This window comes from Homalodisca vitripennis, chromosome 2, assembly GCF_021130785.1.
Source record: "Homalodisca vitripennis isolate AUS2020 chromosome 2, UT_GWSS_2.1, whole genome shotgun sequence".
NCBI classification, from domain to species: Eukaryota; Metazoa; Arthropoda; class Insecta; order Hemiptera; family Cicadellidae; genus Homalodisca; species Homalodisca vitripennis.
Genome location: NC_060208.1, coordinates 66,146,107 through 66,218,195, shown reverse-complemented (window position 1 = coordinate 66,218,195; position 72,089 = coordinate 66,146,107).

Here is a 72,089-nt window from a genome sequence, read left to right as displayed (position 1 = left end):
ATGCATATATATTTCCTTGATCAGGACACAAAGTCGAATAAAACTTTAGCACCGAAATTCATTACACTTGTTATTAGTGTATTATATTACCGACTACAGTTGAGTTTGCCTAGTTTTCCCGATCAAGATAGATACTTACAAAAGTATCAAAAACCTTTTTTCAGTCATAAAGTGTATACTTTCACCATCTGTAATCTGCTTCTAGTCTCAGATATTTCTTCTGCTACAGTAATGTTTGGCTTTCTGTACTAACGAAGGATAGATATACATAAACGTAGAACTGAGAAAAGCAACTACAGTCAAATACTTCTATTCCGGCCATTAATATCCACCAGGTCTTATTGGTCTTATATATTTACGTAGACACAGTTGAGTTTACCTTCTTACCCTGATCAAGGAAATGTATACAGTTAGTCATAAATATGACAGTATATCTCTTAACATTAGAGAGAAAAAGAAAATCCCTTATGATTAAAACATAGAGTTCCTACTTTAATATATAAATTTAAATTGTACGTTATAAGGTTTTTCTACACGTCTAGGGAATATAAAAATTGGCAATGAAAGTAATATTGAGTAGTCTAGCAATTTAATGTGATATTTTATACAATATAATAGCTTCAGGTTATTTTACAAAGCGTGATTTTGTAAAGAATTCTAACCCTATGAACGCTACTAAGAGGGACAGTCTGAGAACAATGATGTCACTTTATAGCTAATAGAGCCATATTTGACGTTTGCAATTGAATAGTTTATTTCAGAAACCCCCTAACCGACATTTTTTTTTAATTTGACTTTTTGTTAGAAAACTATAAGTATTAGTATAAACACACAGTTTGGTGTAGAAACCCCTTATCTGTAACCTCTATAACCAACACTAAAATGCAAGTGAATATTCTGTTTAGTGCAGAAAACCCCTCAAGTGACAACACTTGAGGGGTTTCTGAAACAAATAGGGGATAATTTAAATTTATGAGAAATGACAGTTGGTAACACTGAGCCAGTAGCATTTTCCCACTCATTCAGTTCTGGTCAGCTGTTGTTTGTTTGTTAATACTGCTTATTTAACTAACCTAAACCTAAAACTTGTCAGAAATCTGAGTTAGTGAATAGTGATCACAGTTTTGTTTATTAACTATACGTGTTTGTCACAATGAGTGAAAGTTCTGATGAGGAGCAACAACCACCAAGGAAGAAAAGAGAGGAACAACACGACCAGAAAGTTATAAACGTTATATCATACGTGATGCCAGAGTAAAGGGGGCAGGTTATGTTTCCTACAAAGGTAAGCAGGTGTCAAGTAAAGTGTTTACCGAGGATATAGTTTGTAAGTTGTCCAATCAAATGTCATCGTAAGATAAACAATGAGTCCAAGAAAAACATTTGGAACTTTTTTTACTCCCTGGAAACAAAAAATGCTCAAGATGTCTACCTTCAAACACTTGTTGAGGCCAAAGAAATTGGTAGGCGTTCCAAAATGTGGACCAAAATATTGAATCAATGAGTGAAGAACCAAATGAGCTAATGGAACAGGACACTAGAAGTTTCAAGAGAAATCATACTTATGTTTATTCATTTAAAAATTAACGGTTGTCTTATACCTGTTTGCAAAAGTGTGTTTTTAAAAGTCCATGGAATTTCAGCTGATCGTATGAAAAGGATTTGTCAGCTTTTGCTCCAGGAGAAAAGTCCACGTGACTTGAGGGGCAAAACCCGAAGTGGAAACGCCATACCAGGAAATATCTGTATACTTATTGATCAACATATAAAGTCATATGAAATAAAGGAAACTCATTATGGTGGTAAGCCAAAGAAATACTTAGATGCTCGGCTTACTGTCAAAGAAAATGCATGAAATGTTTATAGATAAACATCCTGATCTAGAAAAAAGTTGTAAAATACAACTTTTATTACGGCTACTTTAAGGAAAATTTTAATTTCTCATTTGGTCGTCCTCAAGTTGACGTATGCTGTCAGTGCGAAAGTTTTTCCAGTAAATTAAAGGATCCCCTTATGTGTGACAATGCTAAACGTAATGTTGCTGCTGAGCTAATTCTTCACAAAAGGAGAGCAAAAAAAATTTTATCATTCCTTACAGTGTTAGCAAGTGAAGATACAAATGATGACACTGTTGCTATATGTTTTGATTTTATGCAGAACCTCCCCCTGCCCCACATACCCGTACAGGAGGTATTTTACATGAGGCAATTATGGGTAAACAATTTTTGTATTTCATGATTTTGAAATCAAATAAGGCCAAGATGTACGTCTATCACGAAGGGGAAGGAAACAAATCTCCCAATGAGGTGTGTTCTTTTATTTTTGACTATATAAAAACGGAGATCCCAGAGATTCTGTAAAACATTTGATCTTATTCAGTGATGGACCTTTCGGCCAAAACAAGAACAACACTGTAATTAGGTTTTTTAATGAATTTGTGTGACAACTGCAACCTAGAGACAATCACTTACAACTTCCCAGTACGAGGGCACTCGTACTCTCCTTGTGATAGGGATTTTGGTTGTATAAAGCGTCTCATAAGAAAGGTAGACAGGATCTACACCCCTGAAGAATATAGAGAACTTATTTTGAGGGCTAGTAATACAGGCCGCTTTTCAGTTCACATGGTTTTTAAAACAGATGAAATCTTGAATTTCAAGGACTGGTGGCCACTTTCTTATAAAAAGTCACTTCTGCTTCTGATGAAACTTCAGGAAGGAATGTTCCGAAAAAAGACAAGGAGCCCTTCAAACTTTCAACATATAAGCAGTTTTGTTTCAGCTCAAGAAACAAAGGGAAAAGTTGTAGTGATAACCGTTTATTGATGGTATGATTTCATCTACATTCACCTTCCTGAAATGTGATAAGCCTCCAGAACTACCAAATCAGCCGGCCTATCCCCAAGGAAAGGTAAGCCTAAACTTATTTCTTAAAATTTGTTCCACTAAAATTTAGACTAACTCCATGAGAATAATGTAAAGGAATGATAAAAATTAGCAAACAAGTTTTTGTTATTTTATTTCTCATCAGTAAACTGCATTTTTTTATAAAAAGTGGAATGGTTTCAGGTACCCATTAACAAGAAAAAGATACAGGATTTGAGAAAATTAAACTGAGTACACGAGAGGTTTATGAACATTTTTATAATGGCAATCCTACTGTGGCCTACAACTGACTCTGAAAACCCTGAGGAAGTGGATCAAGGGTGTGAAATAAGTTGCACTTCTGTCTTTTTATTTGCAAATAGATGTTTTCTCTGTAATAAATAATCATTTTTGACACTTGTTCAGTGTGTAATTTATTTTAACTACACCAAAAATACCATAAATAATATAAAAGACAATGAAAAGTGTATATGGAACAACCATTTGGTGCAGAGAAACCCTTCAACTGATTTTTTTTTAATAATTTTTTTTCTACAAAAAATGTAATATGTAGAGAGATAAAAACACAACTAAGCAATTTCTAAATGTAGGTGGAACCAACGTAAAAAAAACCTAAGATAAAGAAAAAAAAATGTGTTTGTAGAGGAGAGTTTTTTATTGTTTTCCTAAAATTTACTTTTTGTTAGTTAGGGGGTTTCTGAAATAAACGATTCAATTACTGCCTGACTGTTACTCACTATGGGAAGGTGGTAAACCACAAAGATCCCCACTGCTTAATCTAGGACGCCCTCCACCAACAAATTGATACAGAAATGAGAGTTGTAATATTTTTATAAACTACTCTACCTTTCATATATAGTCCGGAAGCAACAGTGTTACTTTATAAAACTTGTAGAGCCATTGTTGACTTGAACAATTACTGCCTGACTGTTACACACTACGGGTAGATGATAAACGGCAAGAACCCCACTGCTTAATCTAGACGCCCTCCACCAACAAATCGATCTGGATGTGAGAGGTACAATATTTCTAAACTAACCGCAATTCTCTTCAGTATAAAGTCATGAACAAGAATAAGATACTGCTCAGATAGTTTCTTTTAATATTGATGATTTACCATACGACATTGAATAAAACGAGATAGGTTACTTTATAGTTTATAAGTATTTTTAAGTTGCTTGTTTTGGAATCCAAATGTTTTAAATGTGATCGAGTAATGTACTCTTATGTTTTGACAAACCATAAATTTTACTTGTCAATATTAAGTGTTTCGACATAATAAACGACGGCTTCATCCAGTGGTTTAGAGTTCAGACATTCCATTCGAAACGAATAGAATCATAAAGCCTGATAATTCCAGAAATATACCAACAATCGTCGATTATGTATCGAGTACAACAGCTTAGATATTAATTAGTATCCTATAGAACACGGTGGGGACTAGATTTCGAGATTGATGGTTGGAATTTTAGATTACTTCGAATGGAAAGAACCATATTGATGCTATTAGTATTATGAATTAAACAACTCGTCGTATCATTCGTTCATACCAGGACGTGAAGTTCTTGTTTCTCTTCTAGTTTGGATTTTTATTAGATCACCATTACTGTTGGTAGTAAATTATAAAGAAAGTTCGTATATATAAAAAGAAAGTTCGTTTGTGGTCTACTAAAAGTACTACTATGCCAGTATTTTATAAGAACTTCAAACTCCGATACAGCCAAAGAAAACGATTTTCCGCCATTCCAACCATACACCTTGTTGGAATGGCAATCACATCCAATTATTGATATGAGCAAAAAACAACTATTCTACAAAAAAAACCATTATGTATTCACGAAGGATTAGATCTTTCTAGATAAATGGATCTGATTAACGGTATATGATAACATTATGTTTGTAAACATTACATTCTTTCTTTTATAACGATTTGTATACATTACGTGACGTTGACAGGTGACATTGTGACGAGAGATAACAATCTGTCTGTACTTGAATATTTTCATCTGAGCTCTGAACAGATCACCAGATTGGGTGTGACGTGTTTGTGTTCTCGGTTACTGTGCAGTGATATCTCTTGGGTTCTTACTCTCCAGTCTGGACTTCTTGCAGTTCGTTAGGTATCACTTCTTTATTTTCACTTCGAGTGCCAGTCCATTGTCACATTTTTCAGTATTTTAATGCCTTAGGGTTTCTTCACTAGAAAAAGAGGTTAGATTTAACTCCTCGAAAAGTAGTGTTTTACTTTTTTGCAACGTATATCAATCGCAAATGTCCAAAATCATAATATTCTTTAGTTACCTAGTCTCGACTAGTAAAGGGTATTAATATGAAACTATTTCAATGCATGGAAATATAATTATTTTTGTTTTCATAACATAAATCAAATTGTCCGTTACTTTGGAATTTTCAAGTAATTTCAAAAACTTTTGTAAGGCTATTGCCATTTATACAATTTAATGTAAATAACAGTCGTTTGACAGTTATTTGGTCTTCCGATCATATGTTAGTTTGCTTATTTAAACACATATGTGACAGATACGGCAAATACAAAATAATTGAATCGGAAAAATTGAGCGCTCTGTTGTGTAATGGTAGCACATTCACCCGGCAAGTGAGAGATCCGGGCTCGACTCCCGGCGGAGCAACTACTTTTTGTGATTCAATGTTTATTGAAATTAAATAAGGCTATTGTCATTTATACAATTTAATGTATATATATATATCTTAGCGATATTGATATAATGTCGATATATATATATATATATATATATATATATATATATATATATATATATATATATATATATATATATATCTTAGCGATATTGAATAAAACGTCGATATATTAATCTTTACACCCTCTACATTTGAAACATTAATCTACAGTAATTAAATAAATGTATCAATGCTATAAATATAAGATTACGATGATATATTAAATTCGTACAATAACGATGTTTAATATTAAGTACCGCTCTACGTTATACGCATTAGACAATACGTGACTGTAAATTTATTAAATGTGTTTGACATTTGCTGATACACATTACAAATATTTACCGAAAACTGTGAATTTATTTGCTTATTCTCAAGTTGAATGTTAAGGTTTACTCTTATTGTTGGCAGTCCACTGTGTTTTATTTGCAAACATTAAAACGCGCATATTTGACCCACCTCTCAGACATTCGCTTCACTTTTCTGTAAGTGTTTTTCTGTTTTATTGGGAAGGTTTGTTCTGGAAAATATTTAAACGATGACTGGTCAATTTTAATCCAACAAACCACCCTTATTGATAAGGCTATATAACACAGTCCTATGATGATTACTATGCCAAATATAGAAAGTGATATCAATTTTGTATGTGATTATCGTAAGATTAGAACATAAATAGTTAAAAGCACACTTTACCTAACAACAAATAAATACAAACTGTGTTACTTCTCAACAAACAAAACTGTCTACCAATTATTGAGTACATCAATCCAATAAATGATGATGATCTGTGAATATGGACTTGTCTATTTTCTGCGTGGACAATCACAAAACTCTATTGTATTGGGCTCAGGTATATTGTTCTATGCGCAAGATGCAGCATTTAAAGCAATTGCATATCCTGCATATTTATGGTAAAATTTTGCATTTTAAAACAAGGTAATACGTTAATTGAAAGCATAGTGGTTTAGTTCAGAATGGTCGATCAACGAATTCGTTTTTATGAGTATAAGGCATCTCAAGAATCATTAAAGCAGGAATCATAAAATATCAGATGCCTTAAAAACGTTGCCAATGGAGGACCTCCAAACACTTGTGCTAGAAGGTACACTTATCCAATACAATACGAAAATAATTTACTCCATTTTCAAATTGTATTGGATTTTGTGGTTAAGGTAATAAGTGAAATTTTAATATGTGACTGATATTTTGTATTTTGTCGGAAGAATGGCTAAGTCTGTTCAAAGAAAGTAACAACATTTTGAAATTACTGATCTAAAAATATCTAAAATATATCAATATTAATCCAAAATAAAAAGAATATTGTGTTTAATCTTAGGATAATTTATAATACAACTGTTAATTTACGTTTTTAGATAAGGAGAGAATTTTCATATTTGTAATATGTACGGACATAATGATTTTAGGTCTTATTTTGAAAATATTTACCTGTTCACAGATTATCGTACCTCCTCTATAAAAGAAAATCATAAAATATGTTTCAAATTTTGGAATTGAGTTCTCTTTTTTTTGACCAAAAAGAATTCATAATTATTTAATTTGACGTTTTGTTGGTTTCAGTGTTGTTTAAAAGGTTGGATGTATTATGATTTTTTATTATTCAAGTTTATAGTAAAACAATTAAAATCATAATAAATTTAATTTATAATTCTAACATCGTTAGAACAGTGATCATAAGGAGGTAAAGATCTTTACTACTTTCTTACCGAACCTCTTGTGAGATTATTTCAAATTCTATTTCTACTGAATGGGTTGGAAAATACAAACTGCTTATTGGATAAAAATATAAACGATTTTGAACTTTAATATGATAACCAGAATGAGTATATAACCTTATTACAGCTATATCTTGTACCTCTATTAGATTTTTTTATTGAAAATTTATATATAGAAACCGGTGTTTAACTAGCCTTTCAAAAACAGTATCGAGTACAATTATTAGATTTTTATTTATATAACTTGAGGTTCAGATATGATCCATGAAGAAATGCATTATCATCAATTTCAAACTTGAGTATGCAGAAATTAAGTTTCATGCATAAAGTAATATATGTAGGTAAAGTCGTTAAGTGAGATATTCTTATGGAAACTAGGCTACGTTAACACAAAGGAAACTTGCTTGAATGGATATTCACGACTATGTATCTTGAAATCTCCAATATATACATGCATTTTCATGAAACATTTCATTCTTTGGTTCAATTTGTTCCAAAGACACCCTTTTGACATACATGCATGCGCGATCATTGTTTTCACAACTCTGATTGTTGTTATATTTAAATAACGCTGGAGGAGCGAGCTGCAAAATTCAAAGTCCAATATAAAATCATCCTTGTGATATCTGATTACATGATACATTCATGTAGTTTTTATCCATTAAGTAAGGTTTCATTCCATGTTTTAAATAATAAAATTTCCAGTGAGCAAAGGAGGGTTCATGAACATAAGGGTGCGCTGAAATAAAATCTTGTCAATCATTTATAACTTTGACTATTATTTTTGTTTTGATTTATGAATAAAAAGTTCACATTATTGTAAAGAGTTTGTTAAAAGTTATATTTATTCAAATATTTTATCGTTGTTATCATGGTTACTCAAAAGATAAAGGTAAAAATATTCGCTAACGCTCACCCGAATCCCATTGATCGGCATGCACCATGATCAACTTAGTGCTTTCATATAGAAATGAACTTCATACACAATATCAATTCTATATGTCAGTTCAGGAAGACAGATAGACAGGCAGAAATGGAATTTTCCAACCTCACGAGTCGTAGAATTCACAAAAGTTCAGCCAATTAGAGATAACGATAGGATAATTCTGTGCATTGAACCAGACGTTAAAACTCCCAACAATTCAATATGTTTCATTCATGGTCGACTCACTGCTACTCCAAGGAAACATGAAACTGAATTCTTTTTGTTTACATCAATATCAAAATTACAATGGATACAAATTATAGATCTGATTATCTGCCAAACTAGCACCAGGTACTTCAGACATGCCGACATAGTACAGTATAATACAAATACTATATCGTACCTAATTAGTTAATGTAATATGCAAAGGATTAATTTACGTGATAAAAACAACTATTTTACCATGTTCTTATTTTAATCATAACCAATGAAAATTTCCTAACTATTTATTGAGAATGGGTAAGACTAAATCTGGTGGAAAAACAACAGCAATACGTTTACCACTTACTGGCGTTTTAATTTATGGAAATGAAACGAAATTGCCACTTAAGTTGGGATTTTTAATTTCCCCAAGTGGTTGTTTGCCTTACAATCTCTTCTTGTTACACGGAATTGAAACAACACTTATGTTGAAATTGTATTTGTTTGTATTAAATATTTTTAAAGTCTAATTTATTTTACACTTACACTGGCTTTAATTTAATAATATAACTAGTTAATATATCGATACAATGTATGAGTTTATTAAATGGATTATAATCTTAAAACTAACACAAGTAAACTTGTTTTACAATATTTGTTCAATTTCATTTTGCACCTGTTATGGTTTTACATTAATATCACACATTATTCACCGGTTTATAATCATGACTAAAAATGTTTCGTTTGGTTTCGTATAGTCAAATTTACATGAATTTACACTTAAATTGTGTAAGCCTAATCTAGGTATACATGGCAGCTCGTATTCAAGGAAATAAATTATATGGTTTTTTATAATTACAAATCTAGATCGCATAAACATACAGAAAATAAACAAGCAGAACTTCAAACTTATTTTGGAGAATTTCACAAATGCTGAGTGCGGTGATATCCATTATTTGTGTCTCTAGATTGATTATGTCCGCTTATCACGTAGAGGATACACTAACTACAAATGCTTTATATCAATTCATAATCGACTCAGGAAAAAGTATGAAAAGCTCCTGAGTGCTGTAGGAAAATACCTTAAGCAGTTTGTTTAGGAGATTTTGAAGAAGACATAACTCTTTAAATATTCATATTGACAATAATACATGTTTGTTTCAGGCTTAAAAAGTAGTAAAACACTGATTCATTTAGTAAAATCATCAATATTACATTGCTTACTGTATTAAAAACTAGTGTGCTCAGTAAAACTTTTATTTCTCCGTTATTATTCATCGTAGCACTACAAACTTGAATATTTTCATTAAATATTTACCAGCATCTTTTACTCCTGTGTATGTATTATGAAATTTAAGGATTTTGAGGTATTAAATTTAGTATGGTTGGTTCAAAAACATTTAAACACGCAAGTGATTATTACGAGTATTTTTTTTACTTTTGGCTTTCTTATCCTAACGGGTGAATCAAGTCTTAAGTTTATACATTTATCGAATTCAAAGATGATATTTCGTTTCAACACAAATACAGAGAGATGGAAAACTAAGCGAGATAGGATTATTCTTTATTAAAATTAGCTCGATATTGTGAATTGAAAAATCACCTGGAGAAGTTTAATAATTTATTATTTTAATAATAAATTATTATTTATTATTAATATTAGACAATAATATATTATTATATAATATTATTTTTTATATAATATTAACTTTTATATCATAATTTTATATTGACAACATGTATATTTAAGTCACTGAGCCAAAACTATGCCATAACTGGGCTGCTTATACGTTTTCTTAACAATCTAATCTTATGTCTTTCTAAAATCTTTGAATCATAGGAATTCCTTGTATATTATTTCAAAATGTTTAATTTTATAAGAGGTTGCAATATATAGCCTGGAATTTATGATCATCAGGCACTTTAGACTTCTAAATTTTGTGTCTTGTCTATTACATTATATTTTCCCGTCTTCTATTCGATGACTCCTTAGTTGTGATATTAAAGCAGGCTACTTTATTGGCTTGTTGTTTATGGTTTCAGATCACCTGCTATTTCCAGGCATTTGAACTTGGCTTTTCTACCATTTGTCATAAGGTGATAAAAAATATATAGATCCTCTTGATTGTCAAGTTTAAGATTGTTTCAGCCAGGGAATTTTCGTATTAGAGTTTAGTCTCCCACACTAGATGGTACTCGAGTACTCAGTTGAAAATTGATTACTTTGCTTTATCTTTAAGTACCATCCTAGCCAGTGAAGGAGACTAAATAATACCACATTGTGTTTATATGCGATTACAAATAAAATCATTACCAAAGAAAAATTAATGGCCATAAGATGCAGCAATGCTAAAATTGATTAAACACTGGCAATGATGGTAAATGGCAATAAATTAGGGGTCTAGTACATTGTGATTTATAAGACAAAAATAGAGATATTTAAAAGATGGTTGCCTGCCTGTCATTACAAAATAATGGAAAACTAAATTGTTCACATTGCTCCTGGATATTAAAAACTATTACAACTTTATTGAATGGTCAGTTACGTTTTAATGGAGGATGGTCCACATGTGGTCATGTGGGGAAATCTTTTGTACGTTACTATTAAACGTATAAAAAAGTATTATATTTTTTGCACGAAAAATGTTTAAACTACGTTTTGTCCTCTTTTAAATCATAACGAAAGACCCATTGTCTGTTCACCACAGTTTATAATTGGAAAATTTTTCCTGGCTCTTTGATTTTATCTACATTTCAGTAACATGACAATGTAATAAGTAGCTGTTTACTCAGATATATATAGAATATTTTAATCCTATTAAAAATATTTAATTCTAGCTTTACACTGCTATGTCGCACACAATGTATTCAAACCTAACACAATGTTAAGAGACTCTAAATACATTTTTTATGTTCAAATAACGTGACCATTGAATGTAAAAAGATATTGGCTATTTTTGAAAAGATAGTGCAAGATTTTATAGTATTTTTAATCAGATGAACGATTTATTTACTTTATATAATATACGATAGTACTTGAAACTTACTGTATATATAATTACTATAAGCATTTCTACAAATGATTTCTCAGTTTAAATAGAAATAATTATTTTTATACGCAATAAAAACAAACAAAAATATTACCCATAATGTGGTTCTCTTAGCGTACAAAACAGTCGCCTGGTACATTGACGTAAGTGGCTGGAGGACTGATTGAACTGAATAGTAAGAGATCAAAGAGCTTTTATCCGCTAAGAGTTTTCTATTATTTAGTTTATGTCGCCGTTTGAAATGCATAAAGAGGTGGATGGAGTGAGCTTGACAAATATAAGCGTGTAAACAACGGTTAGCGGACGGTTAAAACCTACACCGACCTATTTAAGTAACAAAATAAAAACTATGTAAAGAAATAAATGTATTCACTTTTAAAACGAATAGTAACACTGATTTGTATTTTACTGTACTTATAAGCGGCCAAAATGAATTTTTACGTTTTTTCAGTTTTTACATATTGTGGGATATAGCAGTTGAAAGATGGAACTAAATAATTATTTTATCAGATTATAATATTCTACACATATTTGTTAAACAGCTAATTACCACCCTGACATATCACAGAAATTTAGATAAAATCAAAGAGCCAGGAAACATTTTCCAAATTTAAACTGAGGTGAACATACAGTGGGTCTTTCGTTATAATTTACGGGCAATACTTAGTTTTAACCTTGTTTGTGTAAACAATATCTCAGTAATACGCGTACAATGAGTTCTCTTTTTCGTCTTACATCGTCTTAACACCAGATATACTTAAGCTATAAAAGAGCTCCTTCTGGTTGACTAAGCAGACATCCAGTGTAATCCAGATGTTGAGGTGCTTTCATTGTCTCCACAGGGACACAACGATGTTTTAGACACGATTCCAAAGCACCGCGGAGCAACTGAGTTGTCTACACTATTCATCTATATTAAATCAACTCTTTATTTCCTAGCTGTGTTATGTTTATTTATCAAATTCATTTCATTGTCTAACGTTTTACGATAACGTTATAATTAATGACATACTACTGTTTATTATTATTAAAAATTAGAAGTTATTAGTTAGTTTCTTATGGGATATATAATATCCAACTAAAGGTGTGTACTGGAAGTAGACCATAAGGTACGGACTTAGTAAACTATCATGGAGACTATAAATCATCGCCACTACACGTTCTGCTGTAACCGTTAATCAACGGAAACACGGACTTATCCACTAACTAACTTGACAGTGTTGTTTAAATGTTAATATACTGTATTTATAAAAGTGTAGTCCTAGCAAGAATTATTAATTTAATTTGAAATTAAACCAAAACGTTTATTCTCTTCATATTCAATTGCAAAATTAAACAATAATATATTTATACTCCTAGTTTTTAATAAAACGAAAGTTTAAGCAAATGAAATATATTTTTCTATTCTCGAAAACTATTATTATAGTAAAATTCATAAAATTAAACAGGAATATAAGCTGTTGCAGAACTGCTGAGAGTATATATTACACACGCAAGAAATCAATTCTTCAGTTTTTGCCTGAGAGTCATTATTATTTTAAATTCTTATTCTTACTGTTGTGTCCTATTTACACTAAATGCCTTCTCACAAAAATATTCATGCACACACACACACACATACACACACACACACACACACACACACACACACACACACACACACACACACACACACACACACACACACACACACACACACACACACACACACACACCATACGCACAACACACACCCGCGCATATTTACTCACACAGCCACCCATGAAGCCACGTAAACACACACCCAATATGAAAACATATGCTATCACATATTACACAGAATATTTAGGCAAAAACAATTTACAAAAAAGTAAATTTGCTTATACAATTTGTTTCAAATAGGTTTCATTTAGTTATTCTTTAGAGGAACATATTATCTTACTTGTTTGGTTATTATTTTTGTTTTAGAAAAGTTTAATTATTAGCTAATATAACACAGTAAACTATTGTTGTAATAGAATAGAATCATGGTTGCAGAGCCAGTCCTGAAATGGATTTTTAAGGTTCTCATTGTGGGTGAAGTTTTAACGTAAAGAGGTAAAATGTTGTAAAACATTTGGGTGTGTGTTATATAAAAGAATTCTGCAATACGGAGCTATTCACTCTCGGTGGTCTGATCATAACCATTTGTCTGGTAATATATCATCCTTTTTTGCAGATTAACAGTGAATGGAGGATTACACCTACTTTGGAAAAAATAATCATAGCACATTTAAGGACATATAAATACCGTAGTGGAAGTATTTTTAGCTTAAAAACAATGGAAAGCATCTTTACGTCTATTTTTCAGAAAAATAATTCTGATGAATAAATTTTGAATAGTTGCAATTTTCTTTAAACGCGATGGATATGTGCTAACCCAGCATGAAAAAGTATAGTATAGTTTAGATTAAACAAATTAGTAATACATTTTTATTAGTAAACCGTCATGACAATTTTTTTAAGAAAATAACATTTTCTAAGATATACTATTGGGTATGCATATTTTTTTCGTATACTTTCCAAAGAAGGATTTCATCAATGTGGAGGCCTAAATACTTCACAGTGACGCCCTGAATAAGAATGAAACAATTTTTTTCTGGACAATTCAAATATGTTAGCTCAAAAGTTCATCATAACTGAAAAATTTAGTTAATGAAAAATGTATAACTAGTTCTCAGCATTATTGCAAGTCCTTGTTAATAAGCCATAATTGCAGATAGTATAGAACTTGTTGTATATAATTTCACATAAATTGTTTAGTTGGAGCGCTAGAGGATAGAGTTGCATCATCAGGGAAGCCAGTTAGTTTACCATAAAAGGAGTCTCAATAAAGATCATTAATAACAATTTAAAATAATATGGGATCCAAAACAGATCCCTGCGGCACATCACACCACACAGAATGGAGTTCGTCCAGCTTTTAATACAAAGAAAGTGCTTTCGCTTACAGAGATATGATCTGAACCACTCTTGAGCTATACCACGTACGCCCTATCCATCTTTTTTTAGTAACAGCTCATGACTGACCGTGTCAAAGGCTTTCCTGGTTAAAAAAAAGAAACCTATGCTTTATAATTTTTTTGATTATTCAAATTCAATTGAAATCGTGACATACGATTTTAAAGACTTTTCCACGTTAATTTCTTCTCTAAAACCGAACTGTGTTGGATCTATAAAGTTTTAACTGTCTAAAGTTTGCTTAAGTCTAGGATTAACGATTTTCACCAATAATTTTGAGGAAAATACTAATATTCTGATTAAGCAGAAATAAATAATTTGGTTGATTAAAGTCATTATTAAATAATTCAATACTAGAGTAAATGTTTGTTTTCTGAGACATGGCATTGTAATAAGATTCAAAATTATTCCAATTTAATAGGTTAATTACTTGTCAATAATAATAAAATGACCCTTATACTTTACCCTACTTACCTGTTGGTTAATAATTTCCTCAAATTTTTGTTTATAAATTTAGATTCAGGTACGGCCTAATTATTAAAATAACAAACAATCACGTCAGGCAAACACTTTTTGGCATGCCTCTATAGCACAAGATAATACACGTAAAAGTCTCATACTATAGAGATTTATACTTGTTTCACCTTATATACTATGTTTCAAATTTCATGCCATTATATCTCATTGTTTTTTGCTGGGCGTTGAGGAATCAGTCAGTCAGCACATGTATTTGTATTTGTATATTAAGCTGTATTGAAACATCAAGTATTTTGGATGGGAAAATAGGAGGAGCTCTCGAAACTGACATCAATTTTTTTTAAATTTTAATCAAACGTTTTACTTTAAAGCGGTATAAATAAATATAAGATTCATATTATGAGATTGTACAATTTTTCCCTTTCATAAACTATTTAAGAACCCTTTTTCTTAAAAATATATCAAGGAAGGAAAATGCATAAGGAAATATAACAGTGTCTTTCCTCTTTATGTAAGTCAAATCAGTTTTTCAAACAAAATTTCCAGAAACATCCTTGGTAAATCCATCAAAAGACTAGCCTACCTCCTTAGAATGTTATTTCGCCAGTTAGCTATAACACTCTTCTGATATAATTCAAAAAGGAAATTATGTCCAATTTTTAGAAAAAAATAAAATGAAAAGTGTTTTTCTTAAAGATAATATAGTTTATAAATTTGATACATTCTACTGATAAAGATTTCTTTACTATTAAGTGCATTGAATTATTTTTATTAATTATATTCCTAATCTCTTTTATCAAATAGTATAAATTTTAATTCATTCATCATGTATAATATTTACCAATATTAATTTGTTGAGTTTTTTAAAGTAACTTTTAGCATAAAATAATTTTTTTTATATACTGCATCATGTAGTGGGCATTAAGAGGTTAAATGTGCCTCGAATAATGGAAGGAGGAGCCTTTTACTATGAAAGTGAGATTGAATACAGTTTAAGTCCACTTTCATTATAGCGTGCGTATACTCATCACTAAAGTAATTTGAACTGAACATAAGGTAGAGGAAAATAGTATGTATGCAGGATCCAGAGTCTAGACAGATAATACTTATTATGAAAAGAAGAGATTTTGAAGTGTAAAAGTACTACTATGTTATCATGGAACTAGTACATTCATTTACACATTTATCCCTTTTTACAAGAAAATATAAATAATACGTTTTGGTGGGATTGCAATTTTTTGTAAGGAATTAATGAATGCTATAATCAGCTTTCTTAAAGAATATTTTAGTTTACAATGATAACTATAGACATGTAAGAACTTTTAGTACTGTAATTAAGTTAGGTTAATCTGAAAAAAGTAAATAATTTAGGAGCAGCTTCAATTGTGAAAATATGAAACAGGCCTGTGTGTATATGTAAATAGCAGTGCTTATTACAAATTTACAAGGAATCAATGACTTTTGCAGATTTTAAACCTATCCATGATCATGTTCACTGTGGAACTACACTCTGTCTGACCCTAATACGGCCTTGTACCAATATATTTTACAGTTTCATATGGAGTTAGCCTGGTCACCCTAAGGTAAAACACAAAACACTGTTTCATGACTGTTACTAAGAAGAATGTTGATTTTAATCTTCAGTTTCGGTATAAACTACGATATGAAGTATATGATTAGTTTTAATTTTTCAGAGAACGTTTAAAGCATGGGATCTTGTAAATAGTTTTGTTGACACCATTTTTATTAATGCGTTACTGAGATACAATATAATACTGTCATAAATATCTCATTCATATTTTTGTGCAATAATCATGACTAATCACATTTAGAACTCATGTATTAGCAAACTACAGACCAAACTAATAGATTTTTTTAATAATCAGACTATACTTGTAGGTGAAACTAGGCCTTTTCCTTGGACTAAGGTCACACATGACATTAAAAAATCCCCTACAAGTTAATTATAAATAATTTGGAAATAACATTTCACAAATAGAAAACTTATCGTTTCAATATTGAGCAAAGGCGGTTAATAATATACACTAAATGATAGTAAATCTGTTAAACATAAAAAACACCGAGTCCGACGCTGTAAATTAGTACTATGGCATAACCACAATTAATTAGTAGGGTAATTTAACTGGAGGTGACAGCCAATTGCCCTTATTTTTCCTATAATGGAATATAAATTGTAATTTTACAACAAAACAAATGGCGTTTTATAATTATAGATTCGATTTGTTTTATTATTATTATATTCCTTAAAACATCACTGGAAGATTTGATCGTTTGTTTGGGTCATTCATATGTAATATAAAAATACTTGAAAAGTGAAACCTTGAAGTATACTCCTTAAAAAAACAAAACGTTAGATATGGATATATATGACTGTCAAATACCTCAATGTTCTTATAGCGTATCTGTGTAGCTTGAAATCGGAAACCATAAATCCTAATGTTATGTTATACATAAATTATGCTACACACTAACAAAGTTTCTTCTAAGATCACATAAAATATTTTATACTCATTCTTTAGTAATATGGACATTTGTTGAATAAAGTACAGTATTCAACTAGAATAATAAATTACTGCTCTATTGGAAGTGAATTGGAAAATTTAATATGTGTGGTAAGGAAATCTGGAAATCGGAATTAACCAAATATTACTCCCTCACCTCTAAAAAAAATGTGCCAGTAACAAAATAGGTGTAAAGTTTTAATTATATCTATATTTCACTTATGTGATTATGACGCAATAAAAAATGTACAAGATAGCTAAAACCGTAGAATTTTGTTAAGAGATATTTTAAACCGATACGCTTTTTCAGGTTCGATTACATTCATGTACTTCTGTTTGTATATATGTGTATAGCTATTCGAAACATTTATGTTTAATTATTACTTTATATTCTGTACCTAAAACTTAAAATAAAAATATTAATATTTATGATCAAACTTGTGTTATAATATCGTTCTAATCAACTAAACTATTTAGCTCGTCGAGATTAAAATAAATATCCAAGTAGCGAGAAGCAAAGAAATTGTTGCGACAAAACAAAAACCATTAGTGATGCAACCTAGACTAGCTTGCGTGTAAGGGCAGCAGGTACATAAACAACGGTTTACTCTCACCTGAGTTGCACTTAGATATTTATATGTGGAGAGACCTGAGGCTAACCATTAAACCTCTGGGCCTCTGTACGGTACGTGTGAAGAAAGACAAGGACAATCTGCTTCAACTCAGACTACAAAGGTATTAAGCGGTGGATACTACATTTACTTCTGGTGGTGTCATTGCGTGTACATCAGTATGAATAAACGCTACAGACAGTAAATAGTACACAGGAAGCTATTTAATGGTCAATTGATTAATAATAATGGATTGAGGTATTAAGGTCAAGTATTTTAATTAATATCTCTATCTAGTGCAGAAACATTCTCAAACATCTTTGCTCTCTACTTAACGTTTCACCAGATTTGATAAATATTTAATATGCAAGGTAGTAATGCTTGCTAATTATAGTTTTTAGAGAGTCTTTTACTAATAAGAAAGAAAATCTTTCAGGCAGTTTATTTTGTTTAGTAATACAATGAATTTATAAATTCGTCCACTGTTATGAGACTTAAAATATAGGATTTTATTTTTCAAATTTTAAATAATAACTTTTCCATACTGTTTTAGTATTTTCACTAATACTTTTTAAACTATTTATTTACTCCCATTAGTAAAGGCAATTTATTTGACTTTTTGGGCACATTTCTTCGAAATATTCATTTGACTAAATATTTGCTATTTTATTATTGGTTCATATTTTATACATTTATTTGGGGTTCATTTTAATATTTTAATAATAAAATTCTACACGCCGAGTCACTATAAAATGATATTGGATGTGTTGGGATAGGTAGGCTACATATGTTAAAATGCCACACGTTAAAATCTTATTTGTATACTGAGATTGAGTACACACAGTATCAACTCTATAGGTGTAGTCGTATGCGAGGTATCGTGCGGACAGATATACAAAAATAAGGGTTTTATAACCCTACGAGTGGTAGGTTTCGCTAACGTAACAATTTTAATTCTATAGTGCACAATGGGTTAATAACACAAAAATTTAAATTTTATACCAAATATTTCCCTGCTAATGTGTTTTGTTCTGTATCTTGAAAGTAAATATTATTAGTGCGGTTTATTTATATTGTATCTTGATGTAGAGTGATAGAGAGAACTTAAACAGCCCTAACTCTAATAAACAAAGACATTTTTCATTTCATTCTATTTAAATGCTATATGGTGCTTTTAAGATTAATTAGCTCAGTATTAATGACAGAAATTGCTAACAGGAGAGAGTGTGATTATATTTTCTAAAACATATATTGGGATCAAGGTTTTATTATCGAGTTTATAAATTAACTCGTTTACATTTAAAACTGCATATGTTTTTTCGTTTATTACAAAAAATATATATATCTAGTAATTCAAATCCAAAATTTCTACAGGAACTTACTGATTGATAGCCACAGACGGGGAGGGTTGTGGCCTCCAGGGAAAAGCAATTACATCTTATCGCTTCCATCAACCACGTAGTATCGTTTGCTAATGCCTAATACCGTATATGCTTTGAGTTCATATTATTATGGTGTCATCAAATCACGTATCTGTAAAACTTTCGTTGAAAAACCTTTGAGTTTATTTTTTATGATAAACAAATAATAGGTATTTTACTTTAGATTCTTTACACAGAATAATAATGGGATTGTTTAGCTGTTAGATGAACGTTGCATAATAAACTTTCAAAAACATACAAATAACTTACTACCATTTACCTTCCCAGGAAGAACTTTACATCTTTGGCGTGGAGAGTTACGGTTGTTCAGATATTATTAATGTTCAAAATAAGAACAATCTGTTAAGAATTTTATCAATTATTAAATTGAATTGAATACTTGCAGAGTACAAAAATTTGGTTCTCACATTTCCACGTTTTAATGTGCTGCAAAATGTCATACCATGATTTAAATTATAAAATGATAATAACGGTAATGATACTTGCATGGCATTACTCACCATATAATGGAGAAGGTATGTACAAAATTTGAAGATGATACGTTGAATAGTTTTTGAAATAATGGTACCTAAGTTTAAAAAAACACAGGTTTCGGGAAATTGAGTTTAAAGTCAAAAAATCTAAACACTACTTCTAAAATCCACCAGGACAGTAATCAGCACTTTCAATCTTTTCTTGTTTTTTCTTAAAATGCCTCCTTCTTACTCTCTTCTTCTTGTTTTCCTCTCTTACTTCTTTATTGGCTCTTTTTATCCTTTCGCTAGCAATGTTCCGTAGGCCTTCGACCATAAACTTTCCGGGTTGAAACACGAGGAGTTTGAAGACATTAGTTTTGGCTATGGATCCCTCATTGAAGCACATGACAGCATCAGTTGCACCTAATTTAATTACATTTAGTCCTACAAAAACAGTTTTTTGGCAATCTGTGCCAAATAACACCATTCAGACTCTCGTTTGGGTTGATTGTTGAGTTTTCCCGTGTAAGCACCGTTTCAAAAGATTAGGATTTGAAAAAATCTCTAAAAACAGGTTTGATCAAATCCATGACAGCATCTGGCAAAGAGTGTTTGTGGCTGTAGGCTTCTACTGTTTGTTTCTGCTTATTGTACTGACACCATATTTCGCTATCATTAGGACACAGCTGGTGCTGAGGCTTCTTGTCAGAAGACAATTTATGGTAAAAAGGTGGCCCATATCACTTTTTGCATAGCCTCAACGCTTTCTGTATTTTTCCTAATGGCAAAGCCATAGTACCTTTGCAACTAGTCTATCTCTTCATCTGTTAGTCTTCCTTTTTCCTGCCAATAACTTACCATCGCTCAATTTCACGCATTATTTTCTTTCAACTTCCGCAATCTGGTGCCTACACGTTTCTGTACGTGTCCAACACATTCTAACTTACATATACTAACATTATCACCATATGGATTACTCTCCAGAACCGCTGCAAAACCCTTTGAGTTATCATTACCCAAGTATGTAGCGTAGACCTAGCTTCACTCCTAACGCAGGCCAGTCTTAGAGCGAGCTTCAAAATTGAGTGTAAGGGTTTACTAACAATTGTTTAAATCAATAACGAAATATAATAACTATAAAGTGTTATATAAAATCTGGAATAAACATAGAATTAAAAAATATGATTTTTAAAATATCCATTTTTTGGTATATTTTCGCGACTGGCTCCCCTTAAATGAGTTATATCTGTTAGAACTCGAAGCGGACCCGTAATTAAAGCTGATTTGTAAATATCAATGAACATATATGCGTGGAACGTATTTCATTTGGTTACCAAGTTTGGTTAAACTTGAAAAGTGGAGAGGCCTTAATTATATTTTAGTTATTGTAACAGAAGCACCTATTATTCCTTTACCTCATCAGCAGAGAATTAATTTTAAATTGAGACAAAATACTGAAAATCCCATGGTCTAAAAATCTCATTTAAATTTCAACTTATTACAAATATAATTTTATTAAGTATGAGATCATTCTATTATTATTCTTTTGTAAGTAAATCAGATAAATATGTGAAACAAAACTCATAGATGCTTGTTAATCAAATACATAAAAAGACTACCTTCTTAAAACCGAATTCACCAGTTTAGTTATGAACACTTCTAACACAAAGTGAAAAGTATATGCTACTCTCAAAAAATATTATACCTCGAAAATCCTTTGAATTCTATGAACAAGATAGTTTTACGATAGGGTGGAATTTAATTTTTTATTTTAATATTTCCCGTGTGTTTTATCTACAATAATATTTCAAAGTTAATGTACTCAAACATATCAGCTAATTTAAATCTTTTAGGACATTTGCTAAATATGGCTAAAACTGCACGTTACAACAAGCAAGGGGACAGTAGATATTATAAAAAAGAAATTTCATTGTCAAACCAGAACTACTAGTTATACAGAAACTTGATAGTTTCTGAAGGAGGGCCACAGGCTTATCCTTGTGCTATAAAAGTAATCCATGTTTAGCCAGTTACTAATAAATATTTTATATATATTGTATGTAGCTAAATTGATCACCTGTAAATGCTATATTTTATGTAAAAATATTTCAGCTAAGCCAAATAAAAATACATGAAAAGTATAATTAGTTTTACAAATGAATTGCATCCATATTATTTTTAACTCCAGATTGTTAATTAAAATAGCATTTTTGTTGCTTGTTGTATAGATTAACATTTGAAAAAATGAAGGAAGAATAGGGCAAGGAATCATTCGAATTAATCATTCACAAAACGAGCAAAATATTAAGGAAACATTTCACCTTTTTAATAATACTAATTCATAATCATAAAATCTTGGTTTAAAATATAAATAAAAAACATCGTAAGTTGTATGGCGAGTGTCCATTACAACAGACCAGTGCTTTTTATTACAGCTGTTATACCGTACATGCGCAAGTTGTAGTGACGGTCACGGCTATTATTTAGCGTTCCGCTTGTGAGATACACGAAAAATATTTCAATCCCTCTCTATTTAAGAGTATCATCACCAAAGACAGTGAAAATGTGTTTCACTAATGTCACTATTAACATTATGTCACTCATAAATCATGCACTATATGGTCAAATACTAAATATTTAATTTGCTTTGCCACCAAAAGACTTTAGGAAATGGAGTAAGATTGTGTGTTGTTTAATGTATGTTGTTTTAACGGAAGATGTTATCTGGCCCTCTACATACATGTGATCGTGCATAGTAAATATAGGAACTCCAATAAAAATAGAAACTGGAATTATCGGGAACATTTTTTACTGTTTCATTATTGTACCAAAAAGCTTTATAAGGGACGTGTCTCTTCTTTTCTATATTCGAAACTATTTACTGTATGAGATTGAGAATTAAAATATATTTCAGTTCATATTCTATTCAAATATGTTTTAGTTTAAACACAATTCAAATATAAACTTATATATGATACTTGTTTCTTAAGTTCCAAAACCTTTGAGCGCCGATGTACTAAATTTTGGAAGACTGATTGATAGAAGTAAAAATGTTATACATACGCGATGGGTAAGTAACTAAACTTTGAAATTTACAAAAATTTCAACACTTGTGATTTAGTGTGTGCGTGCGTGCCTTTATATAATTTTAGGTATAGTTAAATTGCTATTGGGTTATTTATAACTAATTTCGATGCTATTGTTTATTATTTTTATTTTAAAGTTCTTTTAATGGATTTCCTATCCGGATTTCCTCTAAGGAAATGATGACGCCATATCAGAAGACGGAGTAAATATAACTGTATTACCTCCTACAAATGCTACTGATGATACCAATGGTGATTCAGGAGAGGAAGTTAACGTCGGTTATGAAAAGGTTTCCCCAAGCCAGATATAGATATCTCGCTCTGCTCGAAGGACAACATGGGTTAAGTGAAATAAACATTTCGCCAGCAACATATTATGAAAAATGTGGATGTGAAAAACAGTAATTAAAACCAAAAATAGACCAAAAAAAGAAATACAAGTATCTAATACCTAAAACAGGTATGCTTACAGATAAAACAAAGTAAAGAAGATCTACCCCTAGAACATTAATTCATAATTACAGGTTCAACCTGATAAAATAGCCACTAGAAATAACGGTATCAATAATGTGAAAATTCTCTTAAAGCATTTTAAACTTATTTTTTTGAGAAATGTAATATCATTGATGGTATCTTTTACAAATTAAAACACTAACCTTGAGTTACTAATCGGTGACTGTTTGGAAAACGAAATTGATTCGTTCATTTGTATTTTATTGCTTTGCACTGCAGATTAACTACATGCTATCTGGGGTAAATAATAGAAACGGTGGTAACGCAGTAGCAATACACAGCTAGTATTGGGTAACATCGATAACAATGTAACGAATTTACTATTTTAAAATTTAATTCAGATTGTAGCGCTGGCTATGGATAGCCAGCCGCACACGAATTCTTCCATGTATTCGTACATCGTGTGTTCTTGTAAAATTAAAGCGAATAGTACATTTGGAATTTTAGAGCTTATTACACTATGTGCTTTAGATTGACCTTGGAATTTAGAAGCATTTTGAGTTGCTACTTATAGGTGATATTGTTCTTTTCGCGATACGTTTTGCACTCGTAATAAGAACTCCCGAACTTGTAACTTGTAACAGACATGCCGAAAGAAAATAAACATGCGTAACACTGACATATTTTTTCGACATTCAGACGTCTGAAACGCTACATATAAGGTTTTTTAGTTATCTTTTATCGTAAAAGTATCTAGTCCAGATGGATCCAACGCATATTGATTTCTGGTTGACGGTTACTATCAGTGTAGAGTAAGAGAAGCTAATTAATGCATTCACTGCGACATGAGCCGTGTACCGACTTTAGGACAGTGAGGATGGTATAAGTGTGTGTCCGCCGCAGTCAATGTGTTAATTATATGATTATCAATGCTGATATTCTGTTTAATTAATATCAAATAAAACCAATCTCAGTGGATTTATAAATTTCAACGTGTTTAAACCTTACAGGTTTTACTGTATACGAGTTTTATCTGTCATGTATCTATGCTATAATTCGAATATCTGTTTTAATACTGCAGTCTGTTGTTAAAATCTCATTAAATTGAATACGACATCAACAATTCTACTCATGTAATAGTACAGCTATGCCACTAATAATATTATTTTAACTTTATTAGTTAAGAGAACTTTATCAACAAATCCTTATCCATTAATTAATAGGAAAGAGATACATAGTTGTTATGGAAATTCACGTTTTGAAGAACAAAGGAAGTAAGGTATCTACCATTAAAACCCTGGAATTAGATAATTTATGGACAAATCTTAAAGAATTCGTGTATAATTTGCAACCCTAAATGCAAACGGAGGTGTGAGGATAAGACACCTATGTGCTGTTTATATAAGTGTTATCATACAGCAGCCTGTTTACAGGGTCAAGTTGTAGCATGAAGCATTTGTAAAATCCGAGTTGTGTACACATGGATAACTATGCTTCGCAGTACATCGCAGACATGACATAGAAATGTTAGCATTTGAGATGTAAATGAGGTAAGATACGTGCGTCGTATAGAGGAGAAAAATGTTTGAGAAATTTAAAATCAATGATAAGTTGATAACACTGGAACAGTATTAAAAGTGTAGGTTAATCACGACTGTTTCAAAATTCTTTTTAAAAGTAATATATAACATTCAGTTTATCTATGTAAGTTTATTTATAAATGACTCGGCAAAGATTAAAAAACTTACTTTGAGAGTTCGTAGTAATTAGTAAACTGTGGCCAGCTCGCATGTGCAGTGACAGAAGTATGTAAAATAGTACAGAACTAGTTACCGAACAATGCGGATGAAAGTATGAATGTCTCCAAGTACATCTAAGCGTCTGACTGCAAGCGTCGAAGGCGAGAGAGGGGTATGAAACTTGAGACAATTTATGGCAGACACAAGAAGTTTGCTATATAAAAACCCTCAACTTTAACAATTAACGATGGCTATATTTGTTTTCTTTGATTTTTTTAAGTAATTGGGTGAAAATAAACTTCTAAAACAAAAAGTAGCAAGTTTCAAGGTTCAGGAAAATTAATATTCAGAAAGTTCTTGTGCTAATACTATCGGGAAAAAAGATTATTTTTAAAGAATTTACATGAGTAATAAATGTACACGGATTACGATAAGGCCAGTGTCGCTGGAGTAACGAGAACAGTGATATAGAATAAATATTATGTCAGGCCCTTAGGCTAAAAGGAACAAGTTAACCTGTTTCTTGGTAGTATAAGCAGATATAGAAAGAGTAGTTAAGTAGACGGAGGATGTCAGTGGTTTGACAGTGCACCGGTGTCATGTGACATAGACAACTGAAGACCGAAAAAAAGCGGTGCGAGAGAATTTAGCATCCTGCATAGACATAGTTACTGCGAATTCCTCAGCAAGATCCAGTAGTCTTGAGGTGCCCCAGGACAGAAGCAGCAGCTGGTGCTAGTTACCCAGCATACGTTTACAAAAGCTTAAAAATTCTTTAAGGAATTGTCTTTGCACTTGTAAAGAAGTTAGGATGAGAGTGTTTGCTTATCGTTTGCGAGCTCTTGTCGTGTTTTTCTCAGTGAAGAGGAACGAGACTGCGGGCGGTGGCGCAGTGGTTGATGTACTTGGCCTTCCGTCCAGTGTTGGTTGGTGTCGATACCCCGATCGTCTACAACGTCACACACAGGTTTAGTAGGACATTGAAAGCTGTAATGGCATTTATAAGCAATTTCAAATTTTGCAGAATAACAACTTATTACTATAAAAACTTACCAGGGTGCTTTAATACTTAATGTTACTCTAGTATTTAGTACGTTGGTCTAGAAATTTATAGTGTATACAGAATATAATGCATACAATTTATTTCCTGTCATATCTTTTACGGCTTTTATCATTGTGGTCAATGATATTTATATTGCTTAAAATTTAGAGATGATAAATATGATGTGAACATGCAATGCTTACTCGGGTAATAAATTAATTACCAAGTTAGATTGAAACATATAATATATTTGGATTCAAGGTACGATAAAGAAAGTTAGTTAACAGTAAACCTGTAAATTTTCATACATGATGTCCATATTCAATCTTTGTATTAAAGCTACCAATCCAACAAAATAACTTCCTTACAGTTTATAAGTTCCTGAACAGTGACATACGATTAATCTTCACAATATATTCTATTTACAATTTATTGCCTGCTTTTTTTGTTGTTTTAAAAATTAGCTACCCATAATATAATTAGAGTTAATTTTTGTGAGACAAAATCAAGGTTTGTAATCGAACTTTCTAGAGGTAGAGTCAATATTTCAACCCTCCCATTCACATCTTCAACATTGATCGCGCATACAGAGAGACAAAGTGGAATTTCGTTTATCAGCAACTGGCGGGAAAGGCTCCCCTAAGCGCTCAGCTAACAATAACAGTGAAGTATATTTTTGAATATAACAAAATAGTATTTATTTACTTCCTTCATCTCTGACACCACAGGGATTGGTAACATTTTATGATTACGCGGTTACTATGAGGTGCGTATTTTCCTTCTCCCACTTACGTGAGGCATGCTATTTATGGGAAACCTAAATTTATCGTTATTCCCAATGATATCGCGTATTTTTTCTGCTACTTAGCCACCCTTTACTATATTTTATAATTAAAATAGTGGTTAATTCAGTTATATTTTCGTCTTAGTTTCTCTTGCAACCTTTCTCACTATAAACAAACGTAGGCAACGTGTAACTATTAATTGCCGACGTAACTCCAGGTTATCATGAAACGCGACTAACTGGTAGCTCTCAATACTGTATACTCGTCTCTGGCTTTTATTCTTTATTGTTGTCTAGTCTGCGTGGACTTTATCGTCTCTATCGTGGTTCGTGGTTCCTTTAAAATTTCCTACAACTCCCATGAGATCAGTATTTTATCTTATAGAATAAAAGAAAAACTAAATTTATACAAAACACTTTTCTTTTTCGAAGGCAATTTTAATGTGTAATCCCACCATTCATTATTTGGAGGAAGGCGCGACCGAGAGCAATGTTCCGTCTTATAGTCGTAGTAGTTCTTCTACCTTGCAAGAACATCGATCTTTATTGGCGGATTGTAAATGCCTAGCCCAACCAACGTAGCTTGATTTATAGGACAAGTGGCGGTTAGTTCAATCAACATAGTGTGGAATCGCTAAAAACACGAAGGTGGTTTAACTTGAGACTCAGGTACCCCATGTTTTATGAATAACTGAATAGCAAGACGTAAGAGGCACATCCATTTAAAAGTAAGTACCTAAATTAAATATTGTTATTGGGTTCATCCAATGGCTACGAGTATTTATGGTTTAATATTGTTATGTTTGAGGCCTGGTGAGTGAAAAATCAAATACAATCGTATAAGGTAGCTTGACATAAATCAAAACATCTAAACTACCACATAATATAGAATATGTAGCCTTTATTTAATTCCCCAAATGAATATGCATGCTTGTAGGCCACACAACTTGTTGATTTTGCTACCAACTTGAGATTACAATCTTTGAAAGTATAAATGTATGTAAACCTAATACAATATAATGTATTCTTGCTTTCCTTCCTCTGTTTTCTATATTATCCTATTTTCATGGTTCAGTGTAAGAATCATGTTAATTTTAATATGCGTAATCAATGTACTGCCTCAGATACTGTAAATATGGCGTGCCAGACTTATTTGAAAGTAACCTGCATTTATACATTCATGATTTCGTTAGGTAATATAATTGTTATAATAGTTAATAAATAATCTCCAAAATACACAGAATATTTTATATTCATCACTGGCGATAGGTACAGTAAAAGTTGATATTGTTATTTTACAGTGCAATAATACCTCACGGAAATCTTGATGTTTTCCCTTTCCGTGCACACACCAGTATAAATAGGAATAAAAAATATATTACATCAAACACTCTTCAATAGAACTTTGAATCTTTCACAGAACGTTGAACATGTTCGCTGTTTAGGACACACCAATAACACAAGAGTATCTCAAATATCGAGGAGGAAAGAGGAACAGAAGGGAAAGACCGGACAAAAGTGCCGTAATCCGACTCAAGCGATTGTGTAAGTGGATTGGCTCCGGAGTTCAGCAGGGCTTTGGTCTCTTCTCGTATTCAACAGTTTATCGGGTTTCAAGTCAATTTGTTCAACGTTTCTGTCGAGATTAGGAGTCAGTTAATGACAGTATTTTTCCCATAAGAATAATATAAAATTTTATTCAGTTTCTTATTCTTATAATTCTAATCTTTAATCGCACATGTATAAGATTTATATTGAATTTTAATATTAGACAAATATAAAATTTATATGATTTATACTAATCTAAATGCTTTTTATTGTTTTCGATATTTCATGAGTTATTCAGAAACATATACCGAACCGTTTAAATATTTCAAATGTGTAGATTAAAAAAAAACAAAAAAGGCTTTGGGATGCCTATTAATTATTTCTTTCTAATGAGCACTTCCCATAACGCTCTGGTAAACAATATGGCCGTACAACTTTATGATTTTTAATGCTGTTGTTATGGGGAAACTTTTATTTAATACAGCAAGCTCTAATGGGGATTCTTTAATATTACACTTCGATTTTTGTTCAGAGTCGATGAAAACTGCATTACAAAAACATCTGATAAAAGAAATTCATAGAACAATTGTTATTTATAGTATATTTTCAACAAACAATCATTTTGCTACATATAATAGAACTATACGAAATTTTAGCAACTAAAATTGATTATGTGGGCCACAATAAAATGCTATATTTTTCAATAAACAAATACATCTACACTAATATTATAAAGAGGAAAACTTTGTTTGTATCTTTGTTTGTTTGTTTGTAATGAATAGGTTCAAAAACTAATGGACCAGTTTTAAAAATTCTTTCACCATTCGAAAGATACATTATCAACAAGTAACATAGGCTATATTTTATATTGGAAAAAATAGTGTTCCGTAAGATATTTGGGTTTTTCGGACACAAGATGTAAAAACATCAACCAGAAAAGTTACTTATTTTGCGTACGCTGCCTAAACTATAATAGATAGAACCATAAAATGCTATAATTAATTGTAGATCTTATAAATATCTACTACAAAAAAGTCTGCAACACACTATATCTATCTATGTCGAGTAGAGCACAACAACCATTTTTTTATTTAAAAATCTTGAATTTTTTTGCACTACATTTAAACGCATTTATTTTACTCATGCTATTAATCCTTATCAAAATAAATTATTTCATCGCTAATTACAGTTTATGTAGATAATATTTGGTCTTTTAATGATTAAAATTGGACGTTTGGTTTTGAAGTTATGGCGAAATTAAAATAATACGATTTCTGCTGCACGGCTCGCTGCGAAGTGTGCGTCACCAAGGCGGGGGTGCGCGTGCAGGAGGGGAGTTTAGATCTATTGAATTATAAATATTGAATTAATATGTTTTTTATGTTTTAAATATATTGTATAAAAAGTTCTAACTATTTTATCAGAAATAAGTTTGGTTTTATGTTTAGTACTATGAAATATATAAAATAAGCTCGTGATACATTTACTTAAATAGAAATAGAGAAAAGGAGTAATGATCCTTACAAAAATTATTGTTACTCAAATTTAAAAAAAAGTAGACATGTAATTTTTGTTTCCTGCGATTGAGAATTAAATTTAACTCAAAATTGAATATATATTTGTGTAAGACATTTTAACTACATGTTTTTCATTAAAAAACTCTGGAAGTTTTATAACTTTTATTTATTATCTTTATATATATATATATATATATATATATATATATATTTGTTGTGTTCGTGTGACTGAATTCATCCTAAACGACTGGACCGATTTTGATGAAAGTTTTTATGTGTTTTAAATGGAATTCGAGAATGGTTTAGATTCACAATTTGGTCCACTGGAAAATGTTTTTTTTTTTTTTATTAAGTTTTCATTTGTAAGTAGTTGTTGATTTTTGAGTGTTTTACATTGGATCCGGCAGACTGCGCTACGGCACATAACACAAAGTGAACGGATACTTAACAGCTGTTAATACTGTCAGCTGAAGTTCGTCAAAGGGGCAGAGACATTTAATATTTAGAAAATTATTATTGTAAAGTGTTTGATCAGTAGCGTAATGCAGATTGCATATAAGAAGTCATTGCCTAATTTTCAGTTTAGATTGCACCAATGGACAATAAACTATATAATACAATGAAAATACTATTAAAAACTGTTATAAAACACCTGATTCCACAAAGCCACAAATGGATAATAAACTATATAATGCAATGAAAATACTTTTAAACGCTGTTATAAAACACCTCATTGCACAAAGCCGTGATAGTTTGCACATAAGCTCATCAAATTTGGTTAGATCGAAGGTAAATGAAAAGAGCTGAGAGAAAACGCTTCATGATCAAAATTGGTTTTCTTTGATACATTTTCATGATCGGACCACGAGGCAAACTCCACAATAATACTAGAAATGTCTTAGACAGAAAACTAATTTTAACATACCGAATTTGATTCTTTATAACCTAATTAGTTTATCGAGGTTCATCCCTATATAGTGAATGTGATAGAAAAAGAATACGTGAATATAGTGTACTGGTTTTCAACAGGAAATTGCGTGCGAAGCCACGGGCAACTGCTAGTTACAAATAAAGCGCAAATAGGCTAAGTGGGAATCGTCTCCATAAGGTGTATTGATATGAAGGTTTAAGTTATATTTTCAGTTTGTGACACATATAATTACAATAAATCAAACAGAGTTGCTTATGTATCGTAATTAATTGTTATAGATGTGAGATTTTATAAATTTTAGATAAATTGACTAGTTTCACTGCACTATTAAGTATAATACTTTGCGGCAAGGAGCAAGGAGAAGTTACAATGACTTAAGGTCTATTCACGGTATTCACTTACTCTCTAACCGTGCGTAATAGTCATTGTAATTTATTGGTTTGAACTAAGCTAGTTAATTAGAAGCGTTCCTCAGAATTAATTTGAATTTGCGGAAAACAAAAACGACTTAAATCTGTTCACTATTGTTTACTGTTACTATGCATTGTGGAACTTATTATGTTCTCTAAGAGTACACAATTTGAAAATTTATTAAACATCATTTTTTTTCTAAGTATTATTTATCTTCAAAAAATATGCTTTTTTAAAAATAGCCTGAAGTTCATTATGTAAAAATAAAATAAGCAACGAAACAAATATTGAAAGAAAGGAAGTGTACAACAAATATTATATTAAACTGACAAATTTACTATAGCCTGACGTCGCTTTACGAAGGTATGGGTACAGTTGTGGGTATAAAGGAAAATCTCTTCTGTCTGCTCCCTAAGTCCGTTTGTTGACAATATGGACTCAATGCCGGGATCTGCGTTCTCAATATGGGTTTGGGCTATATTTCATATATTCCTCCCAAATATCTAACATAATATTCAGTTTAACTAAGTTTTGTATATTAATAAGTTTAATAAAAGAAGAATACGCTTTGAAAAAACTGTAGACTCAATTTTGCCGTGAGTAATCCGGGAACTTCATCCCATACAAACACAATTTATTGTTGAAATTTTTCAATAACTTTAAGAAATGTACGTATAGTACACAATTTTAAATTATTATTTCTACAATTTTTTAAATACAAAAACAGTTGTAAATAATGTTTCTAAATAAGTTTTTTTCCCAGAAATAATTAAAAGCTTTAATTCAATAATTCTTTAAAATTAAAAATACGGTTTATTTCTTAATATTCACTAGTAATAAATATTTGGACCGTATTTGTTTATTTTATATATTGTATGTTATAATCTGCTATTGGTATTATTTTATCCACCTACAAGTAAACGAATGCTTTAAACATAAATTTCTTAAATAACAATGATATGATATATTTTATATAGCACAATATGAGATGTATTTTTGACTTACCAGAAGTGAAAGAATAGTACACGTCATCAGGAAGAATAGTCTCGTTCTTACTGCTCAAAAGTCCCAGTGAGTTGGATAGGTATTTATGCTCTCAGAAGAGTTAAATATTGGAATTAATTTCATGTGGATGTATGAAGTATAATTAGTAGGGCCGTGTTATGTCAACTACGTAGCTTATAGAAATACTTAAATTACCAGAACTAATAGAAATTGTTATTAGATTGTTCAATTATATCGAGCTAGAGTTAGGAAATAGATCTTCATTCTACTAGATAGGGATATTAGTATGGGTACTAAGCAATCTTAATTAGAATAACATTATATTAGTTGGATGGGCTGAACAACGTAACAAGAGAATATTTAATTCGATAAATACTTACTCCTATTACTCATTACATCGTTTCTTTGTCTCACTGAATTAATTTGTCACCTCAGTTTATAAGACTATTAAAGTTACCATAAATTACTACACGACATCTCGTCAACACTCATACTCTGACTTCTCAGTTATATATTTTTAGTAAATAGCGCAATTGCAGTTAGTGTGAGAGGGGATAAGTAGCACAGAAGAAAATCCCAGGTGGGTGTTACTGTGTACATGTTCACTGCCATATAAAAACCAACCGAGTGATCACTTTTCCTCAGTCTCAGTTTTCGGTGTTGACGAAAGAATTATCAATGATACTATTGCTTCCTTCTTGAATTAAGAGACTGATTTTCTTTCGACTAACCAACCACATTAAGACGGTAAACCGTGTAAGAATCATATGTCTATATAGTGATAACTTGAAATAGATCAATGTTATTCGAGATCGAGTAGGCGGCCTTTTTTTAAAAGACAGGTTATTCTTCTGTACATTTCTGTTGTTAGAAGTTTCTAGAACACAAGGCATGGGTTAAACAGTTTTTGTTTCGTGGTCTGTTGATTTTTTAACAACAAAATTAAGCAGTCGATTTAGTAAATTAAGAGTGTTAGCATTGATCTAAGGAGACAGATTATTTTCTCACTGTTTACGTAACATGCATTGCATCTTGTTTAATTTGTAAAATTGTAAACTCAAGTTTGCCGAATGTTGATATTCCCATTGTTTCGATTAAAACTCTCTAAACTGTTTGCCTAGATAGTATCCTCTATATATATATGTCTCTCTATAAAACTCTCTACACAAAAAGTCTGTATATATATATATATATATATATATATATATATATATATATACACTTTTTGTGTATGTGTTCCTTGTTTTTTTGTCGGTGAAGGTATTTTTTATATCAGAGTAATTATTTTTATGATTTAATGTTACATTGAACCAGACTTAATCTAGATTAAATATTATTTAGCTCCTGCGTCAACTTAATTTTTATAATGTTGAAATGGAAATAACTTTGAAGAATACAAGAAGAAGAATACAAAAAGCTTAAATCTAATTTTCAAATGCTGAAGAATTGATTTTACAGAGATAATAGTCACACTGTAACGAACCACCTATGTCTTCTGCTAAGTCCGGCTAGAATTTCGACGCCCCATTCTTTAAACCATACTGTAGAAACCTAGAAAAAAGAACTGTTGCCATAATTGTAGGTACCGCTACATAATTACGCTATAGAATTGAGAAATTCTGCCTGACAGCTGCGACAGAACATTCCTCAATCTGATATATTTATTTTGTGATTAACAGACTTGCGAACAAAATACCTGCTTCTATGCTTGACGCAGTACACAAAATGCGTTATTCAAAATGTCTCAAAAATCGGTATTTCCCTGAAAATAGAGCGAAAAAACAATGTCGAAAACCGAAGAAATTCGCAAATATTTTCTAAACCAGCGTTCATTCGGAACCCTACTTTAAGGGCTATACAAGATACCTTATGAATAATCAGGATAGACATTAATTTTAAGATAGAAAATAGCATTAACTCTCAAAAAAGCTGATCGATTGCAGCGTGTTATATTGTTCGTAGATTGGTTTTAAAGCGGCTGTACAATTCTTCACAACTCAGTCAATCACGATGTACATCCGCCCTCATTGTGAAGGCAGAGGTGCATCTGGACGGTTTTAGTTTAACGTTTTTGTTGTTATTTATGGCGCTTAAATCTTCAAAATGAGACAAATATATTTCACGAATCCAATTTAACTGTGTTATAAATGTTTTTGTATTATATAAACTGGAAAATTTAGATATTAATTAAATAATCTAGTTGAGAGATTCTTTAAACACTAATCTTAATCGTTAACTATACGATTAAAAATATAAATGTGGTTTACAGTATGTGATTGGCGTGATTACGATGATTATGTAATTAAATATGTAAAATTATTAGAGGTTTTTGTATCTACAGTATAATTACTTAAATGAACGTCCTATACCTAGTAGCATGCAATAATAAGATTTTAACGGGTACTGTACGGGCAATGAAATATATTAACATTCAGATTCGTGAACTATATAACAGCATTTTTGTAGTTACAATTGGGAGAATTTAAATTCAGCAGTTTGCAAATATAGTTTGATATAAAGCGAAAACTCCGCCACCGAATCAGTTTCAGAATGAGCGCCAAAGACACTGCAAGGGAGGCGTTTTGATTCTTCTCAACGCCAATTTACTTCAATCCTCTTACGCGACTTGCCGCTTCTGCTTGTAATGGAGTTGAGTAGATATTTCTTCGCTTTAAAAGAAAGAATGTTAAACTTGCAACAAATTTCTATTTCAATATGTTTCCTAACCTTAATTCGCTCTCAGTAATGAATGTTTCATTTGTTTATTAGGATTAACAAACACATGTTTATTACGTCAGATCATAAGTGAACCGTGAATGACGGGGTGGTTCCACTCAGAAAAAGGTTACTGAAATAAATGTCCCAATGACTGATAGAGAACAAAGCATCAGTGATTTAAGAGTTACATTTGCAAATTTGAATATATAACATAAATTTTAAAAAAATGTTATTTACTGAGATAAAACGTTATACAATTTATTTTCAACTCATTTGTTCCGTTTCGTTTATTGACATTGTCAATCGGCAATGATTGATACTTTCTTGTCAACAGCTACGTTACATCTGTACGTGGAACTGGAATGGTAAAATCCTCTAAATTGTTTTTAATAATAGGAAGAAAACAAACTTTAAACAATATATAGTAACAACAGGACTTGAATAGTCTTTACTATAAAACAGGCGCTGCAAAACAATTAATCAAATTGTTCTTCAACTGTAATTATGGTTTTAGTCGAGCATATCCTATAATCAGAAATATAGTATGGTACGGTTAACAAATTAAAATAGTTAATCATTTAATAAACCCTATTAGACTTCAAGATACTTATATTTTACAGGGTTTGGATATGATAAACAACTATTGCAATAAAATACGTTCATGCCAGAGAAGAGATTGTCACTGACTGAAAAACTCTTCATGCAAAATAAAAAAAAATTAAGAATTATTAAAACAATCATTGTTTATCAATCGTTGAGGAGTTATTGTTAATGGTACATTAGATATTTGAGTAATTTATACAGTTATAAATATTCCTGTTCTACTTCCTGATATTTAAAAATCTTATCTTTGAACAATTGATGCACTACACAAAAAGGAGCGCATAGGTCTATGAGTCCTCTTTAAGCGCAACGCCCATTTGTCTTTTCCGAATTTATAATAATAATAATTCTTTATTTCGTTAGTATTCACACATACGTACATTGAAATCGTCATTACTCAACGTACATAACTATACTACTTCATGATTATATAGTTATACTCAATTTAGATAATTTCACGAGTACTCCCGTATACACTACCTGTGTTCTTGGTAATTGATAATGTTAAGAATCAGCAATGAACCTATTGAGTAATATCTTTTTTTCTAGCAAGTATTGCCTCAGTTTTATTTTGAATAGTTTTTCACTACCAACCGCCTCAATGTCGTTCCCAGACTTTTATTGAAAAACATAGCACCCACAGATTGAGGCATAACAAAACCCACAGCCAATCTTGAAGGACGGTGGACGAAGTTTGGGTATTGTGTGAGTTGATCTGATCTCCTGTGGGGATCTCGCAGTGGAAAGCGAACATAGTAAATCACCTCCAGGAGATATAGTAAAGTTACCGTTAACACACCCAGCCACCTGAATGCATCCCGGCAAGAGTCGCGCTTTTTTAACCCGGTCATGATGCGAATTGCTCTCTTTTGAAGAGTAGCTCTAAGAATAAGGATGACGCTGCGCCCCACAGGGCAGTATCGCAGAATTTTATCTATCCAAGAGTAGTAGATCCTTTTTTGAAGTTTGGTATTTCTTTGGAAAGTGAATAAGCTCAGGATAAAGAGGGATGAAGAGATCCTTTTGCAGAGAGAATCAATGTGCGGTATCCAGGTAAGGTATTTATCAATTACTAAGCCCAAAAACTAGCTTTCCACCTCAGGAATAGGGGTGTCTTATGTCAGGAATATGTGAGGGGAGATGCTATCATCTTTCCCTCTCGTTAGAAATGAAAAGAGCTGGGTCTTTTGAGAGCTTAGACTCAGGGATGACTCTCCCAAAAACTCCCATACGCCCAAATATTATTCTAGAATGGACAAAATAAATTCCTTCAAGATTCAATGTTGCCAAATTGCATGGAATTATCAGGATAACAAGAAGAAGGTACCAAAAGTAAAGTTTACCGTAATTTCGTTAAAACGTATTGTACAGGAAAATGTTCTTCTCGACGATTACTTTAAAGAGAAGCGTGGCTTCAAATGACAATATGTCTAAGAAAATAACGAATGGTGTAGTGAAACTTATGGGTAAGTACCGTTACATGATCAATCCCATTATTTCTGTTGCAAATAAAACTTATTATATTTTTATAGCACATAAGAAAATGTTAAAAATGTGTATTTATTATTTAAGGAACATTAAAATGAAAAACCAACATTTTAACAGCATTAAAAATAAGTTTGAAAAGCTGTTATAGGTATTTTAAAACAAGATATTTGCGCTATTCATAGGCCCAAAAAGGATATTTGTGATTTTTGAGGAATGTTAAATTAAAATCATCTAAAATAACTAAGAGCTGGTTATGTAGCTATGGGCCACAAATATTCTTCATAGTTACTTACACAATTTGATTATTAACAAACTTTTCCTATTATTAATTTTACTGAATGTAAATACCCAGTTTTCAAGCCTATTTTTTGGCTATTCTGTTTCAATATTAATATTTTAAACTATGGATCCAGCTATAGCTATCGTTTTACAGAATATGATGGCAAAACAAACCCTAATTTAGTTGCCTCTATTCTCCTCGCCTAACGAAGAAAATAGAAAAGCTCCATGAAATAAAAACAATATTATTAATTATTGATGCTGATAGTGGCCAGAATCGGAATACTACAATAACAAAATTTCATCTTGGTTAGGAAAAACAAGTAAATTTACTCCAGTTCAGCTATTCCTGGTTCGTGGCCATTGCTTTCCTTGACGCGCTTTTCAACTTATTCCTTACTTACACTATATTTCACACTACTATGATACAGTAGTACTAATGTCTGGCCAAACCATCGTATATTATATATTGTAGGGCGATGTGATGGTAGTGTATTAATTATGTTTATACATTTCCATATTTGTTGTAAATAGTTGACATTAGGATAGTGTTTAAAAACTATGTTGTTAAGCTGGTAAGCTATTATTTTAAAAACTTATTTATCCAAATCCTATAAATTAAAATTGTAGTCTTATTATGATTTAAGAGCGCCGACATGTTATTAAATCTTATAAGTCAGTTTAAAAATAATACACAATTAATGCGTTGTGTATTATTATGACGTCTTTATCAAACCGTGAAATATAACGTGTAACGTTTCTTTATGCAGTTTAGGATGAGCGTTTATAGAATATATTTCACTTAATGCTTTAACAATATCCTATATAAGCTACACAGTTTATAAAAGATGAACAACAGTAAAAAGAGCTTTGTTGATTTAGAAAAAAAGATACTAAATACACCTTAAAGGTAAACCCTTTCAATATTTCTCTATTTTAAAGCGGCCTCGTAATTCTTAAGCTGAACTTCAAAGAACTTACTCAACTGCTTTTACTGCTCAGTCATGTATGAAACACCAAAGTGCGCTTGGGGGCACTTTTTGTAAACTTTACAACTGCTGTACCATTTTTGTGAAAAAAGTTCTAATCAAAACTGATATCCGTCTTATAATCTTATAATCTATTATTACTTCAACAGTTCTTCGACTGCAAATGAAGTCAACCGTACCGTTTACTTTCACAAGTACTTTAATTAGAATTTTATACAAGAAAAGATAAACTTTGAAGAAATGTAATAAGGCTTTGCAGTACATTTTCTGACATATCTTTCATATAAAAGAATAATAAACCGTAAGAATAAATTAAAATTCAAAAGATTTAAAATTATGGCAGATCGAAATTAATCAAGTAAAATCACAAATTATGTTGTGCAAAATAACAAATAAAGTCCTGATTAAACCGGCAAGGAACTTTTAATATTCATTAAGTTCATTAAGTCAATGTTGTTTATTGACCACAACGTTTTCAATATTTCGGTAATAAACATAATTTCTATGTGTATGCGACTTAATCTTGTAATCAATTTTTGAGAGATTTTATCTGATGTCCTTTTGTGTTTTATTTTTATATACAATGTGATAGGAGTTTGATAAACTGGATACTGTTTGCACTGCATTTGTTATTACAGTTCCATCACATAATACCTGCATAATATAAGGTCATGTTAGATAAATCGCTCATAGATAACCAAAATTTGAATTACAACAATACAGGGTGTATGTGTCGTTTATCCTTTAAGTTTTGGTTTAATTGTTAACACATGTTTTAAAACTAAAATGTTTACATTCAGACGTACGTGCTTTGGGTTTATTTCTACTAACTCTAAGATGATTATTTGACGTGCCATGCAGTATATACAATGCCTGTTGCAATATAATATTTTATTCTTAAATTTATGTGAACATTATGAAATGTTGAACAAGTTCAATACGTCTGAGGTAATGTTTTGACTCCTTATGCATGCAAAATTGAAACCTTCTACATACTTTGCCAAACTGCAAATGTGTAAAGATATGTATATAAATATGTATAAATGTTATTAGGAAAAAAGTTCTAATAAAATTACTTTCATCTAAGTATATAATAGTGATTAAATTTAATATAAATATATGTTTAATAGACCATAAGCCTTCAAACTTTTAGATTACAATTATTTATTTATGATTTATTATAATTATACATTTTCAGATATCAGAAAATGTACATTGCTGTGGTATACAAATATTAAACTGTTGATAAAATAGCACTGCCATAGATATTGGTATTAAAATGCGTTAACCAGATATAACTGTAATAATTCCACTCATCTGAAAGTTCTACTTGAGTGTACAGAACTTGGTTTACAAACCCAGAGCTATAAGTTGATATCATTGGAAATAAGTAAAATAAACTGCTTCCTTAGGACCACTTCAATTTATCACTCTGTCTCTATTATTGGTTTCTTATTACTAAAAATTTGCTAATAATCTGTGTATTTTTTAAGTTTTATTTTATTTTATTTTAATGTACACAATAATGATATTTTTCACAGTATAATAATTTAAAAATAAATTATACATAAGAATATTTTAATAACTAACAATTATAAAATGAAACATTTTATTTGTTATAAAACTCTTCAAAATACTTATTCAATCCATTATGATGATGAAATATGATCTTATGCCTACAGGCACATTTCTTATGATAAACAGGTGTATTAAAAACATATTGTAAATGCAGTAAACTTGTACTCTGTGCGACTACTCACGTTATAATATCCGCGAGACTGATGGAGTGTTAATCAAAACTTTAATCTATATCATAATTTCCTCTTTTGTTATGAATCCACACAGTAGTGATATAATTATAATGTCAATATCAACCTTTCAATTTCGCATTTAAAATATTAATGTACAACAATTTAACAATTACACAAAAGTAAAAGTACGAACACACATTCAATTCATACAATAACGATGCTTATTTTATGTACAACTACGTAACACACATTAGATAGTACGTGGTTGTAAAAATCTTCGACGTGTTTGGCATTTACTCCAACGAATAAACGAACGAATTACAAATATTTACAGATAACTTTGAGTTATTTGCTTACTCACAGGTTGAATGTTAAGGTTTACTCGAATTGTTTGCTGTCCACTGTGTTTTATTTACATACATTAAAACACGCATATTTGACCACCTCTCAGACATTCACCCTATTTTCATATAAGTAGTTCTATGTTTCACGTGAAGGTTATTCTAGAAAATATACTAGGCTGGTCAGCTTTACTCTAACAAACCACCGTCATTGATAAGACTACATGACACAGCCCTATATAAAGTACTCTGTCTAATATAAAGGATAATCTCAATTTTATGTGAAAATCGTGAGACTCACGAGATTGGACTCACGACGGTATACTCCTTTAGTCTCTGGGGGGAGGGAAATTGGTTCAAGAATTTGTTTAACCTATTTGCAAAACCAAGAACAAATTATATAAAAATACCACCAAAATAAAACAATAAGATTTGGTTGGTTTTAATGCACCTAAGTAAACCATAAACCAAGCGCATAAAACGTTACTTTGCACTATACATATTGTTGAACAATCTGGCACACCCCTCCACACACATTTGTATTTTTTTTAAGTGATCTGTATACTCGCTAGCGATGCTTACAGCAAACCTCAAGTTAACAAACAATACAGTCCACAACTATCGAGTTCACAAATCCAATCAGTGATGTTGATCTGTAACAGTGGACTTAGTCTATTGTCTGCCTGGACAAACACAAGACTCCGAACTTCCATTGTAATAGGCTATGACATTTCTCAAGTACATCGTTCTATACGCAAGTTGTAGTGTTAAAAGTAATTGGCATATTCTGTGTATTTAGGAAGTGGAGAACACGTTAGTTATAAGCTTAGTGGCTAAAAACCATATTGGTCGATCATCGAAAACGTTTTTAAGTGTATAAGACATCTAAAGAAACACTTTTACAGGCATAATCATATATCATATGTATTCAAACCTTTGCCAATAGAAGACCTCCAAGCACTTGTGCTAGTAGTTACATTTATGCGATACTTATATATTAAAGTGTATTTACTAAAATTTAAAATATTTCCAAATGTTACTGGAATGTTTAGTTAATAATATGGCTGTTCATAAAATAAGGAACAATATTTTGAAATCAATTGTCAAAAAAGATCTAAAATATTTCAATATAGATTTAGAATAAAAATAATATTGTTTTTAATCATAGGTGAATTGGCAACTGACCTATGTTAATTTAGATAAGGAGAGATTCTCCATATTTGTAATTTTTCAGATTTGGAAATAATGAGTTTAGGGATATTTCTGAAAATATTTAGCCGATTACGGATTATCATTGGATGCATCTCCTCTATAAAAAGAAAACATACAATGTGTTTTAAAATTTAAGATTTGGTGCTATTTCTTCCCAACAAAAATAATATTTAATTATTACATTTTATTACTTCTTCCATTCAGTTTTCTTTAAATTTCTGGATGTATTATGATTTATTAATACGAGTTTTTAATGTTTTGATAAAACATTTAAAATCTTAAATTTAATTTATAATACTGTCATCAGTAGAACAGTGTCCTTGGAAAGGTAAAAATCTTAGCTCATTTCTTAGTACACCTCTCGTAAAGATTAAAAAAATATCTCGAAAAAAATATTGTGTTCTTCAAAATGATACCATAAAAAGTAGTTAAACTTATTTAACATATCTCTCAAAATTAAAACAACTATTACATTTTTTATAGTTACAGCATATTTACTTTATTTTTATTTATAGAATTCAATTTACTGGTAAAAATTCGATGAAGACATTAATTATCATCGAACTGAGACTTGTAGAAGTAGAAAACAAGCTAGAGGCAAAATATGCGATAAGTGTGTAAGTAAAATTGTTCTCGACAGCTGCTGAAACACTTATCAAAATTGTATGAACAGATAGCACCTCTATGGATCTCGGTGTTACCTATATACAAATAAGGATTCATGAACATTTTCACGCTGGTGGCTCAATTTGTTCCAGAGAAATCCTTTGGACATACAGACAGGCCAAACATTATTGTTTTTACAACACTAACTAATGGGTTTAGATAACACTCGGCCAATAACCTTTAAAATAAACAAATAGTACAAATTATAAGTTGTATTTTTCAGTTTAAAAATATTTTTTTATCAATATAATTAAGGTCAGTAAAAGTAAAGACGTATTGATCATCGATATACCACATCGATTCTTGATGTATTCAAATAAGCTTAGCAAGAGGGAATAATATATGTTTTCTACTAGAAAAGTTCGTATCACCTTCGTATTTGGTTTGTAGCATCCTGTACTTGTCCAATAATGGCAAGCCGAAGCCCGGCACGTTATTGGCAGTATTATTGCTCTCCAGCATCTTGTGGTTTGTTCTGACGCCCATTAACTACAACACAAGGAACCAATATATACAATTATTTAGACATTTTGATTGAACTCAATGCTTTATGAAAACTAAAAATATGGTATTAAATTAATATTTTATATACATACAAACTGCTTTCAATGCTTAAGCACATTATTTCGATTACGCATGGTTTGAAGTAACAATGACTTTTTACATCTTACATATCAGTAGCCTATAGTAGCAAAACTTTAGGAGGTTCAACTAACTGCTCAGAGTTCAGGGTACGAGAAGGGTCTACTGTCACTTGATATAAGCATCAGATAGGGTTATTATTCATAGAATGATAGTTCTTAAGACTGTACTTAAATGTTAGAAGGATATAACCTATATTGTTCCTTATGACTCAGTGGGCAACTGCAATAATAAAAAATTAAATGGAAATATTTAACTAAAAACGAAATACCCTTTCATTTTTACTAATATACTACTTAATCTTTAAGACTGATTTTAATTTAGTGATTCATAGACATGTTGCATAACATATTAAGTAATCTCATAGCAGTCAAGTAAGTATTTGCTTTTAATTTAAAACTAAGATAGTAATTTGTGCTATAGGATTTATTATTTAAAAACACTCAGTAGCAAATTTATTGCACAGCCATTTTTACTGTTCTATAGAAAGCACCTTTAGAAATTCACGATTATTTAAAATAGAGTCCATTTTATATTATCTTAAGAGTAAAAATATCACCATATCTACAGAATAAAGTAGACATGACTGAGTATCATGTTATCACACATAAGGTGTCAGGTACTTAATCTTCTTCCTCACCTCAAAACAGAGAACACAGACCACCTGTTTAGCACCACTAAACCTTTTGACGTGGCTCATTCATTAGATAGTCTTCGGTGGTAGAAACCTTTGAAATATTACGAGTACATACTTAGAGTTAAATGTGTGACGTTTTGAGTTCCATGTACGATAGTTTGGACATGAAATACGTAATTTTAGTAAATCTTTCACTGTCTTAAAAGTTTTATCGGAAGAACTTAAACACAAATATTCTTGTCTGAACCTAAAATAACTTGTTAACACTTTGTATTAAAAATCATACTATAGTCTTAATGCTAATAGCTTCAATATTTTCAGATGACTAATAAATATTTTATTCCATCGTGCCATCGCATATGTTACGAAAAAGTAAACACTATCTTTCGAGGATTGAAATTTATCCTCTTCGTCAGGTTTAAAAAGGCCATATGAAACTAAAAAACAAAAAATTGACAATTTACTGCCACTCAGAGTTACAATAATTATTTGATACCTGGCGAAGTTCAGATTGGAGAGAATGAACCCAATTCACTGCACAGGATCCAAGAGTACAAACACTTCACACCCAAACTAACGAATTATCCTTACCTCATCGTACTAACAAGTAAGAATATTTACGATAAGATAAATGGTTACGGAAAATATTAACTGTCATTTCACACTGTCTCAATTTCACTAGTTAACTTGAAATGTGAAATGCAGTCGGCTATGAATCAGCGTCAGCGTTCCATCACCATTCTGCCGAAATTTAAACTGTCAAGTGTCCAGTTTATCTGATGGCACATCAGAACATTTCAGCAGCATAACAATTACTAACAAAATATTCCTTTTAAAGCAGATTTAAAATTTATTCAATTGACATTTCAAAATTATTGCTACTAATTTATTGCATCTTTGAATTTATATTGTACCAAATCACTTCATACTATTGTGTCAAAATATTATTACATTTAGTTATCCACTTTATGAAAAAACTTTAATTATAAAAAAAACGTTTGCTATACATGTAAAACCATGTCTTTGCAATAAAGATTTGATTGATTAATTAATTGAACCAAACAATGTGTGGATAATGATTTTAAAAATAGTGATTACGACAAATTTTAAAATACATATAATAAAACTTTTATACGCAATTCGCCAAAATTTTTTATTTCTGGTAGAACATATGAATATTTAATGCAATCAATGCTTAATCATTGCTAAAACAATTTAATTGGATTTAAAACAGTTGCTAAGTAAAATCACGTTTAATATTTTAGATATTTCCCCGTAATTAAATAAACCTGAATTTAAATACACGAAATACAAAGTGTATACATGAAATATATTAACGCATTATTCTAAAAGATGTGCTTAGTTTCAAATTAAAGGCAACCTTTATGCTCTAATATTTTTAAATAAAGAATCTAGGATCTACTTATGTTTCTTTGGGTTGTTTACTAACCAATAATATAATTTTTCTACCATTTAAATTAAATTGCAACGCTAAATTTGCTATTTTAAAATTTTATAGTGAGTTCAGTATGTTTTTATAAAAATTCATCTGTACATTTATGTAATAATTGTGATAAAACAATGCTATAAGTATAAGGGACACATGGGAGTGTCTCAAACACCCAGTAAGCTACGTGAAACGATCGCTATTTCTCACGAGACAATATTACACATAACATTTGCTCTGAGCCAGATACGAGTATATGCCATGGGCCTGGATTCCGTGTACCTTTTTGTTCCGCAATCGAGTAGTACGTTACTGTGTACGTTTTTATGTTACCAAATCGCACAGCATCTCTACTATTGATGCGATATTTACTCTGGCACGAACTTTATAAATATAGGCTCTGTTCTATATTAAAAACACAATACTCGGGGAAATTAATATCTAAATTAAAAACATTATTATTATCAATAATCTTAAAAATATTATAAGTTAATAACTTTATCAATATTCTTCGCAGAGTTTGAAAATGGCTTTTAAAACGGATGAATGTTCCAATATTAGATTACATGATCTTAATAGGAACGTCTAATAAACGTATGATACTCGATATCTGATGTTCGATTACTTTTATTGGTTGACATTTACTTCAGTACCTTGTTTTTGTACTTAGCTGTCACCAATCTCATGTATTTTTGATAATTTCAACACTTATGAAATCAAATTCAAAAGGCACACAAAGGAAAAAATAAGGGCTTTGTGTTTTACACATATATGTGGTTTTCTAATGAGTGGAACTTTGATTTTTCGCTTGGCTACATTGTACTACTGCTGTTATTAGACCATAGTAGACAGGTGATGTGTTTTTATAACCAACAACCGCTTGTGTTTAGTTGCGTGCTTTGTTTTGTTTTTTATTTATCTTTAAATTTGAAGTGGGTTTCTTTGTAAAAATGCACTTTAAAACGTTATTTTAGTGTTTAAATCACATGTAAAAATTTTAATAGCTTATCTCTATTAGTTTTTGTGACATGTGCACTTGAAAAATGTACAAGTAAATACTACATGGAGGAGATAGGGATTTACCATGTTACGCCCAGAAGATCCGCTCTAATTTTACGTTGTAACATTTTTTCAAAGAAAATGTAAATTACTATTATAGTACAAAAATAAATTTATGAAAATTCTAAACAGAGCTATCCCACAAATAATATTATTTAATTTTTCACAAAATATCTACTTTAAAGAATTGCTTTTTATGCTACATCGCCTTAAGGTAAATACATTGCCTTAAGGTAAACTCGTGATCAAAAATGCAAAATGATTCTTTTTTTATCTTTTATTCTAGTTATATATTCGTTTTCAAATATATTAATATATAATACTTCGATGTTTGAATATAATTTATTACAATTATTTTTTGGTCAAATTTCTCACATTTTTTTATAGACTGACAACCTATATCGTCATGAGCAATGTCCGAAAGGAGAAAACTATTGGTTAAAGAATCAAGGGCCATTGTTGTAGTTGAAAATACACTCACTTACACAGTGTACCAGAGTCTTTAATGTCAGCTAACAAACCTACTGTATAGACCCTACTACAAAAGATATTTATAAAAACTGTGCACATGGAAGAACGCTGAACTGTAACGAAGCACTGAACATTTTTTATTGAAAGGTTTATTTTAATATTGTAGCAAACTATCAGTTGCCTGCTTTAGACTCAATTTCCTTCTGGAAACAATTTCATTTTTATACTATTTTTAAATTACATTCTAAACGTTCCTGAGAGAAATTATATTAACTGATAAGTGATATTTATATCATAAAGTCACAGAGTGGTACATTTTTATAAGCACTTGTGAATTAACTTTGATTTCAATAAAATATTTCAATAACATATTATAGTATCTTCAGTTATAGTGTGCTATGTATTTTGAAACGAAGGTAGGCATAGATTAGGTTATTTCAATGCTTATGGTTAAAAGCTTTAGATGTTAAACGAAATTGTGAATGGCTTTATTTTTGTGCGTGTATGAGCACTTAGGAATGAATTATATTTTCGACGCCATGGTTTAATTTGGTTTGCTGCCCCGATCAAGATAATATGTATACATGCACTGGTCTGAAAAGTCTACTTCGATCAAAAAGAGTAAACTTATAGCCATTGTAATTTATTCTGATCCAAGATATTTCTGGTACCATGGTTGAGTTTGCTTTGTTGCTCCGATAAAAAAATATATACATGCTCAGACCTGAGTAGCATACTCCTGTTAAAAAAAAGTAACATATTAATTTGGTCCTTGGCATATGCTACACTACTGATTGAGCACTGTATACTTAAGTAATTAAATTGCATACGTAATAAGCGTACATAAATGTAATAAGTAAAAGTGCCGTTTACTACAATTTCCAATTTAATTATCTGGATAATCTCTGTGCTAAACAGTGATTACTGAAAAAGTTTAAGTAAAACGTGTTCTTACTTTTAAGCTTACTCTGTGTACTCATCCTTTAAAAACATTATCCTTTCATGTAAAAATATTACAAATGGTACTTATATTAATTAAACATAATATGAGAACATATTATGATTGTGTTCTCACATTGTTTGAAAAGGACTGTTGGTTACACTTTAACAGGTTCTTTCAGTGATTGGTTCTAAGCATTTCCTTAGAGGGCAGTGGGGCGGAGCCTATTGACATCTATTGATATCTGATTTAGTACAAAAATTTGATATATTTTCCATTACAACATACAATTTGTGAACAGTAAATTTTTTTTTATTTTTCATTAAATATCAAAATAAGAGTTTTCGTGGAAAAACAGTTGTTATCAAATAATAAAATAACAAGTTTTACCATTATATTTAAAAAAGTGTATATGTCAATACTATTGTAATTTCAGAAACCATAATATATAAAATAAATGTACAGATAGTCGAGAAAATGGGTATGGTATGTATGGGTGTATATATATATATATATATATACGATTTTTGTCTTTGATTCATATATATTTTGTTATTCTTTGCTCAATAATAAATAACTAATCAATACCAAAAAGTTCTCGTTGCAATTTTTTTTAGATTATTAATAACTAATTTTTCTGAAAAATATATAATAAAAGTAAATTAAAACAAAGTTTTAGTATTTTGAAGGTAAATCTTCGGTAAAGATACGCGTTTTATAAAATAGTTAGCTAATAGACGAGATACCGAACAAGGCAACGATAATGGTGAGGATAGTACAAAGCCATTACCGTGTTTTCAGTTACCGTTACAAGTACATTACTGTGTTTTCGGTTACCGTTACAATACATTATCGTGTTTTCGGTTACGTACTGGTTATAACTTGGATGGCGATTATTAGTTTACATAATAAACTTGTTGTAGAATAGTTGTTCGTCGCGAATAGTTGTTACTAAATTAAGATATTGAACTCAATATTGTTTAGTTGTAAAACGTACTAGGTAGAAGTGTGATACTGTTTATCGGTTTAACTTCTACACCAATTGCTTCACTAAATCACGGTCCAGGTGACACATGTAACATCAGCTACAGGTAACCGATTCCCTGATGTCAAAGGCGGTAAACACATTAGACTTGCCGTCACACGGCCTGGCTAACATTTGTGTACGCTCCCGGCAAATGTACATGACAGATAAACTGGGTGTGTTGCGTTTTCAGTTCCTCACATTCTAGCAAACAAGTAACTCTGAATTCGAATGTACATTTTAACGATCTGTATACCAAGAAGTACGAAGTGATATATTATTATCTTTATAATAATCTCCATTAACCCACCATACTTTTTGCTGTGCGAGACGTGGCCCTCAAGGAAACTAAGTGGGGAAAGGGCTAGGTAGCTCTATACAGAATAATTGTAGCTATTCTCCTTGCTAAGGCATCACATTAGACTAAAAAAAATATAAGGTGCGCCTATACACTTTTTTACACTGTCCTCTTTTTGTACCAAGAGGATATCCTCAGGTATTCTTTGATCCTGTATAGAAAGTCCCCCGTCCATACAGCTTAGACTGTCTCTATTAAGTCTCATAAGTTACTCAACTCCCATCAGTTCATATTTCCCAAATAGTCCCTTGCCTCAACCCTAGGCTACTCTCAAAAAGATATTTCCACTGACTTTTTTTATTTTCCTTCAGGAAAATTCCGGTCAGTGCACATTGTGTTCTATGTGAGGAAATTCCCTTTTTGTCCAGTTTAACCGGATCTAACGGGAAAAGTTAATTGCTTCATCACACAATTATTTAAAATGTATGTACCATACCATATATCGCGTAACAGGCTTCGCTATTATTGCGTGGACAATTTCAAGTACATACCCCCTTTTCATTCTTGATATGGCCTGGAGACAGACCGACATACAATCACACAGAAAGGAAATTGTTACATCACCCAACAGAAAAAAAATGAGTATTAAGCTTCAATTACGGTCATTCAAATCCCTTTGATGGACATGCACTATCATATAAATAATTATTTTTGTCTATATGAAGATTCTATCAAAGTTCAAAATCTAAAGATGAAATCTTTCTCGCGGTATCTGACCAGATGAGACATTCAGGTTTTTTTTTCAAAAAGTTAAGTTTCATAGCATTGATTATATAATAAAAGTTTCAATGAGCTAGTGAGGGTATTTCAACATAAGTGTGTGCTAAAATCGAAACTTTTCAATGATTTTTAACATTGACAGTATGCTTTTTCGTTTTTACTTGTGAATAAAATTGTAACATTTTAAAATCTCACATTAGTGTACTCAGCTTGTTTAAAATTGTATTTATTCTACTATTTTATCGTTGTTATCACGGGTACTCATATGATCAATGTAAAAATATAGCTTACAACCGACTCTCATGGAGCGGCATGCATTATTATCGAACTCGGTGTTTTTCATATGGAAATAAAGCTACGTGCACAACTTCAAATCTATTAGTCAGACATACAGACAGACAGATATGGAATTTTCAATCCTTAAGACTGACAGGCTTCGATACAGCACAGCCAATCAGTGATAACGATAGGAGAATTCTGTCCATTGAACCAGTCAGTGAAACTTCCAACAATTCAATATTTTTTACTCATGGTCCATCTGCTTCTGCTCCATGTAAATACTAAAGCGGATGTTTTGTTTGTTTACATTCATCATGTTTACATAAATATCACAATTACGTTAGGATAAAAAAATAGATTAGTTTATCTGCAAAAATAGCACCAAGTACTTAACACATGCTGACATCATGCACTGTAATATAAATACTATAATTATAATTCCCAATTCCGTAACTTAATGTTCAAGAAGTTAATTTACGTGATTCAAATAACTATTTGTAACTTGTTCTTATTTTATTCATAATCAATAATTGGAAAACACTTAATTACTTTATTAAAAACGGTTAAGACTAAACCTGGAAGGAAACCAATAGTAACACGTTTTAATAGATTTAAGTAAAACAAAATTGTCACTTAAGTTAGGATTTTTAATTTCCCCAAGTGGTTGTTTGCCTTACAATCTCTCCTTGTTACACGAAATTGAAACAACACTTGGATGGGGCGAAATTGTATTTGTTTGTATTAAATATATCTATTAAAGTTTAATTTACTTTACAGTTATAAAATAAAGCTGTAATTGAATAATATAAGTAGTTTCCATATCTATACAGTAAAGGAATTAATTAAATTCGTTCCATTCATAATACAAATACAAACACAACTGTTTACATACTCGTTCATTTCATTTAGTGCCTGTAATGTATGTAAACTAACGATTATTCAAATGTTTTAAGTCATTATTAAAAAATTATCGTTCGATTTTGTGGAATCGAATTTATATGACTGAACAGTTAACTTGTATGAACCTAACCTAAGTATACATGACAGTTTGTAGTCAAGTAAATAAGTCATATATCTTTTCATAATTACAGTTATAGATCGCATAAAGATAAGAAACAAGAGAGAACCAAACAGTTTAGTTCTTGTTTCCATTTCATCGTGACGGAAAATTTTTCCAATGCTAACTACGCTGATATCTATTATGTATATCTCAACATTTTGTGCTAACAGCTTGTCAGGTAGAATCAAGGGAAATGGACATTTAAAAAGATCGTGAGTGTTGGAGGAAGGCCTAAAAAGGTTTGTTTTGGAGATTTAAAAATAAGACATAATTACAGCATCAAGTAGACGAAAACACCTCTTACTACGAGAGATGTTTGAAATAAAATAAAAACATCAAATTTTACAGTATGGAATGTATTGTATCCTTTTAAATTACAGAATGAGACAGCTTGAAATGTTGAGGATTATACCAAAAGAGTGGAATGTGCTTTTTGTTTTTTACGTAAAGTTAAATATTTATCTAATTTTCTAAAAAAATATCCTATTTATATTCAAAGCAATATATATTCATGCGGTGGTATTTAATGTAAGGAATAGTTATGTGTGGGCTCAAGTGAATCCTGTTGTTGTACAATGTGGACAACAAGTCACATGTTATATTAATGTGTGAGTTCATAATTCTAAATTATGTGCTTATTGGACCTCACATTCTACCTTACAGGCTAAATGTACAGTCATGCATTGTGTTTCTTAGTTATCTTTGACCTGATATTCTACCAAATTTACCTGTTCAACAGAGACTAGACCTATGGTTTCAGCACAGCGGAGCACCAGCATGTTTTGTCATTGAAGTTCGTTAACATTTATATTAAGTGTTCAAAGAAAAATGGATTGGAAGTAGCGGTCCTGCCCCGTAGTCTCTAGCTCCAGATATTGCTTCTGTTGACTTTTAAATTTGGGGACAAATAAAACAGCTAGTCTAATCAATCAATCAGTGTGGTAGCACAGAGTTGTAACTTGTTTATACAGTTTATACATTTATCGACTTCAAAGATAGAAATAGTTTAGTAAAAAAGCACACAAATACAGACGAAAAGCAAGCGAGATAGGATTATGCTTTATTATAGATAGCTTATATATATTTTTACTTGAAGAACCACCCAGTGAAGTGTGATTCCGTAATTACTGGACACACTTTATCACTTTGTACTGCTAAGCTGTACTCTGTGTGAAATCTAAATAACGCGTACTACTGTGTATCTACTGTAAGGCGTTTACCGCAGCTAACGTGTTAATAATTGTGTATCGGAATACTCCAAGTATCGTGAATATCCAATTTTATTCCAGCTTATTGGACTCTTAAGGATACATCATTAATAATATAAAAAAAAACTCACGGTTTAAATACCATAAAATATTAAATATATGTAATAATTAAACATTTTATCTATGTTTATGTATTAGTCTTCAGTTTAAGCAAATCAGCCAAGAAATTATCAAGGAATAGTGGTAAAAATAGGGCAATTTTAAGTCACAGAGCGAAAACTAAGTCGATTAACTCTTAACTAGGTTCTTGGATCTTATCTTTAAATCTTATATTTTTTTCTTTCTAAAATCATTAAATCATAAGAATTCCTTGTATCTTTAAACGTTTGGCTCACTATATTTTACTGGTTCCAATATAAAGTCCTGAAATTATGGTCATTAGACATTTTACACTTCTAAATCTCTGTCTTGTTATTTACATTCTATTCTCCCGTCTTCTATTCGAAGACTCTGTAGTTGTGATATCAATGCAGGCTTCTTTATTGGCTCAAGTATTATGGTTTCAGGTCAACTGCTTTTCTATTAAATTATAACTGTTATTGTATTAAAACTAATGCACTAACGTTTTCCAGGCCCTTCAATATGGCTTTTTTATCACTCGTCATAATGAGTTATACGAGTTGTAGTCCCTCAGATTGTCTCTGACAGGAAAGTGTAGGTATTAGAGTTTAGTCTCGTACACTGGATGGTACTTGAGTACTCAGTTGAAGATTGAGAGCTTTGCTATCTCTTCGAGCACCATCCTAGCTACTGTAGGAGACTAAGTTCTACTAAATTGTATGCTTTAAATGTTTTATGTTTGTATTTATGTTATAATATCTTCGCAAACATTTGGAAAAACAGCGCTTTGCAAATAAAAAAAAGAAATCAAACCATTAACATGGAAAAATGTATGGTTATAAGATGATAATTGAATTAATTAATAAGCTACAACAACTATCAACTGTATTCAACAACCCAATAATAATGATTAAGGAATACCAACTACTAACGTCTTATAAATTACAACAAATGAATATCATTATAATAACTAATAATGAAGAAATATCTTAAAACAAAAGCATGCAATTTTGCTAAACTAAATACAATACGAAGCAAGCTAAGTAATAATTATTGTAAGCCAAAAATGTAAAATACAATTTACTTATATCCTATGAATTCTTACAAATAATAAAGAAACAACAATCTACGAAAAAAATTTAAAATTTATGTAAATAAGTCGAAAATGCACAATGATACTAAGTACAGGTATTAAAATAAACATATTAAATAAAAACGACAGGTAACAATAGAAACGAATAGAACAAAACAGGTTCTAGATAAGACCTTTCAGGCAATGGCGTTATACTTGCTAAGTAATTTACTTTGTTGAAAATAACTGAAACAAATATATTACCCACTTATGAATTAGTTAGCTTATCTGTATTTATGGCTAATTACTATGCGAACATAACATTATAGACTGAAAAGTAAGATGCTTTTATCGTCTAGAGATCTCGTATAACTGTATAAATATACATAAGAAAAAAATTGTATTATTAATACATATTCAATACACTTTATTTACGTACGTAATGTTTAATACTAATAAGCCTAAAAATCAAAATATTAAATGTATATATCATTTTTTCTCTAAACGTACTAACAACTTGCCCATGTTCATCATTTCTTTAGACATTGCAAAATAAATATCCGAGATTTTAGAAACAACTAACTATGTAAATTGTGAAATTAAAGCGATCATTATTGATTACGAGAGGAAGGTGCAGTTTGCAACAGTATACAATATTACAATATTATTTTAAACACTTACTATTACTTAATGCATAATAACAGTTAGTTTTGTTTCTTTACAAAACAATATGCTCATACTAAGCGTATTAATAACGTAACTAGCAATAGCAAGCGAGCCTTAGCTCCTCGTTCAGTTCTAGTGTTGGGTTACTAACGGTAAGGCGGCTTTCAGGCCACTATTCACAACACGTATTGCCTTGATACAAAATAAAAGTTCCTTGTGGTGCCTCCACATAAATATTTGAACATCACAGGTGACCGTTAACCATTTTATGGGATTCCCTGGCAAACAAATACTGGACTGTGTTTATTCTTTATACACAAACCGTTTTCTTAAGAATATCCAAACTTAGTACTACAGTCCAATTCTTTAAGATGGTTGCTGAACTAGGCATTAATTAACGTATTGGTTAATACAAGCCACAATTATCTTTCTCTCAGTTAATTTGTATGTAGTTACGTTTCTTTATAAATACAACGGCCTATATATTTTTAAATGTTGTTTATTCACAATACTAGAACATACTAACAATTTTATGCATAGAACATTGCTTATTACTAAAATTATTATTCTTAAAATAAAAATTACGTTATATTGGATAAAAGTATTAAACATTAAAGGAAATACTTAAACATTTAAACGTCGCTAAATATATACGTTATGTATTATTAGGACAGGTGAAGGTAACTTTTATTAAATGCAATAATGTCACAATATAAGTATAACCTCGTACTAAACACCGCATGCTATGTGTGTTCTGGGAAGTAAACATAAAAATAATAAATCATAATTACGTGTTTGATTAAGATAAGCTACAAATTCAAATGACTTTATTTGTATTATATATACAAAAGGGCGAATTTAGGGCCATAAGGCCCTGTCTTAAAATTAACCCTAGTATAATAATATAGAACTTAAGTCAAATAAAACTACTAAATACACATAACACACACAAAAATCACACAACACAATACACACACATAACAGATACATAAGTCCATTGACCATTTTTGGCTCCTGTAACTATGCAACGATTGCTGCAATTTAATTTATAAAAAAAATATTCACCATATAAAGAGAGAAAGGGTTACAATGCTGTCAAAATGTTTTAGTTAGTTTTACAATTTTCCAAACAAACACATTTCTAGCACCTTTATTAGTGTACACATTTACGCCAAAAGCCAAGTACCCGTATACCTACTCAAATAACCTACTTAAAATGTGTTAAAAATAGTTTTATATATGTTTTTTTTCTTTATATTTAATTCTTTTTATTTTATTATGTTTAAAAAGAGAAATGGTTAATTATTACGAAAGTTCTTTGCTTGACTTTTACAACTTTGTAATTGTCGCCCGCACTTGACATGTCTAAGTTAATCTCATAACATGAAAACCATTTAGTATTGTATTTGTAATAATTCGTGAATTAAATTTCTTAACAAATCCGTAATTTCTTTAAAATTTCAATACATTCTAAAATTTTTTTAAACATTAAGCCGTTGTTTCATTATTTTTCTAAATCTTAAACTTTAAAAGCACTTTGATATTCTTTTGATAGCTGATTTCATGTAATAAAAGCTACAATTTAAATAACCCTATGGTATACGTAAATTTAAAGTTGATGCATCGAGTGTCTGGCGGAGAGTCAAATCTTTGTGCTGAATCGTAAATAAGTCGAGTACATCAAAATTAAAAAATCCTATCAAAATAATGATCCACTACTCACTTAATGTTCTCTGAATAAGAGCACATCAGTAGCCGAGAGCTTGTCATTAGTTAACGCTTTCATCATCGCTCATTATTGCTTAATTCAGCCCGTTCACATATAAATAATATACATAATTTATATTCGCCTTCGGTTTTTGTTGTTTCCAAGTGACTTTACGCTGTGGATTATACCAAGATAGGAAAAAAGATAGATATATATTACTTCAACTTACAAAACTAATTAAGTAATTAACTGTTTCTATACCAGGATTATTAATTAGTCCTATTCCTTTGCATAGTTTATTATCGTGTTTAGGGATTGGTCTGTTGACTCGTATTTATTGTTAGACTTATTTAAATAACAAGTGACGTTTAGCATACATGAATAATATTTGAACATTAAATAAATGTTTGTCTCATGTAAGCTATCTCATCTAAACATCACGAAGAGATATGGACGAGCTCTACTAAATGCCTAAACGTCCCAGAGAAGCTTTAAAATGCATGACACGATAGTTCTGTGATTTCATATATAAAAATATATCATACTAATTTCCAAACAGTTCTATGCATACAGATTTTGTTAAATATTCTATACCACGTTACTTACGTCACTGTTGTAGGTTAACCTCTGTTGAAGGAAGCTGAACCACTAATGTGAGTAGAATTTGTACTTCATATTAGTAAAACAATGTATTTTATTCACAACATTTCTTCATTTTTGTGTGGCGATTTTAAAACTTATTATTTTATGTAAGTATCTGTTAATACTTTTCAAATTTGGAAAATAGTATAATAAATTAAATGCAGACAAAACGAACTTGCATGATTCATTTTGGCAACGAAGAAACAAAACGAAACTGTAACCAAGGACATCACACTGGTCCTGAGAGAGCCGTTTGTTTTGCTTATTGTCAGTGATATCAACTTATATCTCCCTGAGCGCTGGGTTTGTGAACCAAGTTCTATACACTCGAGTAGAACTTTCAGACCTATGTCATTATGATAGTTAGTTAACTTATTTTTACCAATAGCTATAGCAGATTAACCCATTGGCCGACGGATGACGTATATTGCCCGTCATCATGTATACAGCGCGTAAAGACGGATGACGGACAGTGTCCGTCATGAATTTTGGGATTTGTTCAATCGATATAATTCTCGGTTATTTGTATGGTTATTCCGTTCACCAACAAGCGATCGATAGTTGAATCGTATTATTCGGTATCTAACATCCGAATACAAGAAACTGAATGCAAAAACCGAACATAAACCTGAATACCGTAACTGTTTGCAATAGAACAGCGATCAGTCGAGCAACATGGCGTCTCGCGATGAAGTGTTTCTCCGTTCGTCGGAGTTATCTGCGTATGTGGATAATGTACTGAATGAAAGTGATAGTGATAGTGGTGAATTTAGATGGCGAAACTGTGGAATATCAATGACGATAATGATGAAATCAGTGACAATGACGGGCGAAGTGATAGTAGTGATGACGATGACGACAATGACAATAGGCCTAACCTCCAAACTTGGACCTGGACAAATGACACAAACACAGTAAAGCAAATCAACTTTACTGGAAATTCAGGTATAAATCCAATTGTTTCCAGGCAATTGAATGCTGATTGTACAGAGCTAGATGTATTGAATCAATTTCTAACCAATGAGTTCTGGGATAAAGTTGTAAGTGAAAACTAACAAGTATGCTAGGGAGAAAATTTCTTGGTGGAGGTGATGTTAGGCCTAATAATAATTGGACTGATGTAACCAAGGATGAAATGAAGGGCTTACTTTAGCCTTGTTGTTTTGATGTCACAAAACCCAAAACAAAAAGTAACTGACTATTGGTCTCGCAGACAAATAATTCATTGTCCTATTCTATAGTGAGGTTATGTCACGCGACAGATTCAAATCTATTTCTAGATACTTACACTTTTCATCCTCACTTCTGCAAACTGACAAACTAAGGAAAATCCGACCAGTTGTTGAATTACTTTTGTCATCATTCAAAAGGGTATTCAAACCTGGAAAGTTTTGTTGTATTGACGAAAGTTTGATGTCCTTCCGAGGAAGGTTAGCCTACATCCAATTCAACCCTTCAAAAAGGGCTAGGTTTGGAATTAAGATTTATAAGGTATGTGATTCTGTAACAGGGTACTGCTACAATTTCAAGATATACACTGGGAAGGAAATTACCAATGACACTACAATGCTAGTTAGTGAACAAGTTGTTTTGACAATGACACAGAAGACTTAGTTTGGTGAAGGTCGACTTATGTTTATGGACAATTGGTATTCATCGCCAAACCTTTTTTTGGAGCTCCTAAACAGAGATACTTATTGCATTGGTACATTGAGAGCCAATAGAAAAAATGTTCCCAAGGAAATAAAAAAAGAAAAACTGAAGAAAGGAGAAATAACATTTCGCTCAAGTAATAACATGTTGTGTCTGAAATGGAAAGATAGGAAGGATGTGACAATGCTTTTCAACATACCACGAGAGACCAGATTTCCAAGAAGTAACTTCTCAGCGAGAAAGTAGAAAACAAAATCCAGTAGTAAGCCTCAAACCAAATGTTGTTGTAGATTACAACAAGTATATGTGTGGGGTAGAACAAGCAGGGACCAAAAACTTTCCTCCTTTCCAGTAATGCGTAGGAGTGCCAAAGGGTACAAAAAAATATTTTTTTTACCTTTTTGATATTGCATTATGTAATGCTAGTATTGTACACAACTTGGTCACTAAAAAGAAAAATTCATCTTTCAGAATTTAGGCTAAACATTGTTGACCAGTTACTATCAACAGTTTCAGCTTTCCTGATAGGCCTACAGGAGGGAGGCCTTCACTAGACCAACCCAATGAGGCTACAATGTAAACAATGGGGACATTTCATTGAAAAAAATTCCTCCAACAAACAAAGCTAGACCATCCAAAAGATGTAAAGTGTGTTATGATCACGGAAGGCGATCAGAAACAATTTACCAATGTAAAAAATGTAAAGTTCCTTTACATTTGGAGAACTGTTTTGAAATTTTTCATACAGTAAATAAATACTAAAAAAAGTAAAAATGTATTTGTAATTATTTGTAAATATATACCACACATGAATTCCACAACAAAAACTTTTTACAGGTAAGTTATACACCACCATAACTGAAAAAAACTATTAAACGTTTTTTAAACAAAAAAAAAAAAAAACTCAGTCCTGGGTTGTCACAATAGCGTTAAAATCTCAGTCTCCAATGGGTTTAAGTATTTTGAAAATTTCATATGTTATCAGTATATATTAAATCATATATTAATAGTATCTTAAATTGCCTGATTGTTGAGAAATAGATGACAATATTCAAACAAGCAGAATGGTGTATTTAATTTAAATTTTGTTAATAGTTATTGTTCTTGTGTTAATACATCTTGGGTGGCTTTTAAAACAAATGTTCCGATCAAAATGTTATCATTTAACTTCATATATACATTTGTGCACGTTTTTTATTTAGCAATATAAAAACGAAGGATCTCAATAATTTATATCGTGATTAGGAACTATAAAGCATTATATAGAAAGGGACTAAACCTGCTTGTATTTCCATTATACCAAACGCTAAACGCCTAGAGGATAAAATTTTGAATTATCTGTATTTTAAAATAAGGTATCGGCCAAAGAGTCTAAATAAAACATATTTAGTGTATTTTATAAGAATAACAGTACCCGAACAAACAATATATTATTTTTGGTTATTATAATATAAATTACATATACAAATAGTGAAGTAAACGTATGATATAACTACAAATCTGGATGAACGTCAATAAATAATGTAAACTTCTGTAATATGAATTGAATGAGCCTGTACTGTTCTGAGTAAACATTCTATTATGACAGTACAATCACATGTTTAGTTAGCAAAAACATGTACTTTTCTGTATCGTGTATCGTATTTACATATGGATGACAACTGTCATAATGTAAGCATGAAATGTGTAAGTATTATTGATGTTGGTTTTAATATTTAGTTTTCAATAACAATATCAATATCTATAAAATTTATAGAACTGTATACATGTTATTACAAAACTATATACAAATCTGTTTATGATATTGTTTCTTGTAAAAATATAAAAAGTAGAAATATAATTTAAAACTTTAAACTCAAATTTATAAATATAATTAATTTAAACTAGAAGTGAAAAATCCGAAATAAGAATTACTGGTAATGGTGCTTAACTTCTGGTATTCTTAACCATGAACACTAATCAATAGGTACCTGATAATGACTGAAACCATTTTTTAAATATCATCAGAGCCTATTGTATTACATAAGTATCTTCACTACGAAAGTTATGAACTATGATTTGGAGTTCCTCTAAAATGATAAAAAATTGTTCAAGTGTTAATAAAATTGAGGAAACTATGCAAAAATATGCGGAATATTGCATATAAATTGGAGAGAAAGCCGCGGGTATGTGTTTGTGTATTATAATATTTAGGCTAATATTTTCTGTTCAAATGATTTTACTTTTTTTAATCGGGATATTAAATGTAAGATAATTCAATCAATTGATTTTTGTCAAATAAGAATATTTAAAACGCAACGTGCAGTTGATTAGAAAACGTAACGAAATCATACACGGAGATCAGATCTGAATTCAGTACTTGCTAACACATTTATTATCAAGCGAGTTTGAGTTATGAAACATATTACAATGGAAACTGGTTATGAAAGTAAACTTCCTTTCTTTTGAAGTGAATAAATCCACTCAACTCCATTACAAGCAGAAGCGGTAAGTCGCGTAAGAGGATTGAAGTAAATTGGCGTTGAGACGCCTCCTTTGCGGTGGGTTTGCGCTCGTTCTTTAACGGATTTGATGGCTGGGTTTCACATTACATAAAAAAAAAACTATTTTGCGTGTTTTTATAACTGCTATATTTCGATACATCTCCTCATTTAACAATGTTTAAATATATGTTTCATCATCATGTGTATCTGAATGTCAATTATAGTTAGTTAATCTGAATGTCAGATTATTGTCAGAATTGTAGCAATTACGCTTTGCATCCTAAAACCAAAAACATGTTTAACATATATTATAACGGCCCGAACTTGGTTAAAGCTGGCGTTGACGTACAACCTAGCGAGACGGAGTCTTTAGAAGAACTGTAGAGATGCCTTGGGGAGCTTTTCTTGTCCGGCGTCCTGGACGCCTGATTGGTCGACAGAAGTCACCTCATACCACGTGACAATCGGACCACTATAGATTTGGAATGCAGGTGTGTGAGTGTGTGTGTGTGTGTGTGTGTGTGTGTGTGTGTGTGTGTGTGTGTGTGTGTGTGTGTGTGTGTGTGTGTGTGTGTGTGTGTGTGTGTGTGTGTGTGTGTGTGTGTGTGTGTGTGTGTGTGTGTGTGTGTGTGTGTGTGTGTGTGTGTGTGTGTGTGTGTGTGTGTGTGTGTGTGTGTGTGTGTGTGTGTGTGTGTGTGTACAAAGATAAGTGGAAATAGATGGCTTATAATAAAAATAGTATCGAACAATGGTGGGCAAAGAGCAGTTCTAAATAACATACAATTCTGGTTATTAGTAAAAAGACTATATTAATGCGTAACATTTGATTAATTATTATAACTAAATATGAAAACCTAACAAGTTAAGTAAACGAATGATATAACTACAAATCTGGATGAACGTCAATAAATAACGTAAACTTATTTCCAAACCAATACATGTATATTTCGTTCTATGGAAGACCTGAGTAGTTGGTATTGTTTATAAAGTCTGGTGTCTGTAAAATACAGCGCACATAAAGCGCCCTGCAAGTTGGCCGACTATGTCACTGAAAGATGCAGTGAGCCATCAGTGGGTCTGGTGCGGGGAGGGGGAATATACGGGCTCTGTGCGCACTTAGGTAAGTGGCAGACTTGGCGGTTCGGGTCTGGGACATCATTTCTGGCCGACTGTTACACAACAATCATTTTTCTTTTACCATCCACCAATCCATATTATTTGGGAGTGTTTAATGTAATAATTATTCCAATAAAGTATTCCTTATAGTTAAAAACTTGTAATATATCAGTTGAAAATTTTATAACCATGATGGCGTACATTCCTAAAACTTGTAAATTTTAATTATTATAAATTTATTGGTTAGATTTAATTTAATTTATTGGTTAAATTTATTTAGAAAGAAATTATTTTCATTTCTATATTTTACTCTACATCGGATAACCTGTCAATTATTTAAACTAGGTGTTATATCATCAAAATAAGGAAGAATCCAAATGGAAAACGTATCCGAAAGCGCGTTTTTATAAGTCTATAGGTTTTATAAATAACTTGGAAACTTCTTTCAGCTACAGAACTGAAGAGTACACATTTTTAGTAACATTACATACAACAATAAAAATGTTATGCAATTTACAGTTAAAAACACGAACTTTTCTTCTTCAATTTTAATACTCTAGATTTTTAATAATGTTGCAAATATACTAGGTATGAGTTGTGTGAGTTAGTGAAATGTAATCACAAAATAAATAATATAAATTTGTCAAAATCTTTCAAAGATTAATTGATTGATATTTTTCTAAAAAAATTACTATATTCGAATACTATCAGTTGATTTTAACATATTCGTTATTCTGGCAATAAGCTTTTATAATCAGACTGAAACGTTACGAAATATTAAGAAGTAAAAGTTAAAAAACGAATCTTGTTTTCTGTTATACCTATACATCCAGATAAAACGGCAGTTAATTGAAATTACTTATGTTAAAGGTAGGAATCCTGCTCAATCTTGACAACCTTCAACCCACTAGGAAACAAATGCGAACCATTTCCATAAAATGAGCTTTTTTGGGGGTGATTTACAATTTTTAAATGTCATTTTACAGTAGCACTAGTAATTATAATTTCGTTAAGCAATTAAGCGGATGAAAATAACTAACCTGTGTTTTTTGTATCAGGTGTTCAAACTGCTATCCCAGTTTGACAATATCCAAGCTTGTTGTTGAAACTTGAAACGGCACGCTGCGCTGAATGGTTTCACGCGGAATTTCCACTACTATTTCTGTCCCTAAGGTCATTAATGCGCTAGGGTTTCGTTTTATAAAAGTTTTATTTAATGAAACCTTACAAAAAGTAGTCAAGTGAAGATGGATCTGGTGAATCTAAGTAGCCACTCGATACATCCACTTCTGCATATCAGCGATTTGAAACAATATTGTAATACTGGCGGACACGCAGGCCATAGTGTGGAGGTGTTCCATCCTGCAGGAACAAAACTTCATTACAGTTGATGGTTGCTACTTGGATAGCTGCATGAACCTGATTTTGTAATATTTCTTGGTATACCTCGGCACTAAGGTCATCAATAAAAAAGGGCCCAACAAACAGATCCCTCACAATACCAAGCCAAACGTTTAATTTGTCAGGGTGCTGGGTATGTTTTCTCTCTTATTTAATGATTATTAACATCACCCATTAACCAGCATTGTGTCTGTTAACATTACCGTTTAACATAAAAGTTGGTTCATCTGAGAAATCAATGTTGTTTGATCTAATTTTATAATTATCAATGTTTCACAAAATTCTACTCGACGATATAAAATCATCCTCACTTAGCTCATGAACTATAAACGCATTGTATTGGCTCTATAACCACTGACATATAAAACTTTACGATGTAACGTTTGAGATATACTTAATATTTGAGCAACTTTTCTTTTTGAGGCATGAGGTTCTTCTACAACAGACTGTAAAACGTTAAGTGACAATGCTTCGTTTGTAACCGATTTTGTCCGTCCAGGTTTTCGGCGGTCTTTAATGCTGCCTGTTTCCAGGAAACGTTGGATTGTCTTGATTTAGATACACGGTTTTGATTGCGAGAAGTGCCATTAAAATAATTGTTACTTTACCATACGATTTCACCCGTTCTCACTAGTCTTGCAGTATTAGGATCATAACAAGCTCTTGTTGACTTAACACCCCATTTCAATGTGAAATATCACAAAAACACGTTTTAACTTTGTTAATTCCAACCAGAAACAGAACATGATACTAGAATTCCTCAAAACTTTGGAAAGATAAGGGAGGTCTGCTCCGCAGCAGGTTATAACTGTAAAACAGGTTTGATTTTTGTAAGGAAAGTAGTTGTCTATTGAAGTTATTTACCTTATGAATGTGGATGAGGACCCTCAACACTAGGGTTTAGGAAACAACTCGTAAAAATGTCGTTGCAACGCCGCAGCCTCATGCGTGCATCGCGCGCTATTGTTTTTTATCTATTGTTACTGAAAACTTATTGTTACTTATTTATTTGATTCTTCTGTATTGCGTTGTATTTTAAATTTACAAAACAATCATAAACCATCTCAGGTACAAAGTACCGAAAAAGGATAAATAATAAGTAATCAAAATATGTTATGTAAAATATACATAACCATTGGGATTGTTTGTCGGCAGGCTATAAACCTAACGCTTGGACAATTAATATTATTAGTTTAAACTGTAGTCTGGTGTTTTGGCTTTAATTTAGGTTTCATTAAATCAGCAATATGCAATAGTTATGCTTTGATCATTGCTTGAATAAAGGCATTTCCAATTAGAACGAGTCCTTATACAAAAATAGGGCTACAATATATTGTAAAAAATAAAATGTTTTTAATAGAATTAGTAGAAATGATATGGAAATGTAAAAGGGTCAGGTACCTACAACACTACATTACTCGGTGGACTTGAAACAATAATTATTGAAAACATAACAGGGCTTACTTAAATTCGTGTTTTTGTCCGTCCCACTATGGGATAACTATTGAAGAGATGCTAGGAACATGAAACTTAGTATAAATGTGTATTTGTCCAAAGTAACCTTCTGCTGATATTTTGTAAAAGGTCCATTTTCCGCTTTTTCCATGGCTCCTTCATTAATTTCGTTCGGCCCTTTTATGCTCTATTATATTTGTATATCATTATTAAGTTTATTAGATGAATTTAATAGTGGTTTTATGGTATTTAATACATTTATTCTTAATGCTTAGTCTACGAGGCTGATATTATGAGTTTTAAGAGTGAGTAGGAAAAGAAATCTTAGGTCTTTAATAATATTTAATCTCTCATCTTGAAAAGACTTATTTAAAATTGATATAACATTTTCTTGTACGGTATATTGTTGGTAAATACTCTGAATATTCGACTATAGAGAAACGAACAAAAGGTTTCCAAATTAATTACTTTTTAATTATTGCTCAGGACACGGAAAAACAAACAGAAACCACATTCCCAACTAACACCCAAACTAGAACAGGTCACTTCTGAAACAGGAAACTGCGTTGGTGATTCAAAGCCATCAACAGAAAGACAAACGGAACACATTTAATGCCTGTATGTCACCAAAGGTACAGTTTTGTTGGCTGTAACACAAAGTAACCGAGCAAACACATTAATCCCCAAAACTAACTGCAGGTTAGGTTAGCCCTGCGGGCTCAGTTTGCCGAAACTTGCAGAACTAAGTTAGAAAATCAAAGGAAGTTACAAAATATTAACCATAATAGAACCACAGTGAAACTGTTCAATAAATTATTTAAATTACATTTGTACCCAAAACTTGTATATCTGATAAACATGTATTCAAGATTAGTGGTAATAGTTGAAAATATTGTAATGCGTGGTTTAAACACTAAGGTAATTCCTATACTCTCCTTTTGTTGCTGCAATTCCTACTTTTAATTACATGGTGTAAACATGAGAAGACTTGAGTAAAGTTGAGTAAAGAGAAGAAGGTGTAGAAATAAGGGATTCCCGGAATGCTTTTCCTGCACCTATTTTTCCGCAGTTGATTCATGTAATAGTAGATTGTGTATGGAGTGCTCTCGTAGCCTTAAGTGCATATTAATTACAACCCAATTTATCTAAACATTGGTTTGTTTAACATATCAAACACTTTTAGAGGCCTACAACCAATAAAGCACTTTTTTACATTATAAAAGTTCGTGGGAAAATTTTCTTGAATAATCCAATAATTTTGATTAGAAATTGCTAATAATATAAAAGGTTCAAATTATTTACTTTACTCAAGCCTTTAATGTCAGTACTAGTTCGAATATTGCACAGTTTATTACGTGAAATACCAAATGTGGCAATATTCTATGGTATCAAATATGGTTTTTATGGTTTCAACTGATACTGAAACTTATGTGGTCTAAATCAACTGGGTCCTAAAAGTCATAAGAATCGAAAGTATACTATATGTAAATCATTCAAAGCTCCCAGCATCTGCTAGTTACCAGCCTACGCAGACCCCACTTTCTTCCAGTTCTGGATCCGTGGTAGCTCCCAACTCTAGCAAGTCCAGGCTTCTAGAGGTTAGGTCTTAGAGTAGCTACCAAGAGCTTCCGGCCTCTGGCAACTTTTAGCGTCATAGACATAACCGGGGCTTCGGTAGCTGTTGGAAGTGGAAGGCTTCCAGGTTATAGTCGATATGGCACTCCCGGGATATGGCAGGTCCCAATCTCTGATACATTTGAACCTCTGTAAGCTCCCGGCCTGTAGCAAGTACAGGGACTTAGCGGTTCTGGATCTTAGCCACATGACCAGACTCTAGAAACTTCCTTCCTTCCGGCAGCTCTCGGCATCACTAAGCACCAACTCCTTAGATTCTAAAAGCTCATGGACTGTGAAGGTTCGTGGCCTCTGGTAGCTCCCAGGCTGTGGCAGATCCTATTAGATAACTCAATCTCCAAAAGTTTGGAGCTCTACCAGCTGCGTTTCTTTGGAAGCTCCCGAATTCCGGCAGTTTCTGGTATTTAGGTTTCCGGCTTGTTAGAAATCTCTTAGACACTTCCAGTACTAGCTCTTTGTCTCAGGAGGTTTCTGGTCTTTTGTAGCTCCAAGCCTTTGAGAACAACACGTCATTAGGAACTCATGGTGTGAATAAAAGGTCGAGAAACTAAAATTGGGTTTTTAATGACATTTTGTACTTTTGAATGTGTTTTTTATTTAAAATAAATTGACTTTAGTTACGTTGGCTGGGACCTGTAAGTGCAATTCTTTCATTAAATATTTTGCTACTTAAATTGCACAGAAGCCACTACACTAGCACAGAAAAAACCTTTTTCCGGAATTCTATCTTCCCACCGAAATTCTGTAGTTATTGGTAAGTACCATCCAGTCTGCAAAGTTGGTGAAAATCCTTATCTTATCAAACATCATTGGCAAGACCTTGGGCTCACTTTTAGAGCACTTTACATAGACGAGGTTCCCTGATTCTCAATCCACCTCCGTGTTTTAACATACACTTTCATGATTTTAACACACCAACACTTTATTCTATGACACTGGCTTTATTGGCATGAGCAGACAGGCACACTATGTCAAGGAATATCGAGTTCTTTGTACTCAGAAATGGACTATTTGTACCCCCCGGCTCTACAATCAGACCTTGAAGAATTTTACAAGCTGGAGATAAGTCGGTAGTATTCTGGAAACTCACAAGTTTTATTCCTGTAAGGAAGTGAAAGATAGATAAAAATAGAAACACGAATACTGTGGTGAGCACTTAAGCGGTGTCTTAGTTTAACCAGTAAATATAGGACAGATCATAGTCAGCCAAATCAAAAAGTTAGCTACTGCTTCTGAATTCCTCTTGACTCTCCTACAAGGAACCTTTTAAAAAGGGACCATACAACACTGTTATTAAGGTTAATAATTGCGTAAATAACGAATCTTAGATATGGTTTTAAAGGATTTTGCAAATTTGAGTCTATAAGATTTTTTTGAACGTTTTCGATTTGAACAATGCTATTAGCCCACTATAGTATAGCCTGTAAATATTCATACAAAAATATTAATAAAATTATAGATTATAAGGCAGCCTTTAGTTTGAATGTAATAAAATGTAAAGGTACAACAATAGAATAATACAGATACACAAACTAACTGTTAGTGTGTTCTTGTTAGTATCACGAAATGTTTCATTACAACGTAAGTGACAGTAAACATTTATTAAAAACTAGACTTTAAGTACTTTACTATTTGCTTTATTATTTTTGTGAAATTCTATTCTTACTAGCCCTGAAGAGCTATAGTTTCTCAACATGAGAAACTAGATCGATTCTTTTCAAAAATAGATGATAAGTCAAGCTAATATTTTCTTACTGTTGTTTAATTACATGTCATTACGTGCCTGGTCGATACTACGCAAGGAAATTTGATCAACAAATTTATAAAGTATTTCACACAAATTTTAAGTATTTAGGTCCGTGAGTTTCTATGTTATATACAAATGGGAAGCGTGATAGAAATATTAACGAAACTAATGGATTTATAATAATAATTTGTTTTTAAATGAACTACATGCTGACGATTAGTAAAATAACAGGGCTACGTAAACATGTGTTTCAAAACGAATAAACTATGAATGATGTATTTTAAAGTTAGGTATATTTTTAATGCCATATTTAATCCGTTTGGATATACGAGATCCGTATTATATTTTCATAAAACGCTAGTATTGATCTAACTTTGATGCTAAGGGGAAGAAATCTATGTTTTTAAATAAAATTTAGCATACTTAATAAAAGATTTACCTTTTAAAATTTGGTCCAACACATAAAGTTTCTCGTCGTTTATTTTCATGTGACTTTCGATAAATTTTTTGGAGCGACAATACAGATTTAATATTACTCTCCATATATATGTTTGGGATGTTTCTGAAATCTGTCAAAGTGCCAATATATCCAGAGGATAAACTAGACGGACCAATCATTACTCCGTCTCACTATTAGGGAAATATCCTAGAAAAGTAATAGAACTATATATTCTGTAATGTGGCTGTACAATTAACATTCTATATCAAATAAGAGTCATAGCAATTTTCCGGTAAGGATTGCGAGTGAAAATGTTTCTTCAACAATAGATACTCTAAAGTTATCCCTTTCTATCTTTATATTTCCCAGCAAGGAATTATCCGAAAAATTTGCAAAATAAAATTTTCTAAAGAATAATAATTAAACTCTTAAAACCAACTTTTCACAAAACTCTACAATAACTTAATTTTAAATTTATTTATTCTACACAGATTACAAATTATTTAAAAATAATATATTTATTTACGTACCTAACGTTCCATTTAAGTTAAATACTTTAACCTGGTGTAAACAAAATAATATTTTTAAGTATGCAAAAATACATTACTACTGTAATGTTTTAAATACTCTTGTATTTGCAAAAAGAGGAGTCTTTCAAAGTCATTCTGTGTATAGTTCGATGTGTATACAATTTATTCTTTTAAATGTAGTTTTCTAACGTGTTCTATTATGTATCTGAAAGTTTAGCATACACACAATTCAATCTCTGTGAGTTGGAAGAGACGAAGAAAACATTATCCACAATCTTTTCTGATGATTTATTTCTAAATTATTTAGTTAAAAATAGGTAATTATTCTGCTTTATAACTTAACAGTGCCATTTGATCTGTAAAAATATAAAATAACAAAAAGAAAGTTATTTAAGAAAGGAATAATAAACTTGTTATTTAATTCTGGAAGTTAATATTAAAATATAGGTTGTACATATAATTTACCGTAAAAATATTTCTTATGGCAAACATAAACCATAAGAGAATATTTCTCCTAGATTGTCAAGATGGCTTCTTTGCCATACAAGTAGCCCGGTAATTTTAGCAGGTTGTTCTTGCAAACCACTGGCAATGAATGTGCATGGCAATTAATTAGTGGTCTAGTAAAATGGGATTTTTAAGACAAACAATAGAGATTTTAAAAATGGTTGCTTGGCTGTCGTTGTACAGAACTTACACCGGTCACATATAGTACAATTATATTGATGTTACATCAAAAAAACCTAAACGAACTAAGGGTTCTTCTGGACACACTCAATCACTTTGCAGTGATAACTAAAATATAGATATAAATAATAGGACGAAAGATGCTGCCTACTTTTCCTTCCAACCAAGTTGAACTATCCTGTCCTTAGTCTTTCTCAGTTCTACACATATTTTTATACGTAAATATTATCATTATTTATATCATTTATGGTATTTGATAGTAATTGATGATGTCGCGCCTTTACGTTCTTGTAGATTGTAATTGCATTAATTAAACTCTTTCTACTTTGATTTAAGTTCTTGTCATGATAACATTTAGATGTATTACAATTTACCTTGATTATTGAAAGAAACTAAATAAACCTATTTTGTTGTACCCGTGACTATGGAGATGAAACAACAAACGCTAAATCAACGCTACAACTAACAGTAGAGCAATTAACGAGTACATGGCTCTCATGTGCTCTTGTTTTATTGACCTCATTTAAATCTTACTCCTGGGGTTTAATAGTATCCGATTCTATAAATTGCTGTATCATCATTATTTCCCATAAATAATGGAGAACTAAGGATAGACCACAATATCTATAAAACATTTGGGCTAGTAATAATTAAGCTTAACGGGACGCCTTAAAACCCATATTGAGAAGCCACTCAAATCAATTGTTTGGACATGCAGTTTTCTTATAATTACTAAAATTTGTCTCAGAATTGCTAGGAAACACCATTTTCTTGTTTAGCTTTGGAATGACTTTCCTATTAGAGGCAATATATAAAAAAGTATCCTGAAGTAAGTGGAGAGGATTCATTTCGGAGTTTTAAATTTTCCAAATCACTGTAAGTTACTTAAATTACTATGCGAAGTTTCCTAGTCTACATCACGGTTCCATGAAAATCATATAGGGGTACTTTGAAAAAACCAGTTGGAGGAACGAGACGGAACTAGTTGACAAGATGTACTTTTTCTTCCAATGCTAACGCGTTCTATCAAAGATGCTAGGAAACCTAATATTGTTGATGATAATGGTCTAAGTGAAGTCTCTATAGGAGGCAATGTGGTATTTCTGTAAAAGCAATGAGGCAGGGTTGAGTGCTGAGATTGGGATTTCCCGAATCACTAATAGCCTATACCTCAAAATTGCTGTGGTAAGTTACATAGTCAACATCCGGATCTAAAACATTTCTGTAAACCTCTTTTTAATATGTAAACCTCTGTAAACAACATGGAATAACAAAACGGATAAGATATCAGAAATTATTTTTTTTCCAATGGTCATAACTTACCTCACAGATGAAAGGGAACGTGTCATTCTTTATGATAATTTATTAGAGTCACTATTGGACCTAATAAAAAATCCATCCTGAAGTGATCGGACAGAATGTATTGCGAAGATCGGAAGGTGAGCAATCATTATAAAACATATCAGAGTTGCTATGGGAAGCTTCTTATTCTACATTAGGGTTGAATATAATATTCATGTAGAAGTCCTATAAATGTAACATACATGGAGTAACGAGACAGAATAAGATGCCAAGAATTAATTTTTAGTCATAGTAATGTTTCGAGTAACATCCCTGTTAGAGGCAATGTAGTGTTTCTGCTAGAGCTCTTAGGTTGGACTGAGTGCGTAGATTGTACATTTTTAAATCACCACTTGTAACCTCAGTATTGTTTTGAGAAATTTCCTAGTCTTCATCAGAGTCCAAAATAACTCATGTATGAGTTCTTTGTATCAATACACGGAGCAACGATATGGAACGATACGACGCAATGTTATTTTATTTCGATGACCACAACGTACCTAACAATTCTAGGAAACATATCTTTATACAGAGTAATTTTTTCGAGTCTCATTCATGTTAGAGCCAATGTCGAATCCAACTCAAACAGTGTGAGAGGGTTGATTGCTGAGATTGGATTTTTTAAATTACCATTTGGTAACTCACAGTTGTAGAGTGTTTCCCAGGTTACATTAGGATTCCAAATGACGTTCCTCTAGGAATTCTTAACGTTACACGAAGCAATAAGAAGAATAAGTTAGAGATGTGTATAATTCTATAAACGACAGTAACATTCCTCACAAATGCTACGGAACACAACGTAATTCATATACATATAACTAACTGTCTATTGTAAGCAATGTGGAATCTACCATCTCAGAACACTAAGACCCACAGACCTTTGGAAATAGTTGTACTTGTTTTAGTGTTCCACTAATAAACCTTTGAAATGTGACAATCAGCAAAAATGTAATATGTTGCAGAGATGTACTTTTCTATCTATTACTCT